Source organism: Pinus tabuliformis, chromosome 5_2 (assembly GCF_031772625.1).
Source record: "Pinus tabuliformis cultivar Carrire ecotype Pingquan chromosome 5_2, CPIR1, whole genome shotgun sequence".
Classification (NCBI taxonomy): domain Eukaryota; kingdom Viridiplantae; phylum Streptophyta; class Pinopsida; order Pinales; family Pinaceae; genus Pinus; species Pinus tabuliformis.
The window spans coordinates 72,229,239-72,301,327 of NC_142306.1; positions in this window are offsets into that span (position 1 = coordinate 72,229,239).

Below are 72,089 nucleotides of genomic sequence, written 5' to 3' on the forward strand. Positions count from 1 at the left end.
ACTCTTTTTTGTTTTTCTCGATTTTTGGCTGCCATTTGCTCATAAATCCCTTGACTTTGTCCAAAATTGACCAAAAAATCTACATAAGGCACACATTAGACTACATGGCAAAATGACTAACCCAATTCACTCTATTAGCATAAATATATTCAAAAACATGCAATAAACTAATGAGAATGGTGGATTAATTCAAAATAAGAGGCAGAATGAGCCCATATAATTACCCATTTCTGGGGCTTATCACTAAATAAACCGAAATAAACAGAGAGAAAATAACTAAAAACTGCAAATAAACACTATATACCATCATATCTTAAAAATGACGTAGCTAGGGCTACTGGAAACCTTTTTGCGTCCAATGAAAGGGGTTCCTCACTGGAGCAGATGCTCCTAACACAATAGAGTAGTCCCCTCAGCCTAAAAGTAGCCAGAAATAGTAGATATAGGAAACAACAGCCGGATGCAGTTCTACCAGCTTCAGATTTGGATCACCAATGGATGCGGCCCTCAAATAGCTCTGATACCATGTAGGAATTTATAGGGTAAGTTCCTCAAATATAAAATCAAAGGACATTGCTCACAAATAGATCACAAATCAATACACCAGTATTATTGATGTGGTTAAAACCCTCAAAGAGGGAAACAGTCCACAGTCTGAGCCAATGCAGCCACTTCAAGAAATTTATTAATAAAAGAATCAAAATTTACATAAGCTTCTCTCATGAATGGTTAACCTACAAATGACCCTCCATGCTCTTTAAATAGAGATCATGGGCCAATCGGGTGTTAAGCCATGGATCAAGTGTCGGTAATGCCGAGGAGAGAATGAACCGTCGGATCACTTCATGTCTAGAACATATCGTGACCATCGGATTGTAAGTTACAAAAGTACATAGTAAAGAAAAACACTTTACCTACACTCTACACTAGACCAAGTTATATTTAACTATTTCCTATGTGTCGGAATATCTTAACCATAGTCGAATGCAAACTTTAATAAAACAATAAGGTATATGGACAAAATATGAAAAAGAGGACATGTAAGTGCTTACCTTAACAAAACCTCATTTTTATTGCATTTATTAAATGATAGGGATAGGAAAAAGGAGGAAAGATGAGCAAAAAGGGTGTCAAGGTAGAGCAATTCTTGGACTCTACAGTACAATTGGTGTCCCTTCATCTAAACTGTTTCATCCATTATACCTTCATTTATTCCATGAGTCTAACACACCAGTGATTTATACAAATTATTTAAAACCTTATCCTCCTAGAATTGGTTGTAGTGATGTACATGAGGGTGATGTTTAACAATTGCATTGTGAGAATGATGAATCTCTTGTTCCTGATCTCTTCCATCCACAAATTTTAACTAGTGAAGAAGGATGTCTTTCATATCGGAAAATTCAATTTGGTTCTCTCATTGATTTATCTTCACTTTCAATACCAGAGGAGCCTTATGTGCTAGATACCCACCCTGATCGAGTTGGTAGCTTCAATGGTTATCATTCTATCAAAAATATATTCAACCACACCTCTGATGATTGTCATCTGTATCCATCTGTCGATACTATGAAACCACTATAATTTGATGATTCACCTTTTGAATGCTTGGAGACTCATCAGGAAGTTGAGGCACTTCAGCTTTTGTTTATGGTTATGTCAGGTTCTCACGATCCTGATGAGACCCCTAAACCGACTCAAATTAGGGTTTCCTCACACCATGCTCCTCTCGGCATCATCTTTACGGATGCAAGCTCACCTTGGAAAGCCTCTTATTTGAGTGATCATTCTCTGAGCACATTTTTCCATCCTCTATCAACTGACATGCATCAACCTCTATACCCTAATTTGTTTGCTAAAGAGGGTACGCAAGACATTATCTCAAATCTTTTTTAATGTTGCCCAATTGACACGGTTTGTGAACATATATAAAAGAATATGATGTCTTACAATCCCATATATAGGAAGGTACCAATCGCCTAACCTATCCCCTGCTCGAGAATCTTCTCGTTGATTCACTTCATCTTGGGAATCTAAAGAATATGATCTGTTGAACTGCCAATCTATCAGTATTTAGACATCTAATCCAATCAACAATATATTCACTGATAATTGTCCTGTCACAGCTAATGATGACCATATGCATTCACATATTAATCTTACAAAACTACTGATATTTGATGGCTTGTAGTTCGAAGATTCAAAGATTTATCAAGATGGTGAGGCACTTCAACTTCTGCTAATGGTTATGTCAGGTCCTCATGCCCTCGATGAAATCCATGGACAACTTCAAACTAGGGTTTCTAAGATTAGGGTTTCCACGCTTGAATCCTCTTGTATCTCAGTTACACATAGCAAAAACCCCTCTTTTCAAAGTCATCAAATTGATCATCCTCAATATCATGATACGATTGTTGATTGGCTTAAAGGATATTATATGGTGAATTTATCTACCAGTAGGGAGTGTCTTACCTCACTTACATTGGATTTAGGGTTACCCATGAATGGATGTATGTCATGGCTAGATGATTATACATTTCAAATTTTTGTTTCTGTTTACCAGGATTGGATTGCAGTTTGGCTTGAAAGGTATTTTCTATCACATTTTCCTATAAGAAGACATGGCCTTCTTGTTGTTACGCATGTTTCGCAAGTGAGAATTTTGGGGTTTTCACAATTCTTTTTATAGATTCTAATTGTTGACATCTTTGTTTTTGCAGGTTGGTAATTGTTGCAGTGGCTACATTGGAAGTTTGATTTCATATGTCTCGACCTCCTCTCTGGTTAAATTAAGGACTATGGTTTATACTAGTTAGGATTTCGGTTTTGCTTATTGATTTTCTGATTAAGGTTTTCTCCTTAGCATTTTATTTATGTTTTAAATTTGTTATGTTTTTTTTCCTTACTGTAGGTAGTTTAGTTTCCTGCATTTTGATTTTCCACTAGCTTGCATTCATATTCTTGTACTGCTCATTGTTGCATAACGTGCATAAAATATTTGCATGGTTCTTTTATCTGCAATTAGTTGATCTCTTCCACACATAGCATTGCATTGCATCATAAGCCCTTCCTATTGCATTACATCATGCATTTGTCTTCTTGCATAGCATACATTGGTCATTGATCCAGCCTTGCATTTTCCTCTATGTTGCATGCCACTACATGGGCCTTCACGAACCTAGAGCCTTCAATCCTTTGATGTTATGACTAGATTTCTTACACCTCTTCGCACATGCTAAAACCCTAGAAGAGATTCCCTGGTCACCTTGCCCTAATGTTAAAACCCTAACCCTAATGATTTTGTGTGGTTGTAATGGTTTCTCCGAGAGGCAACCTCTCATAGAACCAGTAACTGAAACCGTGTTCAGAACATGTGTTCTATATATCTCATTAGCAAGGAAAATACAAAAAAATTGCATGTGGGGAACCCTAATTAGTTTGAACGACCTATATCCATAACCTAAACCTTGTGCTTTGCATGGCCTTGAATAGTTCAATGACTTGTTTTCTTTGCTCACCTGTTAACTGGAGATGAGATGTGGAAGCTTGGCATGAGGGAAAACTTAGATCAGAATATCCTTTAGTTTCTGTTAAATAAGAAACAACCTCTCTTGCCCATAAAATAAGACGGGATCCCTCATCCGCCCTCATGTAATGAAAATCCAATAATAAGTTCTAATTTTCACATGAATGAAAATCAAATTAAATAAAGGATAAAGGATTGAAAAAGGATTACTGCACAGAGAGGTCACGCAACGACTTCGTTGGGGTACTGATTAGGCTCGCTGGCAACAAAGCAGCATTTGTGATTTCTTGAAGTGACTCCGCCGGGGTACTATTTCGGCCTGCTGGAAGTAGAGCAACACCAAAAAACTATTTTAAAATTTTGAATACAATAAGCCCTGTGCCTCATCCTTTGCATCATCATTAACTACTGACATGCGTGAACTTCTAATTGGGTGTTTACTGACTAGAAGGACCTAGCTGAGACACAAGGGAAATGAATATTTGTAAAGGTGAAGGTAACACAAGAATTACCCATAGTGATTGTTCAATACTTCCCTGCATCATTATCCAAACTTGAGATGTTATAGGGATGTAACATGAGATGTTGGATTCTACCAATGGTTCACCAATTGTTGTTGTTGTTACAACAACACCCAAAATATTGGGCATATTTGAAATTTTGGGCCCCCCTCCACTCGTTCAACCCTTTAGGGTTTCAATTGATTATTCGCCTTGCTACCCTTCCTATAAAACCCTATTGATGTGCACATTCACGTGTTACATCTTGCACCCACGCATCATGTCATTGACTTTATGATTGCATTAGGGATTTCAAACTTTGTCACTTCAACGATGCACTATAAGTCTCATAACTTTGAAGCTTATCCTTCTATAATGAGCATCGTAATAAGTCGAGCCATTGTGTGTGGATAGGCAAGAGTTCAATCTGGCCTTCATTACGTTGACCATGTTAGGGTTTGGGTGAAACCCTAAATTGACAAAAGAATCTCAGTATCAATACTAGATTGGATTCTCCTCATGTTTTAACCTAATGTGTATGCCTTTAGGGGCGCATTCTCACAAGAATTTCATGGAATTATGGTAAGGTTCATTGCATTTCATATTTCCCTAGGCTCATCATTGGTTCCCCATCCCAATGCGTGCATTAGGTTTTGAGGAAGTTACTATATTTTTTGAAACCCTATACCATCATGAGTGCCTTCGATGCCCTTTTCAAGGTTTAAGCTGGTGAAGAGAGTTCACTTGTATATATCAAGCTAATTCTCGTAATCCTTATGTTGTGGCTTGTATACCTCACTTAAAGAAACATCTATGATATTTTAGACGTCCACATGGATGGGATAAAGCTATTTGCGACCTTATGGGACTCACTTAGACCAATCTTCAAACTCATTATTTTATTTATTTATTAAGGCTTTATGTTTGGGATGCATGTTATTGACTCCACTAACCTATATGTTATTTTGGCATGAAGGACAAATGAAAGGATCACACCGTAAGCGCCAGACCAAAGTATAGGAGCCATGGAAAATGTCCCAAACACTTAAAGTCCCCATTAATTATAATTTTCTTGGGCAAATGTATCACTACCATAGTGTTATCCCAGATCAAATGGTGGGTTCCCTTCACATGTATACACATATACACTACATAGGGGAGGGGCTAGAACCTTGTTGCCAACAGCAGTGTGATATGGAAACATTAATCGAGAACACATCTTATCACAATCATATTATGCGATAGTGAAAGCTCACGGTGGAGGAGTGATGATCTAGGTGGATATTGGTGGCCACCCACCTATTCCACTTGGACCCCCACCATTGTTTCTTTCAGTTTTTCAGTTTCCTTAATTGTAGCACAATTTACTATTTTTTGGCATTTTTTTGGGTCCTGAACTTCCAGAGCCATTTTGAAGCCCTAAACAATTTTTTTTGGGAAAACTGGGACCAACATCAATTTATAGTCCTTAGGTAGATCTTTCTAGTCCTCGGGTAGATCTTTCTAAAGAGGTATTGTGCACGTCAAACAGAGATCATATGCCAAAGTTACGATCTCGAGAAGTTGATGTACCAATTTACCCAAACAAGGCCCATAGTTTGGTGCTTCATCTCTTAGGTTAGGTTTTTGGATGTTTAGAGTTTTCCATTGTTTCTCAATAATAAATAGGCCTTTGAGCCTCATTGTAACATAGTTCAGAGGCATGTAGTCACTACATCTCTTCTCAGAGATAAGCTACCATCACCCAAGCTAGTCTTATTTCTATTCTGTTTGTAAGCATATTTCAGTATTTTATATTAATGAAATGAAGTGTTATTTCTACTGCATCTTTATATTTATAGTTATATCTGTAATTTTTTGTGTTCCTATTTAAATCTGGATCAGTGGTATCAAAGCTTTTCTTTGCATGTCCCCAGTGAGGTTGAGATATAAGGAGTTAGGGCTCGATCTGGTTGAACCTTTGCAAGATTAGACTCGCAAAACCCGATGGCCACCCATGGGGAAAGAAAAGAAATATGAGGGGGTAGGAGATCCTATCAAAATATTGCTCGAGGAGGCCCTCGAGAAACAAATGAACGCGATGATGGATAAATTTGCCTAGATCCTTCAACGGTTGTCCACTGGTGGCGCATCCACATCCAGCAACCACTCTGGAGACTCCATGCCTTTTAAGGTACAAGTAAATTTTTACATTCTCATATTTGAGGGCCAAATAGATGCAGACACCATAGATAAATGGTTAAATCTGTGAGAAGGATATTTTTTTGTTCATGATTTTTCTAGCCGAGAAAAGATTACTTTTTCTTTTCTCAAAGTTGCCCCCCACGTAAAGGACTGGTGGGAAACCTACTGTGAGAAGAAGGATGAAAGTATGACCTCACTTTTTTCAGCCACAACCACTTCGAATTCATTCTGGGATGCCATTAAGGAGCAGTACTACCCTGTCGGGAGCTATGAGGATAAATACAGAAAGTGGACAACGTTGGCACGGGAAGGGACCAAGATGTGCCAGAGTTTACCAATGTTTTTCTTACCCTTCGCACAAAGTTGGGTATCAAAGATTCTTAGAAACATTTTGGTACTCAAATATTGCGGCTTCCTACACAGGGACATATAGGATGAGATGGAGTTCCTGGACATCTCCTCGCTCGGCACAGCGTACCAATACGCCGTCAAGATCGAGCAGAAGTTTAAACAGAAGAAGCGAGACTTTGGATCTATGAATCCAAAGCAAGGGAAAGGTGCCCCCAAACGACAGAACAAAGGACAAATCCAAGATGGGGCAGCCTGGGACAACCTGCCAAACCCACAAGCAAATAACAACACCGTGAAGCCAAAGAAGGACACAGGAAAGTGATGTGAGTTCCATAAGAGCTTCACCCAGAACGCAAGTGAGTGTCGGGCCAAGCAGTCACTGGTGGTTGAGATGAAGGCTTCGGAATCATATGCATGTTCTGATTCTGAGTCAGAACTTGACAAGGGGAATGAAAAAGGGAAGCAGATTATCGATGTGGAGCCCAACACTAGCGTTTCCACCACGAAGATCCAAAAGGAGGAACCCGAAGATCCAGAGGAGGAGGAGCGCCTCTTCTACTCCTAGATGTGGGTAAAGGGTTCCCCTCTACAGTTCATTGTCAATAGCGAGATTCAAAGGAACCTCATCTCGATAGAGGTCATGAAGCAATTGGGCTTACCAACCATATAACACCAACAATTGTACACCATCGAGTGGCTTCACCAAGGCTGGAATCTTTGCATGAGCCAGCAGTGCCACCTTCCATACAACATCAAGCCCTTCACGGATGAATTATTATGTGACGTTGCTCTCCTTGATGTTTGTGATATATTATTAGGCTAGCCATACTTGTGGAAGCGACACGTTGTGTATGTGTCAAGGCCTTGCATTTTTATTGTACAGGATACTGGAGGTAGCACCACCTACACCATCTCTTTGGTTACTGCAAAACAATGTCGTAAGCTCATTTCCAAAATCGAGAAGTTTGTTTTCCTAATGATAGGCCCTAAGGGAAGGAAGAAGACGATGGCCATGACCTCCAGACAGGGCCCCTCTACATGACAACAACAGATGGACAAGGTCGTGGAGGAGTACGAGGACATCTTCACCTCCCCCGCAAGGGTTCCTCTGCACTGTCAGGTCAAGCACTCCATCGTTATGACCCTAGGTGTGCCATTGCCCAATGGACCAATCTATCGGTGCTCTGTTGTAGAGAATGATGAAATCAAGAGGTAGATTTAGGAGTTGATGCAGAAAGGTCACATCCAGCAAGGTTCATCCACCTATGGGAGCCCAATCGTGTTGGTACAGAAGAAGGATGGGACTTGGAGACTCTGTATTGACTATCGAGCACTGAACAAGATCACTGTGTAGAATAGGTACCTGATCCCATGGACTCATGACCTTTTGGACCAACTCAAGTGGGGAAAATATTTCAGCAAGATTGACTTGAAGTCTGAATATCACCAGGTACAATCGAACCCTCTGATGTGTGGAAGACTGCCTTCAAAGCCAAGGAGGGACTTTTTGAATCGTTGGTTATGCCTTTCGGGTTGATGAATGCTCCCGTAACCTTCATGAGGCTAATGGATGACATCATGTAGCCATTCATCAACTCATTTGTAGTGGTATACTTGGATGACATCCTGATCTTCAGCCAGAGTTGGGAAGAGAACCTCCACCACATTCGACAGGTTCTCCAAACACTACGGCAACACAAGCTGTGTGCCAATTTAGAGAAATTACCTTTTGGCATGACCAGGTTTAGTATCTGGGATACATTATTGATGAACGGGAGGTGCATGTGGATCCAGCCAAGATCCAAGTCATTCAGGATTTTCCATCCCCAACCACTCTGACAGAGCTCCGCAACTTTCTGGGTCTTGCCAATTTCTACCGCAGGTTTGTGCTGGTATTCTCTCATATCACTTGGCCCTTGAGTCAAGTCACCAAGGGAGGAGTGAAAGAAAAATTATTTTCGTCTGAATCTCAACAAAAGGCATTCATAGTTTTGAAACATTGCCTCTGCTCTGCACCAGTGCTCACTTTACCAGACTTGCAACAACCATTTGAGACCTAGACAGATGCCTCTAACTATGCTATTGGGGAATCCTTACTCAACAGGGGCATCCAATGGCATATCATAGTGAGACACTTTCAGACATAGTTTAGAAAGTATCCCACTTATGACAAACAGATGTATTCCATTGTGCAGGCCTGTCGACCATGGAAGCATTACATTTTGGGGAAGGAAATAGTCATCCACACAGACCACCAACCCCTACAGTTCATACAGATGGAAGGGAAGTTTCAAAATGACCGCCATCAGAATTGGTCCACATACCTACAATAGTTCCATTTGAATATCAAGTATAATAAGGGCAGCACCAATAATGTTGTAGACTACCTCAACCAACCAACAATCATGGCATTAACCACCATGTTCAACTCTTACGGGCACTAGACTTCTAATTTTCCACTTCTCTACAAAAGTGACCCAGAATTTGGCCACACATACCAGACGCTCTTGGAGGGTCAACAAGTTCCATATTTTCACCTCCAGGATGCCTTGTTATGCCACCTGAGAAACCTTTGTGTTCCTTCAAGCAAGAGTTCCAAGATGATTTGGGAAGCGCATTACAGTCGGGCCGCTTGGGCATTTTGGGGTCTAGAAAATGGTGGCAGTACTGCAGAAGTATTTCTATTGGCCTAATCTTCAACAGGATGTCAAAAAGTACATAAGATATTGCATTGCCTGCGCCATTTCCAAACCGACCCTCAAGAAGCACGACCTCTATACTCCACTGCCTACCCCTATTTGACCTTGGGAATCCATCTCCATGGATTACATGTCGGGCCTTCCTTCTACTAAGCATGGAAACGACTAGGTTTTTGTGGTCAACGACATATTCTCAAAGATGGCCATTATGGTAGCCTGCAAGAAGAATATCATAGCATAAGCCACTGGTAAACGCTTCTTTGAATGAGTGTGGGTACACTTTGGGATCCCACAGTCTATCATCTCAGATCGGGACAACAAGTTCCTCATTATATTTTAGTCCAGTCTTTGGTCGATGTTAGACACCAAGCTCACTAAGTCCACAACTTTCCATCACCAAACTGATGGCCAGACAAAGGTCGTGAATAGGATGATCGTACACATTCTACGCATGTACAACACAAAGAATCCACGCACATGGGATGAGATCCTCCCCTATGTCCATCACATCTATAATCGGTATCTCCATAGCTCGACTGGCCACAACACTTTTCAGGTGGGCTTGGGATTCTAGCCACTATGTCCCATTTGTGTGGCCATACCATTTGCAACTACTCAGGCAGATTTGGCTCATGTCTAGTCGGAAGCCGATAAGGTAAACAACTTCATTGAGCACATCCAACATATCCACCAGTAGGTCCATGACATTCTGGAGAAATCAAATGCCAAGTACAAGAAACAACATGATCAACATCGAGTGCCACACAAGTTTCAGGTGGGTGACAAAGTCTATTTTCATTTGAAGGAGTGTCTTACCGGAGCCTATCAGAAACCTAGATCACTCTGCCAAGTTTGTGGGAGACAATGCATTTGAGCTCAACATTCCCCCATTCCTTGGCCTGCACCCAGTGCTCAATGTGGACTACCTTCGCCCACGCTTCCCACCATTGTTGGATGCATTAGGCATTTCATAATAGCTCACACCTACAGAGTTAAATCCAAATTGCATGGAACAGGCCACAACTTATCGAATCATGAACACACATATCAAGAACACCCGACAACAAAGGATCCAACTATATCGAGTTTTCAAAGCAGGCCAACTCCTTCACCAGGGCAAGTGGCTTACCAGGGACCAAGTTTAGTAGAAGTTTCCTCATATCATGGAGGAACTCAACACAATGGGGACCATTTCTTCCTAAGGGGGGAGGAATGATCCAAGTGGATATTGGTGGCCACCCGCCTATTCCACTTGGACCGCCACCAAGGGTCATGATGACAAAGTGGAATATTCATATGAGAGGCAAAATGGATCACCCAAACCCACAAGGAAAAGTGACTGAGTGAGGATATCCCAAACCCAACACGAAAAACATATGAGTGTCATGTTCAAGAGCGACATGTTGCCTATACAAGAGATGTTTCACTTTCAATTTTTCCCCACTATTTCTAGTGAGTACCCCATATATTTTTTATCAAAATCTTGAAGGGGATAACATATGCTTGTCATATAAGTTCATTCTTTGAATGAATCCATCCTAGTAGGTTTACGAGCCCTAGGAAGGAGAAACTCGGTCTCGTTATGGTGACAAATCCTACGCCGTTTAATTTTTACGAGTCCAACAGAGGTGACACTCGACATATTTTTCATGTTTAGAGAGTTTGAAAAATAAGCGAAAAAGAAAACTCCAAAGGCCCCTTTTCGTAAATCGTCTCTTAAACCCGAAAAGGTAGAAAACAATATTCAAGAGAACCTCTTAGCCATGCTTGACTAAGGCATTCCTTTTTCCTACAATAATCTATCTCAGTTCGAAAAGGGTTAAACTTATACTGAGTAGACTTCATTTCATTTACTTTTACGAGTTCGAAATGACAAGTACTTGGAAATATTTTCATTTTTTGAGAGTCTGAAAATAGCTTAAAGATGACTCCTCCTAAAGGAACGAGTGGTATAAAAGGATAGAAATTGGTTCCGGTGATGATGGAACTACTCAAAACATGTAAAGGTCAAGATACTGGCTAATAAGACCACTCATTGCAGATGTTCCCCAAGAAAGGGTAAAACAACCAAGTTAAAGTGTATGATCAGCCAAAGATATGGTGATGATGGAATGAAAAAACCAAGGCTCATCTGCAAAAATTCGTTGATAAAAATGACAATCACAAGATGTAAAGCGGGAATAGTTTCATTTTTATAGAAGCTTGAAACATGAGAAACTATGCTTGAATATACTTGAAGATGGTTTCATTTTTTCACAAGCTTGAAACATGGGAAAAAACTATGAATAAATTTGGTTTCATTTTTACACAAGCTTGAAACAAAGATAAACTATGCTTGAGATAAGTGTGCATGCCCCCAACATAATGACTCAATTCGAGGTGTGTGCCCCCCAAGCTTCATTTCATTCACCCAGGTAGACTACTGGTTACCAACAAGTCGATGGAATGAAGGTTGACTGACAAGATCAAGTGAAAGACTCGACCTGGATTTTACGAGATCTAATCAAACACTAGGAGAAGGCATTGCTTCATTTTTTAACGAGCTTGACACAAGTAAAATAACTCTTCTCATGGAGACCTATTTCATTTTTTAACAAGGTTGACATAGTAGAATAACTATCCTCATGGCCCTTGTTTCATTTTTTAATGAGCTTGACATAGGACAAGGAACTCTGCTCCATAGACCCGATTACTGAGCAAAATAGGCCATGGCTTCCAAGAGGTTCTCATCAGATGGGATAAAAACAATATGGAAAGGATACATATACAGGGATCCAAGTGAAAAATCAAGCTACAAATCCCCCAGTACATGATGTAATACATCACCTACTAGATCATCAGTAGATGTGGGCATGGAACAAGTGGCCACGTAATTAACCTATGGTGGGGGTGATACCTCTTGCATATAAGAACCATTTAGGGGTGATGGTTAATTAGGAGTTTCTTCAGAACCAATGAATGTAAGTTGATCAACGTTCACGATGATTCCTTAATGTGGGAAACACATCACTCAGGAGAGGGAAGAAACAAGTGCTTCGATGACATAAACATAGTCACGACCAAGGAGTATATTAAAATATAAAGGGCCTTGGACAACCATCACATCTATATAGACAATATTTCATCCCAAAGTAATAGGTAACTTAGAAAGGATCCCTAACGATTGACTGGTTCCTCCATTAAAAGAGAACATATGACGACAAGATGAGGAGAACCTAAAGCCTGCCAAGAACTTGAGGATAGAATGCTAACAGTTGCACCCTCCTCTATTATTTTTTTAGGTACAGCCATATGGTAATCCATATATTCCAATCTCAAGCTCTCCAAGCACTCCTTCTCCAAGCCAAAGTGAATAGCATGTAGGCACTATCTCAGCATAAGGGTGCAAATAATCAAAGACTAGCCATTTGGGAATGGAAGAGGATGAATATATAGGCAGGGAGAGGGAGTTAGGATCTCTCCAAAGATAGGGGAAGGTCCTCATCTCAAGGAGGAAGCTCATAGGTATAAGATCAAAGGGAAATTTTGGGAGAATTCAACCACATCCACAATGAACAACCTCCAACTCGTCATTTTGGAAGCCTCTAGATCATAAATCTTCTTGTCCTCTTTGGGAAAACTTGAATTTTAGGGATCAACGCAAGTATCTAGGTAAAAAATGTGTTGGCAGTGCGAGGCTGTTATGAAACTAGCTCACAAAAAAATAGAAAAGATAGATCAATGCCTTATAAATAAGCCTCTTCGAGGGAGCAACCTCCTTTACATTACACAAATGAACAATTCTTGGATGATACAAATGACAAGACCGCCTTTCTATATATAGGAGTCTAAGGGGTCATAATATAATCAGAGTCGGCATAACAATAATAATGTAAGGGCACAATAATAACAATATGGGTACTACGTGGGCACACAAATATAATAAGGGGGTTGAACTAATAACAATAAGGGGTTACACTAGTAGTACATGAACCTAACATGCCCCTCTTCTTCAAAAAGTTGTGTCCTCAATGCTTGAGTAGTTCTTGATGCTGATGTATAAAATTCTTGTCCTCCCATGTGGAACCTTCAATGGGTAAGTACTTTCACTTGATGAGATACTCTGAAATTAATCGATTTCGTAGCTGTCAGGTTCTTGTTTTTGTGACTGCACTAGGTTCCAATATGATTTTTCCTTCCTTGTCAAGTTCTAGAAATATTGTTTAAACTGGGATCTTCTCATTATGTAAGGTCGCCATTTATTAAGTGCATGTAGTCTTTCCAACATTTCCTTCTCATAAATAGCTTTGTGTAAGTACTTTCTTTTGATTGGACAACTTTTGAAAGCAATGGGTCTTTCTTCTTGTGTTAAAACATCATCAATTCCATTTCCTGATGCATCATATTCCACAATAAAGGTTTTTGTGAAGTCTGGCATAGCTAAGACCGGTGCTTGGCACATCGCCTCTTTAAGATGTTCAAAGGCCTTCGTTGCTTTTGGAGTCCATGAAAATGCATCTTTCTTCAATAATGTTGTTTTCAAAATTTCTCTAGTCTTCATTCTTATTTGATGATATCCTGAACGAAGATCCAACTTGGTGAAGTAAATTAATCCATGCAATTCATCCAATAATTCATCAATGACAGGAATGAGAAATTTGTCCTTAATAGTGAGTTTGTTGAGCTCTCTCTAATCCAGACACATGCGCAATGACCCATCCTTCTTGTGCACCAATACCACTGGAGCAGAGAAAGAACTTTGACTAGGCTGAATTATACCAGCCTCTAGCATTTCTACAACCATACGTTCAATTTCACTCTTTTGGGCATAGCGATATCCGTACAGCCTAATGTTTGGAGGAACACTTCCTGGAATCAAATGAATAGCATGATCATGTTCACGAATAGGTGGGAGGCCTTTGGGAGTCTCAAATACCGTGTAATGATTGTCTAAGACTTTTTGGAGATCTGGAGAAATAGATGATTTCAATGTGGGAACCTCTAGCGAACATAGTTGTGCAATTACACCTCGTTGTTCATTCTTTAGAAGATTTTTCATACCATTAGAGCTGATTATCTTTCCTAGTTTCCCTGCAATACCCCTTAATTCAACTTCCTTTCCTTCCACACAAAATTTCATGAAAAGTTCTTGAAAATTAAAAGCTATTGTACCCAAGGATTGTAGCCATTGGACTCCTAGTACAACATCAGCACCACCCATTGGAATGGAAAGAATTGAGCTATTCAATACATATTCTCCCATGGATAGCTTGAGATTATGGCACTTTCCAAAGCAATTTATGGTTCCTCCACTTGCAACCATCACTTGACACTCTGGTGCTGGATATAGGAAGCAACTCAATTATTTGGCTATCTTACAATGAATAAAATTATGGGTACTTCCTGAATTAATCAACGCTATTACCTTTTTATTCTTGATATGTCCTTCTATATTGATAGTTTGAGGAGTGGTAATTTCAGCCAATGCATTACAATATATCGTCGTATTTATTTCCTCTTTATCTAGGGTTTTTTCCTCGATCATATCCTCTTCTTTTGACATTTCTTGTTCCTTTTCTTCCTCCTCTTCACAATCTATGTAGAATAATTTCTTCTCAGCACACTTATGACCTTTAGTGTATTTGCTATCACAACTGTAACAAAGCCATTTTTCTCTTCTTTCTTCCAATTTTTCTGGTGTCAACCTTGTAGGTTGTGGAAGGCTAGGGGAAACAACACTTCCATCTTTATATTTGTGAGTGGTAGGCTTCCTGGTCACCATAATTTTGCTTTCCATTTTTCTTGCTAACTTGAATGCCTTCTCCAATGAATCAGGTTCCCAAAGGCGAACCTCATGTTGGATATTATCCTTTAAAGTCCCTATGAACACATCAATTCTATGCTCCTCTGGAATATCTTTTACCCTTATGTTCAATTTTTGGAAGTCCTCAATATGCTCCATCATTGAACCCTTTTGTTTGAGATTTATCAATTGGCTAAAAAAGGTGTTGCTTTTTGTATCCTCATAATGTGCTATCATTTCTTCCGTAAAAATTTCCCAAGTGACAATTTGTTTATGAGAGCAAAGCCATTGATACCATACAAAACGATTTGGTTCCAAATATAAAGTTGCAATATGTACCTTTTGTGTGTTTTGCACATTATGGAGATCGAAAAATTGCTCCATTTGTAGTATCCATGTTCCGGGATCCTTGCCATCAAACTTCCTCGTATCAATTTTTCGAACATGATGGGTCTTCAATCCAACATTAAAGTCTATGAAATCATGATTAACATTTCTTTTGTTCTCATCATGAGTTTCCTTTACTACCCTTTCACCATTAGTAACCATTTCTTGTAGCAACTTATTCAAATTTATCTTCAATTCTTCCATCTTAGCATCCATGTCATTCATCTTAGCATCCATGCCATCCATCTTAGCTTCCATGCCATCCATCTTAACTTGCACACCATTCATATTAGCTTCCACGCCATTCTTCTTAGCTTTAGTTACCTTTTGTGAGGGTGAAATTTGTTGTACTTGGTCTTGTAATTTTGATATATCATGTTGCATTTCTTCATCTTCTTCATGAGTCATGCTAGAGCTTTCAGGTTGCTTACTAGGTGTTTCCATTTTATTTCTTCGGGGCATCAATTAATGCTAATAATTCTTCACTATTCCCTTTGAATTCCTTCAAACCATTTTTTCAAACCAATCTTATGCAAAATTTTAAAAAAACTACACACCTTTTTATTTCACTTTATGAGAGCTCGATATTGAATCTATTGTATCTTTGTAACTGTGGATCTCGAATATCTGAAATCGCGTCCTGTAGTAGCCCCTTGCATTCTCTTTCTAACCCCACAAATCTGATCATGATTGGATTCTCCAAGGAAGAGTTATGCCAAATCTCCCACGGTGACCTCATTATAGACTAGTTCAGTAGAGTGAACTTATATGAAATGTCACGTGTCAGTGTTTTGACCTTATTACCTGAAACTGATATACAGAAAACTACAGGCCGTCCTCTTTTTTAAATTTCTTATGAAATTTCAATATAATGTACAGAACAAAAGTTATGACGATTTTCCCTAGGTCACCTGTTTGGAATGTAATTCGGGAGTCTACAAAACCCTATCTTGGTCATATCATATCCTCGAAAATATAGAGAGACAGGCTTTGAAATTCGGACCTGAAGTTCAGAATGATTGTGGCTCAAATGGGTTTTGTTTTCAGCTTCTGAAACATCCCAAAACAAAATTTATAGCGAAAATTCCACGCTGACTATTTGAAGCAGTGAAACCCTAGAATCTAAAGCTCTGATACCAAATGTTATGAAACCAGCTCACAAAAACATAGAAAAGATAGATCAATGCCTTAGAAATAAGACTCTTCGAGGGGGCAACCTCCTTTACATTACACAAATGAACAATTCTTGGATGATACAAATGACAAGACCTCCTTTCTATATATAGGAGTCTAAGGGGTCATAATATAATCAGAGCTGACATAACAATAATAATGTAAGGGCACAATAGTAGGATTCTATGGGGAAAAATAATAACAATATGTGGACTACATGGGCACAACAATATAATAAGGGGTTGTACTAATACCAATAAGGGGTTGCACTAGTAGTATAGGGACTTAACAAAGGCTCATATGGTGCAACTTTCCATCAACACGAGAGGGCAGTTTCATAATCACATTGACCCAGAAATTAGGGTTTTGAGCTCATTTTTCTCAGAAAAGGATCAAGGAAACTTTTCATTAGTTCTTTAGGGAGGATCTGGACTATATATCTAGATAGGTACACTACATATTGATCAAGGTTTTGGAACTCCGAGGTATGACACAACGAAGTGCAGGAGGTGTGACAAAATACCGTGTAATGGGATGATATAAATGATAACCATGATGTATATGTGAACTAGAACTAGAAAACAACTAATAACCACTACCTCTCCTATTAGGTGTATCAAACCATCTGCCACCTCTAACCGTGTCATCCCTATCCAACCTGTGCCCTAATCGAGACGTACTACCATTTTCCCCATTAGTCCTTTCCTCTTGTTGATAACTAATATGTGGCTATCCCTGTATCTGTAAATATAATAAGCTCTAAAGGATCACTACATTGACCTTCGCTTTCTTTTCCTAAGCTAGGACAAGCCTTTTCTGTGATTGAATTATCCTATCATTATCAACCTTACAACTCTTGATTTCTGCCTTCATATTTCTCAATGTATCTATTATGTCAAGAGAGTTCTTTTCCCCATGTTGTCAACTAATCCATAAACAGAGCTACATGAACTATAATCCACCATTATTCTCATCATCTCTGGTCTTTTTCTTCATGCAAGCACACCATGTTAGATAAACCAAATAGAATTATGATCAAACATACCTTAATGTGTTTAAAGGGAGGTTATATTTTCTACACAAATCAATCCAGATTAGCATGATATACATGTATATATATAATGACATCGACATATCAACCTATCGACATCATCTCAATCACCATGCATGATAACTCAAAATGTAACACCGACAATATTCATGACAACTATAGCCACTACAATGTATGCATATGACTGACATGCATGCATACCAATTACATCCTACCCATCCAGACCAAGTGTTTGAACCTAAAAGCTCTGATATCAATCTATGACATGCCAGCCCACATGTTTATCTACTTTTTCAAGCCCTTCGGGTAAATCTGAAGTGGAGTGATACTATGACATGACCCAACCTCCTAGTTCTAGTTAAGGAAGTGGGGCCTGCAACTAAGACTTACTGACCTTCCTTGGGAACCACAAATTACTCAGAGGTTTAACAACCACCCCAAATGACCAATCCCTTATTTGGAACCTTTTTCTCTGACCTGGACCTATAACCGCACCCTTAACATTGTTTGCATGCAGTTGTGAGCCTCCAACCACACTCACAAGCCTTGCTCCATGCGGTTATGACATCAGATCTCTAGTTCTCTGCCTATGGTTCCAAAATTTGAGCCACTTTTTCTAGGTTAGTCCCCATACCACTACTCAAAACTTCTTATAACTTTCCAAAGTCGTATTTCTCATAATGACAATACTAATCATTCAAACTTGCAGCCAAAACTTGACCTAGAAAACCTAGAACACACTAGACATTTCGTTAACATATGGTAAACATGTAAGCTATAGGTCATGGATGCATAAATGAGTATAAATCGATGAACTTCATCTAAGAATCACCAAGAAGGTCTAATTCCCTCTCAAGTAGTTGAAACAACACTTGTTATTCCATTCTTTCATCAACCATTCAGTAACTTATCAAAGCATAACAAGATCCATAGCTAGAGCACAAAATAGAACCATGCTTATAACTAGCAGAAAACCATAACATTAACCATGAAAAAGCAACCATTAAAGAAACATAATCACAAGTACAAGTTCTCATGAATCACAATAGAAAAATAGTTCTTATTAACATATGAAAAATCCAACCAAGTCAGGTACTTCCAAGTACCACCCGACCATAGATTAAGTTGAACCAAATATTTATTTCATCTAATCATCCCCATTCCATATTCCAACCATGAATGTGGAATCTCATGGGATAAACCAATTCATAAACAACCAATGGAATCCAAAGGCTAAACCACCTCCACCCTTAAACTACCATGATCTCACTTAAACCGGTCCTGAGATCACAAAACCAAACCAAGCTTGGATATCTCAAAATTCCTTCACCATACCTTAAGGAATTTTCCTATCTCCGCCCACTTATTGAGGTCTTCCCATAGAAAACCATATCCTTCTCCAACCCTTGGAAATTTTCCTGATACCGCCTCACTTGGTTCCAAAACCTTCCGACAATCCAAATCTCAACCAAGAAATAAATCCCATCACATCATGGTTATCCAAGAAATGACAAGGAAAATTTGAAAACATTGTCAAACCCAGAAAAACCAATGCCAATAATCGAAAATGCACCAAATAAACACATGCATGTACCATGCATTCACACCTCATCTAGGAAATCAAACATGCAACTTGTTACCTGCAAAATATTCATCCTAAAGTTGTTGATCCAACCTTCTCCTTTCTTTCCTTCGCTTTCCTTGGCTCTAATTTTCTTTTCTTTTCCTTCATTTGCTTACTTGCTTGCTTTCTCCTCTTGGATCTCTCTCTCCCTTTCTCACTTGACCCAAGCTGAAAAAATGACAAAAGCTCAACTAAACTGTTAAAAGTTGTGAACTAGTTCTTTGAGGCCTTTTTATTATTGATGTCTATAGTTTCTTCATTCTCCTTCATTTTCCTCTAATTTTCATAACATGCACATATGTGTCTCTTCATCCTTTATTTTGATAAATAAATGTCAATTATTGCCTCTTTCTCTTTGCTAATGTCCATAGCCATTAATAATCCGAAAGTGATGACCGTTATAGTGTTTGCTCAACATTCAACTTGGAATTCATGTCCGGTGACCTTGGTCTTATTTTGTCTTTATTAACCTTTATTACATGAATATAACCTGGGGGTGTTGGAGGAGAGCGGCTTTGAACGGGAAGGCAATGGCGTATCTTCAGATCAGGGTTTCAGAAAGTCTGGATGCCGCCGCTGCCCTAACTGAACGGCACTGCGTAGAAATGGAGGGATGCCTGGCAGACGCAGTTGCTGGGCAAGATCTCTCCCTTTGGATTTGGCCCAGAACTACACCCGAAAAGCCGCTCCAAGATTCGGAACAGGGCAAACAAAAACTAGAGTTTATCCTTCCCTTTTCGGCTCAGGATGTTTCATTCAAGATGGATCTGGGTGCCATTTATCACTGCACGTGGCTGCATACATCAAATCAGACAGATTCGAACCAGTATAGAATGGAGGCGATGGTGATGACGTCTTCTCGAGAGATCATGGCATCAGATTTGGTTTACGCTGCCGCTAAACTCACAGATCTACATTGCATAGAAGCGGATGGGAGCCTGGCAGACGGATTAGCAGCGTATAACCTCTACTATTGGTTTTGGACCAGATCCACTATCGGAAAGCAGGCTCAAGATTCAGAACAAAGCAAACAGGGAATGGAATTATTCCTTCCCTTCTCGGCTCAGAATGCCTCATACAGGACGGATCTGGTTACCACTCCCCACCGCTCTTGGCTTTTTGAATCAATACAGTCGGATCCCAATCTGCTTCGGATAGTTGCGTATCCCCCAGAGAGGGTTATGCTCGGGATCGGAAGCAGTGCCTGCGTCTTTGGGAAAACGATCTGGCAGACTGTTCCTATACCTCCTCTCGGAAAGCATCGAGCCCGATCTGACACATTCTGGCAGCCCTCAATCAATCTGATAGCAGATCAAGCATGGGACGGGACCTTGGCTCTGGATTCCCTGCGAGCCACAGTACTCGGGCCCAGATCGGGACATAAACTTCCAGATCTAGACCTCTGTAGAGCAGATCTAACCCCATGCAGATCAGATCTGGAAACACACCCACCGGAAAAGAAGATTAAAGGCAAAAAAAGCTCTCTCTTTATTAGATCTATGGGAGGGCACACAATATGCATCGAAATAGGGATATGGGAGGCAACAGAAATCCTCAAAAAGAGGATACATGAAAAGATGGGAATCCCACCATGCAAACAACTCCTCCTCTACGCAGGGAAGGTAATTCAGGAGGGGTATAAACTAATGGATTACGGTATAGCAAAAGACTCTACAATCTGTCTCAGCTCAAGATTGCGCGGAGGCTGCCCCGGCTCAAGTTCAAAAGGACTTGTTTCCTTCAAAGATGCAGTCAAAGAGAAGATGGAACCACAAAAGAAATCAGAACAGCAAGCTACAGCACCAGGGGCATACATTGTTGAGCAGACAACACAGAACCCTACATTAATAATCTCCACACCAGAGGTAAATGAAATACAAACTGATTATTTAACTAAACCAGTGATATGCAGGTTCAATGGATTTTGGCCCAAACCGGAAGCCCTTCGTCAATGGATCTACTCCATATGGACAGAAAACTATGATATCCATCTCTGTTCAAAAGGATTCTTTATTGTCAAATTTGACACCATAAAGGACAAAGATTATGCTTTGAACGAAGGGCCATGGTTTTGGGGTAACGCTGGCCTTTACGTGAAATCTTGGTTCCCGGATTTCGATCCAAACAGCATGGTGGTCACCAAAATGCCAGTTTGGGTAAAATTGTTTAATCTTCCTATACACTTTTGGCACTACAAAGTACTGGAAGGAATAGGCAATACCCTGGGATCCTTTTTAAAAGCAGATCATGAGCGCCTATCTAAGGATATCTACACTTTTGCCAGGATATGTGTGGAGGTAGACCTCAGTCAAGGCCTACCAGAGCACATTATCCTAATACACAATGGAAAACAATGGGCACAACCACTGGATTATGAAAACACCACCTTCCGCTGCCGCATATGTCGTCAAACAGGTCATCTACAGAGTACATGCCCACAAAGCAAAAAAGATAGGAAAAGGAGACAACCACCAAAACCGAAAGGATGGCAATTTTCAGCCACATGGACAGAGGATGCAGAAGAGGATAAAGAAGAGGAAAGGAATGAGGGAACCAACAGAAATATACAAGAAGATGAAGACGGAAAGATAAACACAGAAATCAGCAAAGCAAGCTATCCACACCACCTACAGAACAATGAATATATGATCGAAGGAGCAATAGACACAAATGCAGGTAACCCAAAGCAGCAATATGAGAACACCAGGCAGGAAATTGGAGGCAGCAAACGAGCATACTCGCCAACAAGCACAGATTCTGAAAAGGATATCATGGCTGCCACAAATGAAACACAAATGATTATTGTAACAGCTCCGCCTAACAATGAAGGTTGGCGGAAAGTGGAAAAAAAGAAGGGTAGGAAAGTCTAGATTGTCTAGTTGATTGATTATTAGCTCCTGATTAGCAGGACAAGTTTTGTTACTATGAACATCACAGCAATGCCAACGGCATCTACTATATGTAATTTTCTAATCATAATGAAAATTACTGATTTTTCCAGTGGAAAAAAAAATAACCTGGGGGTGTTACAACCTTCTTTGGAAAATTGAGAATCTTTTTAATAAACTATAAATTAATGATTTAAAATGAAATATTTAACACTAATTACAATCAAAACTCTAATAATTAAAATAATGTTGAAACTTAGTCTAATCAACAATTTTCCATATCTTAAATATTAACGTAGCCATATAAATTAAATTAAATGGGTGGTAAATGAGGATAAACATAAAAACACTTACTTCATCATACATCTTGTATTGTCATATATTTTGTTTCTTTTTTTCTTTTTGTTTTAAATCATAAAAATTAGTTGAATTATAACTTTATTGTTATTATTATTATTATTATTATTATTATTATTATATATAAAAAGAATTAATATTCTTGTTTTGCAAATTTCTTTGATAATTTGAATTTGAATAGGTTTCCCAAGATTTACCAACAATATTCATTTTTACTCAATGTTTTAGTCCAAACCAAGACCCATCATCAACGGAAATGATGATGAGAGAAACAATAAGAAAAGAGGTGTAAATAAATAGATAAAAATAAAGAAAAAGGCCCATAAGAAATCCAAAGAGTTAATAAATTATAATTAATCAATATAATAGAGATAATTAATTAATAATTAATTGTTATTAAATATTAGTATATTAATAATGAGTATTAATATAATAATAATTAATATTTAATGATTAATATAGTTAATTAAAATAAGTTAATAATATATTAGATGTAATTAATTATTTAATAGCTTAATTAGTTAAAAAGAATCAATAACAACAAACAAGGATGTGATCATTTCTAAAGCAACTAAGGTAGATACGCAAGTATCTTAGCAAACAAACATTTCGAAAAAGAAGGCAAAAAAGAACAATAGGAAAGATAGTCCAAAAGAAATCAAAGCTAGAGCTGAAGACACTAATGGTTACATAAGGACAGAGGAAGAAGAAGATGCAAGTGCTCATAGAGCACAAGAAAGAGAACACAAAGAAATAAAGGATAGGGAAACAAACTTTATTATCAAGGGAAAGAGAGATTATGTGTAGAATGAAAGTACTCCCAATTTGACAAGAGACTTTCTGAAAGAGAAACTACATTGGAAAGGGAAAATTTGCCAAGCGAGGGTGGGGAAGATATGTGAAGAGAGACCTCGACCCATAAAAGTCACCATGGCAATCGTACAAGACAAACACTAGCTTTTGGGCAAAAAGAAACTCTTGAAAGGCTCACACTTCTTCCTTGATGAAGATTTAACCAGCTCACAACAAAAGGAGAGAACGGAAGAAGTGGAGAAAATTAGAGCAACAATAAATGAAGGGAAAAGGGCATGGTTGTACAAGGGTAAAGAAGTAATTGCAGTGTTTGGGCCTCTGGGAAACACAAGGCAGCATCCTGGCAGTAAAGAAAACACAGAGAATTCGATAATAGGGAGGAAAAAAACAAGATGAGCATGGATGAAAAGGGGTGAAGACTCAAATTTGATTCTTATGTGCCAAACTGCGTAGCAATCAAATCCTACCCAAGTCTGCCTAAGTTTAGTTTGTTGGAATTGTAGAGGTTACCCTTGGAGGAGGGGACCTGGGTTAGGGCCTATTGCAGAAGGTAGAGACATAATTTATCTCACAGAAACCATGAACATGATGGTTGCAAAACTCTCGTGTTTGACGGTTAGTTGAAGTTAGCAGTTTGGAACAAGGTAGTAGAAAATGGCAAAGGGTATGGGGGAATACTAGTTTTAGTGAAAGAAAAATATGGTCACCACATTCAATTAATTAAAGAAGATGCAAATAAACAATATTTATGGTTCAAAATATCAGAGAATGAGAATCACATAAGAATTGCAGCATTCTATTTTGCCCCTCAAGTCTAAAAAAATTACAAAAATAAGGGGCTAGACAACAAGGATCCATATGCAGTTTTAAAGCAAGATATTGCCATGTACTCTTAGCAAAGGGAAGTTCCTTTAGTGGGATATTTCAATGCTAGAACAACAAATAATCAAGCTAGTATTCTTTGTTGCAAAGAGGATCACAATCATATTTGGCTCACTGAAGAGGAGAATCCCCAATGGGTGAGGTGTTCAGAAGATGACAAAGTTAGGAATCATTTTTGAGAGGAGTTTCTTACACTGTGTGGGGTTTTCAACTTAATTATTTGCAATGTTCTAGATAGATGGAAAATGTCTAGGAAATTCACATGCAACACATACAATGGGGTAAGTTTCGTTGACTATGTGATGTGTTCACAAAGCTTGATAGAAAAGATAGATGAAGTTAAGATTGAAGAGCATATTTGGGACTTAAAATTAGACCATAACCCAATTTATATAAAGGTATCATGGTTAGAAGAAAGGCAACATAGGAGGAAAACTCAATTCTCCTGGCAATCACTATCAACGGGAAAAATTCTTCTAACACAAGAAAATTGTACTATCTTCAAGACAATATTAGATAGATTAATTTAGAAGGAGAAAATTGGTTTTAAAAGCTTCAATAGTCATGAGTTAACAAATATAATTCAAAATGCACTTGAGAAGTGCAAAAGAGCAAAAAATAGGAAATTGGAATCAAATTGTTTTCCTATAAATGCTTGGTTTGATGAGGAATGAAAAATGGCAAAGAGAACCTTGAAAAAGGCACGCAAGGAGAAGATGAGTGTAAAGTTATATAAGCAGATACTAAAAAGGAAAAAAGATGATTTCATGCAAACAAGGCGAGAAGAGTTAATACATCTAAGAAATAATAATCCAAAGATTTTCTGGCAGGAACTTCAACCAAGGAAGAAGCAAATTGAAAATAATATTACATCCAATCAATGGCTTGAATATGTAAGGCAACTCTATGAGAAAGAATCTGATGTGGAGCCTCCCCCTAGGATCAACACAACTTCAAATCTCTTCACGTTGCATGAGGTGGAAATTGGAATTAAGAAGCTGAAAACAGAAAAGGCAGAGGACTTGTTGAACTTCAAGCAAAGTATCTAAAATGGGGAATGAACACTATTGCACCGCACATCATGGAAATATTCAATAACATAATTCATTAAGGACTCTTAGGCGACTAGACAACTAGCCTAGCAATACCCCTTTTTGAAAGTGGAGACATTAATAATCCTTCCAACTATAGAACCATTGTTATCAATCCTTTGTTTGCAAAGCTTTTCGGCAGCGTGGTAGAAACTAGAATCAGTAAGTGGGTAGAAGTAAAAGAAAAGAGGGAAAGAGGACAAGGAGGTTTTAGGCCAAAACATTCTAGAGTGGATCATAGTATCATGTTGAGACACATTGTTGAAAAGGTTTGGGAGGACAAAGAAGAAGTATTATGTTGCTTTGTTGAATTCAAAAAGGCATTTGACACAGTCCGTAGAAATAAGTTGTGGCATAGAATGGAAGAACTTGAAACTCCTTTACATTATAGAGTCGTTGTCCATAGACTTTATGAAGAGGTGAAAGTCAAAATTAGAACCTCAGCAGGTATTTTAGAATGCTTTAGAAGTGACATTGGAGTCAAGCAAGGTTTCCCTTTATCCCCTACTCTTTTTGGTTTATATATTGATAAACTAGAAGAGTGGTTTAATCTGCAAGGTGGAGATGGTGTTCGGTTGGGGGAGTTTGTGATAAAGCTTCTTTTATATGCTAATGATACTGTGTTGATTTCTAAATCGGCCCATGGATTGCAAATGCACCTATATGCCCTTGAGAATTTTTGTAGAGAAATGATGATGAAAGTCAATACTACCAAGACCAAAATAATGATTTTCCCTAATAAAAGGAAGCAAAGTCAACATACTTTCTTCTTTTAACGAAACATTCTTGAAGAAGTAAGTGAGTACAAGTACCTCGGGATTGATTTCAACAACATACATAATTGGGAGGACTGCAGAAAGAAGAGAATTTTAGGAGGGTGGAAAGCATTATATTCTCTTCAAAACAGATGTAGAGAAGCAGAGTTATGGGATTGGAAAACGATTAAAGTGCTTTTTGGACTCCTATTTTGTCCAGTGATACTATATGGGTGTGAATTGTGGGCAAGCAACACCCCCGTCTCAAAATGGAAACAAATTGAGAAAATCCAAAAACACTTGATCATGAGCAAGTTCAAAAAAAAAAGTTCGGTACCTTATGAGATAATGTTGAGTGAAACAGGAGCAACTCCCATTGAAGCACTTTCTATGGTGTGGCTCATAAGATATCTAAAAATAATTAAGCAAATGGGAGTAGGTAGATGGCCTAATGTTATCTTCAATGAAGGCATGAGTGAAAGAAAAAAAACATGGATGGAACAAAACTACACATGGATGCAAAAATGGAATATCTACCTCAATGCCTGTGCCACAAATTGCATGGAGATAAAGATTTTTTTTATGGAGAAGTTTCGTAAAAGGGTATATGGAAAAGAGTTGGGTAGAAAGAAGAAGTACTACATTGATGAATTCAACCCAACGTGTGATCTACAACAAAAATAGTTCATTGGGCTAGCATTTCGTGGAGGGAAAATGTTCTTATTGCTAAATTAAATACCAACTCACATCAACTTCGATGTGAAATAGGATGGTGGAAAATACCTAAAGAAGTTTAGGAAGAACGGGTGTGCACACTTTTCACATTTGGGGCAGTGGAATCAGAAAAGACATTTCATTTTAGAATGTGATGCATTCAAATACATCAAAGAAAATTATGGGAATATGTTAGCATCGATTTCTTGGCAATGTCTTTTTAGCAAGGGGATTGTTGGAAGGTTGGACCAGCTCATCATCAATTTGAATAAGAAAATGACTGAATTGAAAAAGGCGAAAAACAGGGAACTAATGGTCTCATAGACTATTTTTAGTCTCGTGGACCTTAACATATCATTTCATTTCATATGAGAAAATCTCGTCGACGCGTTTCGAACCAACCAGTGTGGTTTATCTTCAGGACAAGATGATGAACTAGATCTAGGCATCGAAATAAATAGATGAAGAGAAAAGCTAACTAGTCGTTAGAATATAACAACTAGTTTGACTCAAGAACAGTTAGAAATAAAGAATATATTAATAATATAAAAACTATTCTATAGTAAGAAATAAATAATATATATGTGTGTGTGTTTGTGTGTGTGTGTGTTTTGATTAAGGAAGGTGAAAAGGTCAAACCAAGTTGTTCCAAAATAATTTTATTATAAATAATATTATTAATAAATAATTAGTATTATAATAAATTTTATTATTATAAATAATATTATTAATAAAATTGATTTTATTAATAATATTACTAAACCAAAGGAAGGTCTTCTAATCAAAATTTAATAATAAAGTCTTTTAATCAAAATCTAATAATAAAGTTAGACCTAGAAAAAAAAAGAGAAAAGAGAGAGAGAACCTAGGAAGATAGAGCAGGGGTCAAACACCTGCTGATACTCCAACCATTGTCTCTATTCAGATTAATAGGCATATTTTCAATTTCCAAGGCCTCCCTAAATTTACGATGATGAAAATGGTGAATCCTTGCAATGATCTTGGCCTCTTCGACGCAGATGTAATGATTTATCTTTTCCACATGTTATGACAAAGCAGAGGAGTGCGACCTTCCATGCTTCATGTCAGTGGCATGCTCATAAATCTTTTGATTTATTGATCGACCGGTTTCACCAATATATGGAGTCTCACAGGAGCATGGAATGATGTAAACACATTTCCCATCTTTTGGGTTCACAAGGTCCTTACTATAATCTTAGAGAGCTCTGAATAGTGCTAAGGGGCCTAAATGTCGAGGAACCTTATTCTTTTTTAGGATCCTTGCAATCTTATTCGTGGACGGTGGTACCTTGAATAAATAGAAGATGCACTCCAGAAAACCGATCCTTGGGATCATTCTTATTCCTAGGACCTTTTTCAGCCTTAAGGAAAGCTCTAAGACATTGGGACCTACTATAACCATTCTTATTAAAAACCTTAAGGAGGTGGGTTTTTTCATCTTTGAGGTGATTTTCATCAGAAACTCGTAACACCCGAGTGGCTAAGGTGTTGAGAACACCTAGCTTTTGAGCAGGGAAATGATGTGAACTCGCATGAAGATATTGCTCTGTGTGAGTTTTCTTTCGAAAAACTTGATGAGAGAAAGAATCATCATCCCTTTTTGAAATAAGAATGTCGAGAAAAGGCAGGCTACCATCAACTTCACATTCCATAGTGAACTTTATGGAACTAGATTGATTGTTAAGATGTTGGAAAAACAACTCCAACTTTTCTTTACCATGAGACCAGACGACGCAAGTGTCATCCACAAACCTTTTCCAAAGCTTGGGTTGGAATAGAGATGATGACAAGGCCTTGGATTCAAAGTCCTCCATGAAAAGATTAGCCACCACGGCGGAAAGGGGTGAACCCATGGCAACACCACAGGTTTGTTCATAAAATTCCCCTTCGAAACTAAAGAAAGTAGAGGTGAGACAAATTTTAACTAAATAAGCAGTATTTGGATCTGTAATGTGATTGATGACTTCAATGGCCTCATTAATGGGGATATTAGTGTATAAAGAGACCACATCGAAACTCACTAAATTATCATCTGAATCTAGTCTAATACCCTTTAACTTGTTAACAAACGAAGACAAATCTTTGACAAAGGATTTAGTTTGGCCAACGAGAGGTTTAAGCTTAATTAATTACCAAATTAATTAATTAATATCATTAGTTAATTAACTAATTATTTGTAAATAATTAATCAATTAATTAATATAGTTAATTAATAATTTAATTAATGCTTAATTCTTAATATTAATAAATAACAGTAGAATAATGATTAATATTAAAGTATTAGTATCGTTAATAACCAAATTAATATATTAATACCATTACTTAATTAACTAATTAATAATGTAAATTAACCAGTCAATCAATTAATTAATTAATTAATCATTACTAAATTAATTAATTAATATATGTATTAGTTAATTAATCCTAAATTAATTTAATGTTAGAAGGGGAGGGAACAAAACTTAAAGTTGAGAGAACAAAGGGAGCCAACTCCTACTCACCTCAAGACCTCCATCCAGATTGAGGTTATTAGGATGTCTCAGAATATCTAAAGCCTCTCTAAGTCTTCTTTTGAAATAGTGATATTTATTAGCAATGATAGTAGCATCCTCTACGCAGAGGTGATGTTCAATGTGAAAGGCATGCTCCGTAAGAGCAGATGTGCAAAATCTTTGATTTCTAATGCCAGCACAATGCTCCTTAATTCTTGTTTTGAATGAGTTTCTCGTTTTACCTATCTAGATTTTTCCACCATAAAAATTGATCTTATAGACCCCCTTTAACTGGATTTGATCTATGCTATCCTTAACTAATTTCATTTTTTTCCTTATTGTTTCAAATGCCTTGAATATTGAACCAATATTCCTGTTTATGAGAACGTCAACTATTGTATCAGTCAACTCACAAATGTATGGAAGGTGTGCTTTTCTGCTAGAAGGCTGTAGACCAGTATATCTCTGTAAGTTGTTTATATTTTCTTTAACTTTCTTTATGGCCTTAGAGATGTCCTTATTCTTATCACCAATCTCCTTGAAGACCTTACTGAGGTGGCACAACTCTTACTCCAAGTGATCCTTATTTATTTTCTAATAGCTCTTAATGTCAAGGTATTTAAAACTCGAAATTTCTGAGATAGGTAATGATGGGAGTCTGCATGAAGATAATTGTTAGTATGTGTATTTTTTTCTGAAAACTTGATGTCCTAGGGTTCCATCATTGTTTCTAGTAATTAAAACATCAAGGAAAAGAATACAATCGTTGTCCTTTAGTGCCATAATGAATTTTATGTCCTCCAATATACCGTTAAGATGATTTAGGAATTTATTAAGCTCTTCTTTGCCATGCGACCAATTCACATTGGTATCATCAACGTACATTTTCCATATTTTAGATTTTAACAGGTAGGATTTCATTGCTTTCTACTCAAATTTTTCCATGTATAGATTTTCTACAATAGGAGAAAGGGGGAATCCCATTGCAACACTTGTTACTTTCTCATAGAATTCTCCTTTGAAACTAAAGAATGTTGAGCGAAGGCAAACCACTCCAAGTTTAGTCAAACATATAAAAATTAAAAAAAAACATATAACAAGATTTATCCCTACTACTATGGACAATACCAGGGGTTATAAATATCACATACCCAAAAAAACATAATTCATTTCATATGACACTTGTTCATATGTCATTTTTAAAATTAATCATTTTAATTAAAAAGGCAAAAAAACAATCATTTTTAAATAAATTTAAACCACCTAAATTACAATTCTAAAAACTCAATTCCAAAATAAACATACCTATAAATATAACTATAACTTATAATATCTAATATCTTTAGTAGAATTTAATTAAGCCAAAATATAGAATATATTCTATTTGTATTTGTTTTTAAATATTGTTTTTTAAATATTTGATTTATCAAAATATAATTTTTCTTATTTATATTATTAAATATTGTTTTTAATATATGTGAATGATCTTAATATAAATTAATTTTTTAATGAAATTTTTTATTATTAAATTTTTAAATTTAAATTATCAAATATATATAAATATTAAACTACTAAAAATATATTAAATTTTACAAAAATGAATTGTAAAACATTAACACTTATATCAAGTAAGTGCTACATAGTAGCTAGTACTTGCAACTTAGTTTAAATATAGATGGTTGGAGTCATTTAAATATAGTTGAGTCTGGACTATTGACACTCTGTGAGGTGATCAATTAAAGCTTTCATAAAAAAATAGAAATGAAAGTAATTTTCTTTTTGCTAAAAGGATGCTTTTTGGTGAGCACCCTACCTCATTGGCTGTAATGAAGCTTTATAACTTTATTTCTTTGGAAATGTTTTGTTCAAATTGATATGGACAAACTTAGTTTCAATTGAATGAGATGTAAATTCCAAGAAACTTGATTTGCACAACCATTTGTCTCCTACAAAGTTCATAGGTATTGTACATGATTGATATAGAGCTGAATGCAATTGTGTTTGTGGTAGTGAAGGTGGGGGAATATGGGACAAAAATTTTATTGTTATCTCTCAAATGGCATCATGTTTTAAACAAGATTGCTTTCTTTTGCAGAGAAAAATGGAGTTGGGATGATCTGTAATTTGTGATTTAGTATTAAATTATATTCTAATGACAAGTTAATTAATACTTATGAATAATGTGCAATAACAATTGTTTTACTATTTGTTTAACAACTAAACTATAACTATCATGGTTATATAAATTAAATCACTAGTAATTATAGAGAGACATCAAAACACTTAGTTTCTAATCAAATTACTTAGTTCCTAAAACATTTCATATAGACAATAATAATAATAAAAATAAAATCATTAAAAATAAATAAATATTAAGTTTGTCTATGATTTGTGATTTGTTATTAAATTGGTTGAATTTGACACATTCATTTTGAATAAAACCAAGAATAAAGTTGCAATAGATTAAACCAGTTTAACCAAATTCACTCATTACCTTTTTGCATGGTAACTAAGACCAATATTATGTGTTTGGTTCAAGGAAAGAAGGTAAAACAACTTTAACAAACCAATTGAAATAGATGAAAAATTAAAGACTAACCTCCTAATAAATGTCAAGTAATACCCCGTTGTTACACACTGGTAGAATTAGTTTGGATCACATACCCCAACCTATCCACCATATAATATGAATATCCTAAAATGAAATGAAGAGCTCCGGTGCATTGCATTGGGTTTTCCACTAGCCAAGTGTCCACCTCGGCTGGAGTTTCAAATCCTTTGACCTACAAGAACAAATACACGTAGACATTAATCACAGACAAAAAAAAAACTTATTGAATTCAAAAAGATCAATTTCTTGGATTCTTGATATGCCTTGGAGGGAGGAATGACTCTTCCGCTATTGTTTGGTATAATATGTTGGAATAAGGAGATCCCACTCCATAGAAAATCATAACAAGGATATTCAATGTAAATTTCATCCTCACATGGCAGAATCCTATTTTGGACTAAGGAGATCCCACTGCATATAAAATCATAACAATGAGATTTAATGTAAATTTCATCCTCACATGGAGGAATCCCCCCACCTGCTTATACTCGAGATCATAATTATTGTCATACCAGTAAAGTTAGTAAATTTAAAGTAAGAGTCAATCACCTTCTCACTGTAGAATATCAAGAAGATGAAAAAGAAAGATGTCGGAGTTGTAGGATTCGCAATTGAAAATTTCAGTCCAACAATGAAACAAATTTAATGCAACTCAAATAGAATAGAAGGTATTGACCACTGGAGTGGCGCCTGATTATTATACGAAGACTCCATGCCCAAGGATGATCCAAAGGACACTTGTACCATCATATATCATCAGTCAACAGAACTTTTGTTATGCAACCAGCTCAAGAAAAGATAGAAAAGATAGATCAACGCCTTAGAATTCAGCCTCTTCGAGGGGGAAACCTCTTTTACATTACATGAATGAACAATTCTTGGATGGTTCAAATGAAAAAACCTCATTTCTATATATAGGAGTCTAAGGAGTCACAATATAATCCAGCCGACCTAACAATAATAATATAAAGCCACAAAAATAACAATAGAGGGATTCTATAGGGCACAGTAATAACAATATGGGGGCAATAGGGGCACAACAATATTAATAAGGGGTATAACTACAATAGTAATGGGGTAATCACTAGTATTATAGGGACCCAACATGCCCCTCTCCTTCAAAAAAGTGTTGTCCTCAACGCTTGAGTAGTTCTGGATACTTCTGCATAAAATTCTCATCCTCCCATGTGGAATCTTCAGCAGATAAGTTCTTCCACTTGATAAGATACTCTGAAATTGATCGATTTCGTAGCTGTCGAGTTCTTGTTTCTGTGACTGCTTCCGGTTCCAATATAATTTTTCCTTCCTCGTCAAGTTCTAGCAATATTGTTTGAACTAGGAGCTTGTCGCCTATAACCTTCTTTAAACATGAAACATGGAAAACTGGGTGCAATCGAGAAGCTACAGGAAGCTCCAATTTGTATGCCATAGTACCAATCTTTTGCAACACCTTGTACGGACCATAATACTTTGGTGATAATTTATTATCCTTCTTAGCTTGCTTGAGGGACATTTGCTTATATGGTTGTAGCCGTAGGAATACCCAATCACCTACATCAAAACTTCTTTCACTGCGATGTTGATATGCCTGTTGTTTCATTCTATTCTGTGCCAACATGAGGTTATCCTTTAAGAGTTGGAGGACTTGTTGTTGATGTTTGATGTGATGTTCCACTGCCTGAACCTTAGAATTTTCTCTTAAATATGATGTGATGGATGGTGGTTGATACCCATAAAGTGCCATAAATGGGGTCATTTTTGTTGCTGTATGGAAGGAAGTGTTATACCACCATTCAGCCAGAGGCAACCATTTGACCCATTGTGTCTGTTTATCAGATACAAAGCAACGAAGATATCCTTCCAAACATTTGTTTACTATCTCAGTTTGCCCATCAAATTGAGGATGATAAGATGAGCTATGAGCTAACTGAGTACCAAGACAAAAAAATAATTTTGTCCAAAAATTTCCAGTGAAAATGGGATCTCTGTCACTTACAATAATCTTTGGGTTTCCATGTAGCTTTTGAATTGTTTCCATAAATGCAGTAGAAACTGTACTAGCTTTAAATGGATGTGATAATGCACAAAAGTGTGCATACTTGGTAAGTCTGTCAACTACCACCATGATGACACTCTTTCCCTCAAACTTGGGTAAACCTGTGATAAAATCCATTGAAACCTCCTCCCAACGTTGGCTTGGAATGGATAAAGGTTGTAATAGACCCGGTGTCTTAATTGTTTCAACTTTATTTTGTTGGCAAACCAAACATTCCACCACAAACTTTTGAATATCTGATTTAAAGCCATCCCAAAAAAATTCCTTCTTAACCCTGTGGTAAGTTTTTAAAAATCCTGAGTGCCCTCCTAAGGGAGAAGTGTGCAATTCCATAAGAATCTTTTGTTTTAGCTGGGAATTCTTATAGAGGTAAAAGCGATCTTTGTACCATAACGAATCATTTTGCCACCTAATGTATCAGACGTACTGGAATCTTGTTGTAACTTTCGAATAAGTGCCCACACTTCTTCGTCATTCTTCCATTCCTCCCTTGCTTCGTTTATCCAATCTGGTTGGATAATAGAAATGGCGCACAACAATGCTTCCACATCCTCATCCTTTCTTGAGAGTGCATCTGCCACCACATTTTGCTTCCCTTTTTTGTAGATGATTTCAAAGTCATAACCCAACATCTTTGTGACCCATTTTGTTGCTCTTCAGAGGATAATCTTTGTTCTAAAAAGTATTTAAGGCTATCATGATCCGTTTTTACCTTGAAGTGTCTTCCCATTAGGTAGGGTCGCCATTTCTTAAGTGCATGGAGTATTGCCAACATTTCCTTCTCATAAATAGTTGTGCTTAAAAACTTTCCCTTGATTGGACGACTTTCAAAAGCAATGGGTCTTTCATCTTGCATTAGAACAGCACCAATTCCATTTCCTGAAGCATCACATTCCACAATAAAGGTTTTTGTGAAGTTCGGTGTAGCTAAGACCGGTGCTTGGCACATTGCCTCTTTAAGATGTTCAAAGGCCTTTGTTGCTTCCGGAGTCCATGAAAATGCATCTTTCTTCAATAATGTTGTTAGAGGTGCTGCTATTCTCCCATAATTCTTAACAAACTTGCGATAATACCCTGTCAACCTGAGAAATCCTCACAGATGCTTTATGGATGTGGGGATTTTCCATTCCTTAATGGCTTTAATTTTGCTAGGGTCTACCTTAACTCCTTCATGAGATACAATATGACCCAGATATTCCACCTCCTGGACTCCAAAGAAACATTTGGATCTTTTTGCATATAATTGTTTCTCCTCCAATAGTTGTAGCACCCTGTCAACATGTTCAACATGATCCTTCCAAGACTTGTTGTAGATTAGTATATCATCAAAAAATACTAACACAAATTTTCTAAGGAATGGTTTGAAAATTGAATTCATCAAACCTTGAAATGTTGAAGGTGCATTGGTAAGGCCAAAAGGCATGACCAAAAATTCATAATGACCCTCATGAGTTCTAAATGTTGTTTTCGGAATGTCTTCAGTCTTCATTCTGATTTGATGATATCCTAACGAAGATCCAACTTGGTGAAGTAAATTGATCCATGCAATTCATCCAGTAATTCATCAATGACAGGAATGGGGAACTTATCTTTAATAGTGAGCTTGTTGAGCTCCCTATAATCCAGACACATGTGCCATGATCCATCCTTCTTGTGCACCAATACTACTGGAGTAGAGAAAGAACTTTGACTCGGTTGAATTATACCAGCCTCTAGCATTTCTGCAACCATACGTTCAATTTCACTCTTTTGGACATAGGGATATCTGTACGGCCTGATGTTTGGAGGAACACTTCCTGGAATCAGATGAATAGCATGATCATGATCACGCATAGGTGGGAGACCTTTGGGAGTCTCAAATACCTTGGAATGATTGTCCAGGACTTTTTGGAGATCTGGAGAAATAGATGATTCCGATGTGGAAACATCTAGTGAACATAATTGTGCAATTACACCTCTTTGCTCCTTTTTTAGAAGCTTTGTCATACCATTAGAGCTGATTATCTTTCCTGGTTCCCCTGCAATACCCCTTAATTCAACTTCCTTTCCTTCCGTAGAAAATTTGATGAAAAGTTCTTGAAAATTAAAAGCTATTGTACCCAAGGATTGTAGCCATTGGACTCCTAGTACAACATCAACACCTCCCATTGGAATGGAAAGCATTGAGCTAGTCAATACATATTCTCCCATGGATAGCTTGATATTATGGCACTTTCCAGAGAAAATTATTGTTCCTCCATTTGCAATCATCACTTGACACTCTGGTGCTGGATATAGGAAGCAATTCAATTCTTTTTCTACCTTACAATGAATAAAATTGTGGGTGCTTCCTGAATCAATCAACACTATTACCTTTTTCTTCTTGATTTGTCCTTGTATCTTGATGGTTTGAGGAGTGGTAATTCCTGCCAATGCATTACAAGATATGGTTGGATTTGTTCGTTCTTCATCTAGGCTTTGTTCCTGGAGTATATCTTCTTCTTTTTCCCTTTCTTGCTCCTTTTCTTCTTCCTCTTCACAATCTACGTAGAATAATTTCTTCTCAGCACACTTATGACCTTCAGTGTACTTGCTATCACAATTGTAACAAAGCCCTTTTGCTCTTTTTTCTTCCAATTGTTGTGGTGTCAACCTTATAGGTTGTGGAAGACTAGGGGCAACAACACTTCCGTCTTTATAGTTGTGAGTGGTATGCTTCCTGGTTGCCATAATTTTGCTTTCCATTTTTCTTACTAACCTGAATTCCTTCTCTAATGAATCAGGTTCCCAAAGGTGAACATCAAGTTGGATATTATCCTTTAAAGACCCTATGAACACATCAATCCTATGCTCCTCTGGAATATCTTTTACCCTTATGTTCAATTTTTGGAACTCCTCAATGTGCTCCATTATTGAACCCTTTTATTTGAGACTTATCAATTGGCTAAAAAAAGTGTTGCTTTTTGTATCCTCATAATGTGCTATCAATTCTTCCGTAAAAATTGCCCAAGTGATAAATTGTTTACGAGAGCAAAGTCATTGATACCATACAAACTTATTTGGTTCCAAATATAAAGTTTCCATACATACCTTTTGTGTGTTTTGCATATTATTGTGATCGAAGAATTGCTCCATCTGTAATATCCATGTGGCGGGATCCTTGCCATCAAACTTCCTCATATCGATTTTTGGAACATGGTGAGTCTTCGATCCAACATTAGAGTCTATGGAATCATGATTAACATTTCTTTTGTTCTCATCATGAGTTTCCTTTAGTACCCTTTCACCCTTAGTGACCATTTATTGTAGCAACTTATTCATATTTATCTTCAATTCTTCCATCTTATCATCCATGCCATCAATTTTAGCATCCATGCCATTCACCTTAGCTTCCATGCCATCTGATGAGCCCCAAAAATGGATAATTATTTGGGCTCATTCAACCTCCTAATTTGACTTAATCCACCATTCTCATTAGTTTATTGCATGTTTTAATTATATTTATGCTAATAGAGTGAATTGGGTTAGTCATTATGCCAACAAGTATAATGTGTGCTTTGTGTAGCCTTTTTGGTCAATTTGGAGACAAAATTGAAGGTCTTAATGAGAACTTGGCAGCCAAATTCGTGGGAGAACAAGGGAGAGGATTTGTAGGAAGGTGTCCCCTTCATTTATGGGCCCTTACCTCGAATTCTCCACCATCAGCTCGGAGTTCAAGGGCCACCAAATCAATCAGCACAAGGGCAGCCAAGCAAGTCAAGTGGGACTGCTGTTAACTACAAGTCTTGGGCAGCCGAGTCCCTAAAGTTTAGGAGGATTGTTGGGGTCCTCAATTTGTATAAATAAGAAGGCTTAGGGCCTCATTTTGGTTAGCTAGTGGTTAGTCATTTTGAAGCTGGTAGTTAGTCATTTCATAGTCTTGTTGTAGTCATTTTGTAGTTCGATTTTTAGGCAATAGATTAGCTTTGCTTTCAGCTCATTTTCAAGTTCTCCTTGTGGACAGTTTTGATGTAACTCTTCTTTTCTTGCTCAATAAAGATGAATCCAGCTTTGCACCAGCTCTAAATCTCTCTTAGGAGGCTATAGCTCTTGGGGTTGCGCCCATCTCAAGCACCCAATACCTCCTTTGATTATATTTATGTGTTTTTGCTGCATTCTTAGAATAAAATCTGCTATTTAGATCTAAATCTTGTTTTGTTATTTAGTTTGTTTTTTTGATGAGTAAAATAGCTTTTCATGCTCAGATTTAGTTGATAGGTTTTTAAAAGAAAAAGCTTCAAGAAAAGGGCCAACAAACATCTGTGGTTTCACCTCTCCCTTAGTGGGATCAGGAGTTGTGACTAGGATGACTTTGCTGCCCACAAAAACACTGACTTTGCTTTGCCATGCAATCATTAGTGTTTGGTTTTCATTTGCAGAAGTTGGTTACATGTTCAGATCTTTGAATGCTTCATTGCATAGTTAATATACATGGTTTCCTTGCAAATAAAGCTGTTGTCCATTCTCGTTACTGTTAGCCATATCATATTAGGGTAGCATAGCTAGATCTTTGTTTTCTTGCATGACTTTGTTGGTTCAGTTGGAAACACAAATTGCAGAGCACCTGTACCACTTCTCTATCTACCTGGACTCCCTCAAACCCATCTTCTCCATCTCCCAACTTGGTTTCTTGCCTCACGTTGCCATACTGCCCTCATAACCCTATCTTGTGTGCAACATTACTTCAGTCTTCTTGGAACAAGTCCAGCCATCTACACCTTCTCCTCAACTCCATCCTCCAAGTCTTGAACTCCCCTATACCCCTATTTCACCTCCATACTCATTCCTCCACCTTTTTCCCTCCATCCATGCTCCAAAATTCCATTACTAAACATCTTGTAGAAGAATTACAGAACATCCTGTAGAAATCCTGAACATCCTGTAGAACCCCTGCAGACTTCCTGTAGAAGCTCATAAACACGATTTCTTGGCAGCAAAACTTTGTGAGACTCTCTGGAAGGGTGTCAGGGACCCCTTAGACCCTCTCTGAACCTTCCCAACCTTTCCCAAGCATTTCTCCTCCTTGATCCACCTCTGCACAGTCAAAAATAGTTAGAAGCACATGCATGATAACTCCAACAACTTAATCAAAAATACAAAAAGATGTTTTCTTCAGATAGTGATAACTTAGACACATGCATTTTACCTTCATAGAAGTAATGGCATCTCTTTCAGTAGTTTGCATGCTCTCCTTTGCGTCAGTAGGACTAGCTGGTAGAATTAGGGTTTGCTAGGGTTTGCGTTTCGTTTTGGCTTTCAGTTTCTCTTTGCAATTAGATTAGCTTCCTTCGAGTTAGCTTTCATCCATCAATTAAAAAGCTTCTTCTAAGAGCTCATAGAAGTTGGCTTAAGCTCCTAGTGGACTTGTGCCAGCTGACCAAGTGACAGCTGCGGCAAGAGCTAGTACTTGTGCATACAGCACCGTCGCTTCCAAATTTGTTACGAACTACCGGGTTGATAAAATTAAAGAAGGGAGTTCCAGGAGTTGTAGCATTATTGCTACAATACTGGGGCCCACCATCTTTTTGGCGCCATTGCCGGGGAAGCGTCAGAGTATTGGTGATTGCCGCTTTTCTTCTATTTTCCACTACAATCTTCTGTTAAGTAGTTTATTTCATTTCCATTATGCAATTTCGTTTATGCAAAAGTATATTAGCATTTCTCGCTTTCATAGAATAGCATTTCAATTCCGCAAGCGTAGACTAGCATTTCATTCCTGCAATTTCATTTGAGCAAAATAGATTAGTCCTTTCCTGCTTTCATTTCAATTCCGCATTTTCATTTTAGCAAGATAGTTAGTTGCAGTTCAATCTATTTCAGTTTTGCAGGTAGAAGTAGAAAAAAGCAAAAATCAACCAAAAAGATTTCATTTCATGCCTTGTAGGAGTAGAGATAAGTTAGGAAAATGATTGCACAACACCCCCACTGCTTCACACAGCCAACCTTCTCTCTTCTTCGATGCCTGTGATTAAAGAACCCTTAAGTGGATAGCAAGACATATTTGAAGAACCCCAAGGGAAGAAGAAGAAGAAACCATCCCTCTAGAGCAAATGGCTACAAGCAGAAATGTTGGGAGCAGTCCCTTGTCCAAAGACGAATTTGAAGATCAGATAGAAGATTTCAAGAGTGATATGAGGCAGTTTCTTGCCAGGCAATTGGATACCCTGTGGATCCAAAAGAAGCAAGAGGAAGCCAAGAGGGCTTTGGTCATTTTTTGTCCTAGGTGCACTAGAAAGCATCCTAGAAACGAATGTCCATTGTACTCCATAGAAGTGTGTTTTGTCTGTGAAGAATACCATCCTACAGATCAGTGCCCTTCCTTACCCAGATTCAAAGCTGCATATCAGAGAGCCAAAGGAGCCACTGAATCACTCTATTACATGAACCAAAGTTGGCCGCATGGACCTAGATCTTACCAGCAGGAACTGCAAGGGACACCCGAGACCTATTATGACCCCTATCAAGCCACTTTCATGCCTTCTTGGGGTCCCCCTGTTCATCCTTCCTGGTTCACACCTCCTCCTTGTTCCTTCACAAATCCATATTATGCCCAACCAGCTGCTCATTCGTTTCACTCTTATGCTCAGCCACAGCCTCAGTGGAATGCACCTCATCAGGGGTGGAGGCCCCAATACAACACTCCTCCCGCTTCTTTTCCTCCACCACCTGCTCGTCCGCAACCATCGCCTCTTGCTCCACCAAGGAAACCCCAAATGCCTGCCCAACCACAATTCCATCCACCTCCATCTCAATTACACACCTCCACTCAACTACCCATACCACCATTTCCAAAACCATACAATGGAGTAGCTCAACCCAATTGCAAAGCTGAGGCACATGTGCAAATGACTCCTTTTGAGCTCAATGATGTTCACCAAAGCTCAGGAAGAGTGTTGCAAAATAGAGATTATATTGACAACATTGAAGGACCAAGGGAAAAAGAAGATTCCAAAGAGGAGATCAAAGAACCATGGGCTGCACTTGATGAAGAGAAGAGATCAGAATCAGAGATCGAGAGGGTTCCTTCATGGTTACCATCAAATCCTCCATGTACTCAAGAGAAAGATCAGCAAAAAGAGGAAGATGAGAAGGTCATGGTAGAAGGTGACATGAAGAATGATCCAGATCAGAAAAAGGACCAAGGATATCAAAGCTATATTGAGATATGGTTTCAGAAGGTGACTAAGTTGCAGCGGTACTCTCTTCCTCAGCTATGTTTGATCCCTTCAAAGTCATATCATTTGGTCTCTAAAGTCCAGATAGTTGTCCAAGCATGCATTTCGAGCCTTCACATCATTTTTTCTCTAATCTCGATGTGCACATGGCTCCATTGGAAGTATTCTTATACTTGAAAATGATTTTGTTTTTCAAGTAGGGTAGGGTAGAAAAAAGATAAAAGATAAAAAAATGAAAATGAAAATAAGAAGAAAATAAAAATCTAAGGTGAAAACCTCTTCGGAGGCGCCTCAGATTGGCTCATTGATTGAAAACCTCCATGAGGCGGTCAATGGGTTGGAAAAAAAAAGAGAAAAGAGAATAAGATCTCTGGGTGAAAACCTCCCTTGGAGGCGCCCAGGGCAGGCAATTAGGGTGAAAACCTCCATGAGGCGCCCTAGTTGTTTTTCAAAAAAAAAAAGAGAAAAAGAAAAAGAAAAAGAAATCTAATTCCCCTTGAATAATTTCAGGTTGCAGCAATGACATTGTAGGTCAGGAGGATCACTCAAAACAAAGACAAAGGAGTTTTTGTGCCTTCTACAGGAAGTTCTGTATTTCTACAGGAAGCTAGAAATGGATTCCAAAAAGGTGGTTTGGCGAACTTGGTAGCTTCCTCAAGGGTTCAGAAGTCCTCCTGCAATCTTCAAACTCCTCCTCCATCATCTCCATACCTGCATCACAGTCCAAGCTCAGTTTTTCTTTCCATGCAAAAATTTGCAAAATGCCTTGAAGCAAAAATACCTAGAACAGAATTTGTTTTTGCCCTAACTTGAAAACCATGCCTCCATTTGAAAAACCATTTTATGGGGAATTGCACAAGGGTGATGGCAACACGCCTGAGAAGTTTCAGCCAATTCCGATGCACGGTTTCCAAGAAATCAGCCTCCATCACCATCAGCCATTTTTGCATTTTCTCCATATCCGTGCATCCGTTTCAAAACCTGTTTCATGGGGATATGCATATGAGTGATGGTAACCTACCCAAGTAGTTTCAGCCAATTCCGATGCACGGTTTCCGAGAAATTGGTCTCTGAAATCTTCAGCCATTTTCTAATTTTCTCGAAATCTGTGCATCCATTGATCACGATTTTCCTATGGGAGGTGCACCATGATGATAGGAACATGCTCATAAGTTTTCAGATCAATCCGGTTCACCGTTTGGGATAAATGGCGAAAACAAGTTCTGGTCCTGTGAAAATTCAATGGCAGCAGCTTGAGGGTGCAGATCTGAACGTGGAAATGAACTCTTGTTGCATGCATCTGGCCAGAGGACACCTGCACAAGGAAACCAGCCATGAATCAGCAACCAAGCCATCATGCAACCATAAAATCAAATGCATGCAGCAATGACAGCCCACAACAACTCACGGCAGCCATTCGACTTCGAGGTATGTGACTGAAACTCGTTCTTCTATTGCACAAATTTAATTTAAAAACGGCATGAGTTAATGGAATGGTGGGATTAAGCCACGAATTAGCAAGGTTAAGCCGATTGTCTTCTCTAGCACTCAGCCGGCAGTCACGCAGTACATGTGGACAGGTGACTCACGTGAAAATTAAAAAAAAACAGGAAGTGTTGGCCGTTTGAACTCTAGTGCAACTGATCCAGAAGAGAACATGCAGTTCATGATAGCACTGCAGTCTGCATGTGGCCACGTATGCCTGGCCACTTCACTTCCTCACCACGAATCACGCTGTAATTGAAAAACAGGCTCGGCTGGCTCTCACCATCCGCTGATTAATTTGCACTTGCAACATTCTTAGCCGAAGTATGTGTCCTCTGCTCCCACAATCGGTTAACCTATCGCCCTCCACTGAGCTTTGCAGCCTGGTTCGAATTTCTCTAGTGTATCGGGCTCACTCAAAGGCAGAATAACATTCTACAGGAAACGGGTGGGGTCTTCTACAGGAAGTATGGCACAACATTCTGGACCAGAGAAGCCCGGACTTTTCTTCATCGAATTTGGAGTTCTGAGAGAGGTAGGATTGGAAAAAACACTCTTCCATGCATGATACATCTGAAAGGTGGCGAATTAAAGTTGTTTTTGAATAAGAAAATATGGAACAAGTCTTCCTGTGAATCCAGAATAGCAGTTTTCCTGTGTGTTACACGGAATGTTTCAATTGGTTCTGCGTCAAATTCTCTTCCACAGTTCCTATTAAGAAATTCCTCTGTTGGAAGCGATAAACCATTGTAACACTCACCTGTGCACATATCCAATCTCTGTTTTGCAACTGTTACATGGTTGGTGTAAAAATTAGCTCTACATTATGTCTGTGAGAACTTAATTCTTGTTGATCAGTCGAGTTTTGGGGCAACAGCAGTATTATAACCCGAGAAGTGGTGAGAGGAGAGATCTACACGGTGATGAAACTCTGTCATAAGAACCAAGAAGAAAAATCACATCCGAATTTCCACCTTAACCAGAGATCAAGCCAAAAATAGGGTGTTTTCACCATGCCTGGAGGGTTTATCAGAAAGGAACCCTCAGACTCCAAGAAGTTGAGGGAAACTCCTGAGGTGGTAGGACTATTTACCTGTGAACTCATTAGCCGGATCACTGGATTGCCATTGGAGATGCCCTGGGATAAGGAGGAAAGGAAGTTGGGCCAAAAAAAAAAAAGCCAGAAAGGAATTCTTCCTACCAGAAGAGCAGTATTTAGAGGATAAAAATGGGGTCCAGAGAGCTAGCCTACAACCATTTTGGGGTGAATTCAGCCTTCAAATTGTGAAATATATTACCTGTGAAGGGCGATTAAGCATTGTGTATGGTTATCACTTCCGCTTGTTAACAGAGCTCAGGCACACGATGGATTTGCCCTCAAAACAAAAATTGAGCATTACATACTTCCTCATATAGTCATTGGTTAAGTGTAGCACGAAACTGAAGGAGGAAACACCAGACCAGCTGGCCCATCATGGGCTTATCAAGCTCCTTGTAGAAGATGCTCTCCATACTTATACTGTCCCTATTTCTTGGGAGTTTTTCCACAATATGTCCAAGGGTGATGACAGCCAGACTCTGGCCGAAGAGTTCACCTCATCCAGCAGCAAGGACCCGGAGCACATCGAGGCAGAGAGGAAAATAGAGGGGAAGAAAGCTAAGGGTAAGAAAACCCAGGGAAGACCATCATAGGAAAAATCACAGGAGAAGCCACAGGAAAAGCAAGAAACAGGACAAGCTGTTGAGGCCAAAGCTGCAGGTGAGATAAAGACACAAACACCCCGGAAGAAACAATTGCAAAGCAGGGCAGAGAGGACTGAAAAAGTCTAAACAAGTGAAGAAAAAACCAAGGCAACCACACCAAAATTAAAAGGGAAGACACCCCCAGCCACGCAGACCAAAACAGTGAAGACACTTTCTACAGGAAGCCAGAAAACAGTTGACACAGGACTTTCTACAGGAAGTCTGGAAACGGAGCAGCAAAGGGAGAAATCGCCTGAGATTTTGGCCAAGGAGGCGGTAGCAGTGCTAGATGCCCTAAGCACATCTCCAAAGCAAAAAGGGAAGCAAAAAACGGAGCCTTCCATGTACTTTAAGGCAAGAAGGAGCATGTGGATAAAAGTTGGCAGACCCTAGCCACAGTGAGAGGAGCCAATTACAATTGAGGACACCACAGCTAAACAAAAGGAAGAGTCTCCTTCAAAGAGATCCATCATCTGTGAATGAGGAAGCTAAAAACCTTCACCTAGAGAGATCAAATCAAGATGATGGACTCAAAGACAGTTCTACAGGAAGCTGAGACAGTTCTACAGGATCCTACAGGACTTTCTACAGGAAGTTCTGTATTTTTAACAGAAACATCCGATAGAAGCCTTTGGGCAGGCCAGAATCAATTATGGAGAGGGATTGGAAGCTTGAAGTCTGTTGAGGAGGCATGCAACCACTCTTTTCTTCCATCCTCCACTGGTTTCATATCCTTTCACCACCATTGCCGCCATCAGATTGAATATACTTGCACAATCATACCAAGGCTAAGAATTCACTAGGAAAAGGAACATGCAGTGGGAAGAAGCAAAGAAGCATGGTTTCATGACAGAAAAGAGGACATCACTTCAGAAGCTTGGCATGACAAGGAGGCCACCAGGGCCATCAAAGATGAGGAGAGAGATTGGTTGCTCAGAGGATGAGCAACACTTTCAGTAGGGGGGTGATGATGAGCCCCAAAAATGGATAATTATTTGGGCTCATTCAACCTCCTAATTTGACTTAATCCACCATTCTCATTAGTTTATTGCATGTTTTAATTATATTTATGCTAATAGAGTGAATTGGGTTAGTCATTATGCCAACAAGTCTAATGTGTGCTTTGTGTAGCCTTTTTGGTCAATTTGGAGACAAAATTGAAGGTCTTAATGAGCACTTGGCAGCCAAATTCGTGGGAGAACAAGGGAGAGGATTTGTAGGAAGGTGTCCCCTTCATTTATGGGCCCTTACCTCGAATTCTCCACCATCAGCTCGGAGTTCAAGGGCCACCAAATCAATCAGCACAAGGGCAGCCAAGCAAGTCAAGTGGGATTGTTGTTAACTACAAGTCTTGTGCAGCCGAGTCCCTAAAGTTTAGGAGGATTGTTGGGGTCCTCAATTTGTATAAATAAGAAGGCTTAGGGCCTCATTTTGGTTAGCTAGTGGTTAGTCATTTTGTAGCCGGTAGTTAGTGATTTCATAGTCTTGTTGTAGTCATTTTGTAGTCCGATTTTTAGGCAATAGATTAGCTTTGCTTTCAGCTCATTTTCAAGTTCTCCTTGTGGACAGTTTTGATGTAACTCTTCTTTTCTTGCTCAATAAAGATGAATCCAGCTTTGCACCAGCTCTAAATCTCTCTTAGGAGGCTATAGCTCTTGGGGTTGGGCCCATCTCAAGCGCCCAATACCTCCTTTGATTATATTTATGTGTTTTTGCTGCATTCTTAGAATAAAATCTGCTATTTAGATCTAAATCTTGTTTTGTTATTTAGTTTGTTTTTTTGATGAGTAAAATAGATTTTCATGCTCAGATTTAGTTGATAGGTTGTTAACAGAAAAAGCTTCAAGAAAAGGGCCAACAAACATCTGTGGTTTCACCTCTCCCTTAGTGGGATCAAGAGCTGTGACTAGGATGACTTTGCTGCCCACAAAAACACTGACTTTGCTTTGCCATGCAATCATTAGTGTTTGGTTTTCATTTGCAGAAGTTGGTTACATGTTCAGATCTTTGAATGCTTCATTGCATAGTTAATATACATGGTTTCCTTGCAAATAAATCTGTTGTCCATTCTCGTTACTGTTAGCCATATCATATTAGGGTAGCATAGCTAGATCTTTGTTTTCTTGCATGACTTTGTTGGTTCAGTTGGAAACACAAATTGCAGAGCACCTGTACCACTTCTCTATCTACCCGGACTCCCTCAAACCCATCTTCTCCATCTCCCAACTTGGTTTCTTGCCTCACATTGCCATACTGCCCTCATAACCCTATCTTGTGTGCAACATTACTTCAGTCTTCTTAGAACAAGTCCAGCCATCTACACCTTCTCCTCAACTCCATCCTCCAAGTCTTGAACTCCCCTATACCCCTATTTCACCTCCATACTCATTCCTTCACCTTTTTCCCTCCATCCATGCTCCAAAATTCCATTACTAAACATCCTGTAGAAGAATTACAGAACATCCTGTAGAAATCCTGAACATCCTGTAGAACCCCTGCAGACTTCCTGTAGAAGCTCATAAACACGATTTCTTGGCAGCCAAACTTTGTGACACTCTCTGGAAGGGTGTTAGGTACCCCTTAGACCCTCTCTGAACCTTCCCAACCTTTCCCAAGCATTTCTCCTCCTTGATCCACCTCTGCACAGTCAAAAATAGTTAGAAGCACATGCATGATAATTCCAACAACTTAATCAAAAATACAAAAAGATGTTTTCTTCAGATAGTGATAACTTAGACACATGCATTTTACCTTCATAGAAGTAATGGCATCTCTTTCAGTAGTTTGCATGCTCTCCTTTGCGTCAGTAGGACTAGCTGGTAGAATTAGGGTTTGCTAGGGTTTGCGTTTCTTTTTGGCTTTCAGTTTCTTTTTGCAATTAGATTAGCTTCCTTCGAGTTAGCTTTCATCCATCAATTAAAAAGCTTCTTCTAAGAGCTCATAGAAGTTGGCTTAAGCTCCTAGTGGACTTGTGCCAGCTGACCAAGTGACAGCTGCGGCAAGAACTAGTACTTGTGCATACAGCACCGTCGCTTCCAAGTTTGTTACGAACTACCGGGTTGATAAAATTAAAGAAGGGAGTTCCAGGAGTTGTAGCATTATTGCTACAATACTGGGGCCCACCATCTTTTTGGCGCCGTTGCCGGGGAAGCGTCAGAGTATTGGTGATTGCCGTTTTTCTTCTATTTTCCACTACAATCTTCTGCTAAGTAGTTTATTTCATTTCCATTATGCAATTTCGTTTATGCAAAAGTATATTAGCATTTCTCGCTTTCATATAATAGCATTTCAATTCCGCAATTTCATTTCTGCAAGCGTAGATTAGCATTTCAATTCCGCAAGCGTAGACTAGCATTTCATTCCTGCAATTTCATTTGAGCAAAATAGATTAGTCCTTTCCTGCTTTCATTTCAATTCCGCATTTTCATTTTAGCAAGATAGTTAGTTGCAGTTCAATCTATTTCAGTTTTGCAGGTAGAAGTAGAAAAAAGCAAAAATCAACCAAAAAGATTTCATTTCATGCCTTGTAGGAGTAGAGATAAGTTAGAAAAATGATTGCACAACACCCCCACTGCTTCACACAGCCAACCTTCTCTCTTCTTCGATGGCTGTGATTAAAGAACCCTTAGGTGGATAGCAAGACATATTTGAAGAACCCCAAGGGAAGAAGAAGAAGAAACCATTCCTCTAGAGCAAATGGCTACAAGCAGAAATGTTGGGAGCAGTCCCTTGTCCAAAGACGAATTTGAAGATCAGATAGAAGATTTCAAGAGTGATATGAGGCAGTTTCTTGCCAGGCAATTGGATACCCTGTGGATCCAAAAGAAGCAAGAGGAAGCCAGGAGGGCTTTGGTCATTTTTTGTCCTAGGTGCACTAGAAAGCATCCTAGAAACGAATGTCCATTGTACTCCATAGAAGTGTGTTTTGTTTGTGAAGAATACCATCCTACATATCAGTGCCCTTCCTTACCCAGATTCAAAGCTGCATATCAGAGAACCAAAGGAGCCACTGAATCACTCTATTACATGAACCAAAGTTGGCCGCATGGACCTAGATCTTACCAGCAGGAACTGCAAGGGACACCCGAGACCTATTATGACCCCTATCAAGCCACTTTCATGCCTTCTTGGGGTCCCCCTGCTCATCCTTCCTGGTTCACACCTCCTCCTTGTTCCTTCATAGATCCATATTATGCCCAACCAGCTGCTCATTCGTTTCACTCTTATGCTCAGCCACAACCTCAGTGGAATGCACCTCATCAGGGGTGGAGGCCCCAATACAACACTCCTCCCGCTTCTTTTCCTCCACCACCTACTCGTCCGCAACCATCGCCTCTTGCTCCACCAAGGAAACCCCAAATGCCTGCCCAACCACAATGCCATCCACCTCCATCTCAATTACACACCTCCACTCAACTACCCGTACCACCATTTCCAAAACCATACAATGGAGTAGCTCAACCCAATTGCAAAGCTGAGGCAGCACATGTGCAAATGACTCCTTTTGAGCTCAATGATGTTCACCAAAGCTCAGGAAGAGTGTTGCAAAATAGAGATTATATTGACAACCTTGAAGGACCAAGGGAAAAAGAAGATTCCAAAGAGGAGATCAAAGAACCATGGGCTGCACTTGATGAAGAGAAGAGATCAGAATCAGAGATCGAGAGGGTTCCTTCATGGTTACCATCAAATCCTCCATGTACTCAAGAGAAAGATCAGCAAAAAGAGGAAGATGAGAAGGTCATGGTAGAAGGTGACATGAAGAATGATCCAAATCAGCAAAAGGACCAAGGATATCAAAGCTATATTGAGATATGGTTTCAGAAGGTGACTAAGTTGCAGCGGTACTCTCTTCCTCAACTATGTTTGATCCCTTCAAAGTCAGATCATTTGGTCTCTAAAGTCCGGATAGTTGTCCAAGCATGCATTTCGAGCCTTCACATCATTTTTTCTCTAATCTCGATGTGCACATGGCTCCATTGGAAGTATTCTTATACTTGAAAATGATTTTGTTTTTCAAGTAGGGTAGGGTAGAAAAAATAAAAAAGATTAAAAAAAAAAAAATGAAAATAAGAAGAAAATAAAAATCTAAGGTGAAAACCTCTTCGGAGGCGCCTCAGATTGGCTCATTGATTGAAAACCTCCATGAGGCGGTCAATGGGTTGGAAAAAAAAAGAGAAAAGAGAATAAGATCTCTGGGTGAAAACCTCCCTTGGAGGCGCCCAGGGCAGGCAATTAGGGTGAAAACCTCCATGAGGCGCCCTAGTTGTTTTTCAAAAAAAAAAAAGAGAAAAAGAAAAAGAAAAAGAAATCTAATTCCCCTTGAATAATTTCAGGTTGCAGCAATGACATTGCAGGTCAGGAGGATCACTCAAAACAAAGACAAAGGAGTTTTTGTGCCTTCTACAGGAAGTTCTGTATTTCTACAGGAAGCTAGAAATGGATTTCAAAAAGGTGGTTTGGCGAACTTGGTAGCTTCCTCAAGGATTCAGAAGTCCTCCTGCAATCTTCAAACTCCTCCTCCATCATCTCCATACCTGCATCACAGCCCAAGCTCAGTTTTTCTTTCCATGCAAAAATTTGCAAAATGCCTTGAAGCAAAAATACCTAGAACATAATTTGTTTTTGCCCTAACTTGAAAACCATGCATCCATTTGAAAAACCGTTTTATGGGGAATTGCACAAGGGTGATGGCAACACGCTTGAGAAGTTTCAGCCAATTCCGGTGCACGGTTTCCAAGAAATCAGCCTCCATCACCATCAACCATTTTTGCATTTTCTCCATATCCGTGCATCCGTTTCAAAACCTGTTTCATGGGGATATGCATATGAGTGATGGTAACCTACCCAAGTAGTTTCAGCCAATTCCGATGCACGGTTTCCGAGAAATTGGTCTCTGAAATCTTCAGCCATTTTCTAATTTTCTCGAAATCTGTGCATCCATTGATCACGATTTTCCTATGGGAGGTGCACCATGATGATAGGAACATGCTCATAAATTTTCAGATCAATCCGGTTCACCGTTTGGGAGAAATGGCGAAAACAAGTTCTGGTCCTGTGAAAATTCAATGGCAGCAGCTTGAGGGTGCAGATCTGAACGTGGAAATGAACTCTTGTTGCATGCATCTGGCCAGAGGACACCTGCACAAGGAAACCAACCATGAATCAGCAACCAAGCCATCATGCAACCATAAAATCAAATGCATGCAGCAATGACAGCCCACAACAGCTCACGGCAGCCATTCGACTTCGAGGTATGTGACTGAAACTCGTTCTTCTATTGCACAAATTTAATTTAAAAACGGCATGAGTTAATGGAATGGTGGGATTAAGCCACGAATTAGCAAGGTTAAGCCGATTGTCTTCTCTAGCACTCAGCCGGCAGTCATGCAGTACATGTGGACAGGTGACTCACGTGAAAATTAAAAAAAAAACAGGAAGTGTTGGCTGTTTGAACTCTAGTGCAACTAATCCAGAAGAGAACATGCAGTTCATAATAGCACTGCAGTCTGCATGTGGCCAGGTATGCCTGGCCACTTCACTTCCTCACCATGAATCACACTGTAATTGAAAAACAGGCTCGGCTAGCTCTCACCATCCGCTGATTAATTTGCACTTGCAACATTCTTAGCCAAAGTATGTGTCCTCTGCTCCCACAATCGGTTAACCTATCGCCCTCCACTGAGCTTTGCAGCCTGGTTCGAATTTCTCTAGTGTATCGGGCTCACTCAAAGGCAGAATAACATTCTACAGGAAACGGGTGGGGTCTTATACAGGAAGTATGGCACAACATTCTGGACCAGAGAAGCCCAGACTTTTCTTCATCGAATTTGGAGTTCTGAGAGAGGTAGGATTGGAAAAAACACTCTTCCATGCATGATACATCTGAAAGGTGGCGAATTAAAGTTGTTTTTGAATAAGAAAATATGGAACAAGTCTTCCTGTGAATCCAGAATAGCAGTTTTCCTGTGTGTTACACGGAATGTTTCAATTGGTTCTGCGTCAAATTCTCTTCCACAGTTCCTATTAAGAAATTCCTCTGTTGGAAGTGATAAACCATTGTAACACTCACCTGTGCACATATCCAATCTCTGTTTTGCAACTGTTACATGGTTGGTGTAAAAATTAGCTCTGCACTATGTCTGTGAGAGCTTAATTCTTGTTGATCAGTCGAGTTTTGGGGCAACAGCAGTATTATAACCCGAGAAGTGGTGAGAGGAGAGATCTACACGGTGATGAGACTCTGTCATAAGAACCAAGAAGAAAAATCACATCCGAATTTCCACCTTAACCAGAGATCAAGCCAAAAATAGGGTGTTTTCACCATGCCTGGAGGGTTTATCAGAAAGGAACCCTCAGACTCCAAGAAGTTGAGGGAAACTCCTGAGGTGGTAGGACTATTTACCTGTGAACTCATTAGCCGGATCACTGGATTGCCATTGGAGATGCCCTGGGATAAGGAGGAAAGGAAGTTGGGCCAAAAAAAAAAAAAGCCAGAAAGGAATTCTTCCTACCAGAAGAGCAGTATTCAAAGGATAAAAATGGGGTCCAGAGAGCTAGCCTACAACCATTTTGGGGTGAATTCGGCCTTCAAATTGTGAAATATATTACCTATGAAGGGCGATTAAGCATTGTGTATGGTTATCACTTCCGCTTGTTAACAGAGCTCAGGCACACGATGGATTTGCCCTCAAAACAAAAATTGAGCATTACATACTTCCTCATATAGTCATTGGTTAAGTGTAGCACGAAACTGAAGGAGGAAACACCAGACCAGCTGGCCCATCATGGGCTTATCAAGCTCCTTGTAGAAGATGCTCTCCATACTTATACTGTCCCTATTTCTTGGGAGTTTTTCCACAATATGTCCAAGGGTGATGACATCCAGACTCTGGCCGAAGAGTTCACCTCATCCAGCAGCAAGGACCCAGAGCACATCGAGGCAGAGAGGAAAATAGAGGGGAAGAAAGCTAAGGGTAAGAAAACCCAGGGAAGACCATCATAGGAAAAATCACAGGAGAAGCCACAGGAAAAGCAAGAAACAGGACAAGCTGTTGAGGCCAAAGCTGCAGGTGAGATAAAGACACAAACACCCCGGAAGAAACAATTGCAAAGCAGGGCAGAGAGGACTGAAAAAGTCCAAACAAGTGAAGACAAAACCAAGGCAACCACACCAAAATTAAAAGGTAAGACACCCCCAGCCACGCAGACCAAAACAGTGAAGACACTTTCTACAGGAAGCCAGAAAACAGTTGACACAGGACTTTCTACAGGAAGTCTGGAAACGGAGCAGCAAAGGGAGAAATCGCCTGAGATTTTGGCCAGGGAGGCGGTAGCAGTGCTAGATGCCCTAAGCACATCTCCAAAGCAAAAAGGGAAGCAAAAAAGGGAGCCTTCCATGTACTTTAAGGCAAGAAGGAGCATGTGGATAAAAGCTGGCAGACCCTAGCCACAGTCAGAGGAGCCAATTACAATTGAGGACACCACAGCTAAACAAAAGGAAGAGTCTCCTTCAAAGAGATCCATCATCTGTGAATGAGGAAGCTAAAAACCTTCACCTAGAGAGAGCAAATCAAGATGATGGACTCAAAGACAGTTCTACAGGAAGCTGAGACAGTTCTACTGGAAGCTACAGGACTTTCTACAGGAAGTTCTGTATTTTTAACAGAAACATCCCATAGAAGCCTTTGGGCAGGCCAGAATCAATTATGGAGAGGGATTGGAAGCTTGAAGTCTATTGAGGAGGCATGCAACCACTCTTTTCTTCCATCCTCCACTGGTTTCATATCCTTTCACCACCATTGCCGCCATCAGATTGAATATACTTGCACAATCATACCAAGGCTGAGAATTCACTAGGAAAAGGAACATGCAGTGGGAAGAAGCAAAGAAGCATGGTTTCATGACAGAAAAGAGGACATCACTTCAGAAGCTTGGCATGACAAGGAGGCCACCAGGGCCATCAAAGATGAGGAGAGAGATTGGTTGCTCAGAGGATGAGCAACACTTTCAGTAGGGGGGTGATGATGAGCCCCAAAAATGGATAATTATTTGGGCTCATTCAACCTCCTAATTTGACTTAATCCACCATTCTCATTAGTTTATTGCATTTTTTAATTATATTTATGCTAATAGAGTGAATTGGGTTAGTCATTATGCCAACAAGTCTAATGTGTGCTTTGTGTAGCCTTTTTGGTCAATTTGGAGACAAAATTGAAGGTCTTAATGAGCACTTGGCAGCCAAATTCGTGGGAGAACAAGGGAGAGGATTTGTAGGAAGGTGTATCCTTCATTTATGGGCCCTTACCTCGAATTATCCACCATCAGCTCGGAGTTCAAGGGCCACCAAATCAATCAGCACAAGGGCAGCCAAGCAAGTCAAGTGGGATTGTTGTTAACTACAAGTCTTGTGCAGCCGAGTCCCTAAAGTTTAGGAGGATTGTTGGGGTCCTCAATTTGTATAAATAAGAAGGCTTAGGGCCTCATTTTGGTTAGCTAGTGGTTAGTCATTTTGTAGCCGTTAGTTAGTCATTTCATAGTCTTGTTGTAGTCATTTTGTAGTTCGATTTTTAGGCAATAGATTAGCTTTGCTTTCAACTCATTTTCAAGTTCTCCTTGTGGACAGTTTTGATGTAACTCTTCTTTTCTTGCTCAATAAAGATGAATCCAGCTTTGCACCAGCTCTAAATCTCTCTTAGGAGGCTATAGCTCTTGGGGTTGGGCCCATCTCAAGTGCCCAATACCTCCTTTGATTATATTTATGTGTTTTTGCTGCATTCTTAGAATAAAATCTGCTATTTAGATCTAAATCTTGTTTTGTTATTTAGTTTGTTTTTTTGATGAGTAAAATAGCTTTTCATGCTCAGATTTAGTTGATAGGTTGTTAACAGAAAAAGCTTCAAGAAAAGGGCCAACAAACATCTGTGGTTTCACCTCTCCCTTAGTGGGATCAGGAGCTGTGACTAGGATGACTTTGCTGCGCACAAAAACACTGACTTTGCTTTGCCATGCAATCATTAGTGTTTGGTTTTCATTTGCAGAAGTTGGTTACATGTTCAGATCTTTGAATGCTTCATTGCATAGTTAATATACATGGTTTCCTTGCAAATAAAGCTGTTGTCCATTCTCGTTACTGTTAGCCATATCATATTAGGGTAGCATAGCTAGATCTTTGTTTTCTTGCATGACTTTGTTGGTTCAGTTGGAAACACAAATTTCAGAGCACCTGTACCACTTCTCTATCTACCCGGACTCCCTCAAACCCATCTTCTCCATCTCCCAACTTGGTTTCTTGCCTCACGTTTCCATACTGCCCTCATAACCCTATCTTGTGTGCAACATTACTTCAGTCTTCTTGGAACAAGTCCAGCCATCTACACCTTCTCCTCAACTCCATCCTCCAAGTCTTGAACTCCCCTATACCCCTATTTCACCTCCATACTCATTCCTCCACCTTTTTCCCTCCATCCATGCTCCAAAATTCCATTACTAAACATCCTGTAGAAGAATTACAGAACATCCTGTAGAAATCCTGAACATCCTGTAGAACCCCTGCAGACTTCCTGTAGAAGCTCATAAACACAATTTCTTGGCAGCCAAACTTTGTGAGACTCTCTGGAAGGGTGTTAGGTACCCCTTAGACCCTCTCTGAACCTTCCCAACCTTTCCCAAGCATTTCTCCTCCTTGATCCACCTCTGCACAGTCAAAAATAGTTAGAAGCACATGCATGATAACTCCAACAACTTAATCAAAAATACAAAAAGATGTTTTCTTCAGATAGTGATAACTTAGACACATGCATTTTACCTTCATAGAAGTAATGGCATCTTTTTCAGTAGTTTGCATGCTCTCCTTTGCGTCAGTAGGACTAGCTGGTAGAATTAGGGTTTGCTAGGGTTTGCGTTTCTTTTTGGCTTTCAGTTTCTTTTTGCAATTAGATTAGCTTCCTTCGAGTTAGCTTTCATCCATCAATTAAAAAGCTTCTTCTAAGAGCTCATAGAAGTTGGCTTAAGCTCCTAGTGGACTTGTGCCAGCTGACCAAGTGACAGCTGCGGCAAGAGCTAGTACTTGTGCATACAGCACCGTCGCTTCCAAGTTTGTTACGAACTACCGGGTTGATAAAATTAAAGAAGGGAGTTCCAGGAGTTGTAGCATTATTGCTACAATACTGGGGCCCACCATCTTTTTGGCGCCGTTGCCGGGGAAGCGTCAGAGTATTGGTGATTGCCGCTTTTCTTCTATTTTCCACTATAATCTTCTGCTAAGTAGTTTATTTCATTTCCATTATGCAATTTCGTTTATGCTAAAGTAGATTAGCATTTCTCGCTTTCATAGAATAGCATTTCAATTCCGCAATTTCATTTCTGCAAGCGTAGATTAGCATTTCAATTCTGCAAGCGTAGACTAGCATTTCATTCCTGCAATTTCATTTGAGCAAAATAGATTAGTCCTTTCCTGCTTTCATTTCAATTCCGAATTTTCATTTTAGAAAGATAGTTAGTTGCAGTTCAATCTATTTCAGTTTTGCAGGTAGAAGTAGAAAAAAGCAAAAATCAACCAAAAAGATTTCATTTCATGCCTTGTAGGAGTAGAGATAAGTTAGAAAAATGATTGCACAACACCCCCACTGCTTCACACAGCCAACCTTCTCTCTTCTTCGATGGCTATGATTAAATAACCCTTAGGTGGATAGCAAGACATATTTGAAGAACCCCAAGGGAAGAAGAAGAAGAAACCATTCCTCTAGAGCAAATGGCTACAAGCAGAAATGTTGGGAGCAGTCCCTTGTCCAAAGACGAATTTGAAGATCAGATAGAAGATTTCAAGAGTGATATGAGGCAGTTTCTTGCCAGGCAATTGGATACCCTGTGGATCCAAAAGAAGCAAGAGGAAGCCAAGAGGGCTTTCGTCATTTTTTGTCCTAGGTGCACTAGAAAGCATCCTAGGAACGAATGTCCATTGTACTCCATAGAAGTGTGTTTTGTCTGTGAAGAATACCATCCTACAGATCAGTGCCCTTCCTTACCCAGATTCAAAGCTGAATATCAGAGAGCCAAAGGAGCCACTGAATCACTCTATTACATGAACCAAAGTTGCCCGCATGGAACTACTGTTGCAATTTCTAAGCACGAGCTATAGCTCAGTTTTTGCTTTTTGTAAGCCAGTTTTGGCATGTTGTTAGACTCATGATTATTTAATGAAGGCAGGCAGCTTTGGATTCAATTCTGAGTTCTTAAGGGAGCTATAGCTCTCAGGTTAGGGCCCAACCTGAGAGCAATAGACCTCCTTTTCCTTGTATTGCTATTTGTCTTTCCTTTCAGCACTTCATTTCTTTGCTTTGACATGCATTTGAAAAACACAGTCTGCTGATTTAATTTCTTTAATGTGATTGAGTAGGATTAGTTTATGGTTAAAGTGCTTTCAGTAGCTTAGATTAGAGTAGGAGGATTAGCATTCATTAGAGCTCCAAGAAAAGGTTGACAGTGCACTCACTGCCATCTCTGTTTAGAGATTGGGGGTGTAGACCGTACCAACCACCAAAAAACGCAGTCTTATACGTTCATGCAAGCTGCAACACAGTCATTTCAATTGAAGATCCATCCATGCATTCTGATCTTGAGCAATACTTCTTTGTTCCAACACCATGCACGATTTCTCTCTGAAGTTTACATTGCTGTTCGTTGGTTTAATAACACAGTTAGGATAGGCTGATGAATTCTCGGTTTTGTGCAGATTTGCTTCCATTTACACTGCGCAGCATTGTTCTATTATCTTCCTCTTCTTCTCAACTGCGCCTAAGCCACCTGCTTAACCTCTGTTCAGCTCATTTACCTTCCAACCCTTCTACTGTTCACATAGCTCCATCTTTTTTACTTTTCATTGCTTCCACCCTTCTATCCACCAACCAACTGCATGCACTCTTTCTCCATCTGATCTCGCTGTCCCTGAGCCATCACAAGCTCCCTTTTCATCCTACCTCTCCACCCATACAGCTCCTCGACTCCTCCATCACCCAAAACTCCAACTGCAGCACATCCTGTAGAAGTTAGCAGACTTCCTGTAGAAATCCCGAGCTTCCTGTAGGATCCCCTGCAGACATCCTGTAGAAGCCTGCAAACTCGGTTGCCAAGCACTTGAACGTTGTGGACTTCTGTGGAATGATGTTAAGGATCCCCTGGAACCTCTCCTAGCCCTCCTGACCTTTTCCAAGCCTTCCTTCCCTCCGAACCACCCCTGCACAGTCAAAACCTAATAAGAAACAAAGTCATAATAACTCCAACCACTTAAGCAAAAATATAAAAACAATGTTCTTTTCAGTAGAAGTAGTTTAAATTCATGCATCTCATATCACTAGAAGTAACGACATCATTTCTAGAAGTTTGCACTCCCACCATTGCATCATAGAGATTAGACTAGTCAGATTAGGGTTTACTAGGGTTTCCATGTTTTGTTGGCTTTCAGTTCATTATTGCAAAGTAGGTTGATTTCCTTTGAGATAGCCTTCGTCCATCATTTAGAAAGCTTCTTCTGAGAACATATAGAAGTTGGCTTGAGCCCTAGCGGACTTGTGCCAGCTGACCAAGTGACAGCTGTGACAAGAGCTAGTACTTGTGCATACAGCACCGTCGCTTCCAAGTTGTTCATTAAGACCTTCAATTTTGTCTCCAAATTGACCAAAAAGGCTACACAAAGCACACATTAGACTTGTTGGCATAATGACTAACCCAATTCACTCTATTAGCATAAATATAATTAAAACATGCAATAAATTAATGAGAATGGTGGATTAAGTCAAATTAGGAGGTTGAATGAGCCCAAATAATTATCCATTTTTGGGGCTCATCACCATCCATCTTAGTTTATACGCCTTTCTTTAAACCATCCATCTTAGCTTCTACATCTTTCCTTAAACCATCCATCTTAGATTCTGTTGCTTTTTGTGCAAGTGACACTCGTTGCACTTGTTCTTGTAATTTTGATATATCATATAGCATTTCTTCTTCTTCTTCATGAGTCATGCTAGAGCTTTCAGGTTCCTTACTAGGTGTTTGCATTTTCTTTCCTCGGGGCATCAGTTACCGATAATAATTCTCTATTATGCCCTTTGAATTCCTTCAAAATAAATTTTCAAACCAAGCTTAAGCAAAAATTTAAGAAAATCTACACACCTTTTTTCACTTTGTAGGAGCTCGATATTGCCTCTGATGTATCTCTGTACTTTTCGATCATCTAGTTCTGAATTTGTGATCTGTAGTAGCCCTCTGTGTCCTCTTTCCAATGCCACAAGTCTGACCCAAATTGGATTCTCCAAGGAAGAGTTATGCGAAATCTCCCACAGTGACTTGATTATAGACTAGTTCAGTAGAGCTAACTTGTACGACGTTCCACAAGCCACTGTTTCGACCTTTGGATCTGAAAAATGCATACAAGAAACTACAGTTCGTCCTCTTTCTGTATCTTCTTACGAAATTTCAATCCGATCCCCAGAGAGAAAGTTATGATGATTTTCCCCAGGTCAGCTGTTTTGAATGTAATTCAGGAGTCTGCAAAAAGACCAACTTCCTCAGATCATATCTCCGCAAATATCGCGCGAAAAGCTCTGAAATTCAGACCCAAGGTTCAGCGCGATTTCTTCTCAAATATTTTTTTTTTGCGACTTCTAAAACGTCACAGAAAAAAAGTTATAGCGAAAATTCCACGATAACCTGTTTGGATCAGCGAAACCCTTGAATCCAAAGCTCTGATACCAAATGTTATGCAACCAGCTCAAGAAAAGATAGAAAAGATAGATTAACGCCTTAGAATTCAGCCCCTTCGAGGGGGCAACCTCCTTTACATTACATGAATGAACAATTCGTGGATGATTCAAATGACAAAACCTCCTTTCTATATATAGGACTCTAAGGAGTCACAATATAATCGAGCCGACCTAACAACAATAATATAAAGCCACAAAAATAACAATAGAGGGATTCTATGGGGCACAGTAATAACAATATGGGAGCAATAAGGGCACAACAATATTAATAAGGGGTATAACTACAATAGTAATGGGGTAATCACTAGTATTATAGGGACCCAACAACTTTTAAACTCTACTTCTATTTCTCATCATCTTTCTTATACCCAAATTCCACACACTGCGGGGAATTGTAATAAGTGATACCAGTAATTATGAGTTTTGAGTCTATAATACGCCTAGGATGTTGGGATTTTGTCAACAAACGAGTACATCTTGGAATGTTTTTTTTATCTAGTTAATTATCCCTTCTTTTTTAGAGGTGGATAATTTTCTAGGTTTTTTTCACTCACTTTTTACCCCAAAGCCGGGGTGACGATTTGAAGGTTGAACCCCTAACAAATCTTAGTATTTAGATTCGATGTATATTACCATACTCGATCACACAAAAAAATAGTGGAATTTTGTTAGGTTTAGGTAGTCAATTTTTAATTTTTTATATTTCTCGCACTGCGGAAATTGCTAATAAAAATGCATTTATAATGTAATAAGTGATGCCTAGAGAAGTTTTATGGGGTATGAGTAATAAAATTTGCACCTCTCACCCTCAACTCTCTACTATGACACACTTTGAAGGGTTAAAAATGTGTTTTGAACCCTCAAAAGCCACTTTCCTAAGTTTAGTGGGAAATCTAGTAATTAATTAAGCAAAAAAATAAATAAATGGAGAAAAAACAATATCCACACATGCTAAATGTTGTGAAAATGAGGTGGAAAATTATGGAGGAGTTAAAGTGAAATCCCAAGGTGATGTGGACTCCTAGAATCAAGGAAACGACATGTGCTCAAATAAAATCGAATTTCTGACATTAAATGAGAAAGTTGCTTACTTGGAAATTCGAATTTGTAAAGTTAATTTACATTTGGGAAGATCTGGGAGAATATTTGGTGGAAATTTTTATGGGAAATTGTCCCCACATGGGTTACCACCCATCTACACTTGTCATTCCATCATAAATTCCGAATTTCGCACATAAGGGAAGAAGAAAATGACGTCCAATTGCCAGAATTTGATTTTAACGCTTGGCATTGGAGCTCCATTCAACAAATTCGAATTTCTCTTTGGGATTGTCACCTCATGCCACTTGTTTAATATCTCTACCTTGGGATTGGATCCAATGTCATTTGTCATTGTGATTCTTCATTGGGATTTTCTCCCAACTCTCTATATAATAGAGTCATGGGCTCTCATATTGTGTGATGTTACGAGCTATTGTGCTTGGAAAATCTCTATTCTTATATACACTTCTTCTCAATTACAATAAAAGACTTTGGGTTTCATTCATGCGTTCTTCTTCTTTTGGAGTATGATGATTGGCTCACTATCGATATAATTTCCTTTGCTCATGCTTTGATTTATTTTATTTCCATATGCTCTTGTAGATTTGTTAATATAAAGGTATATTGCATTGGCAATCGATTTAGGAGTATGTTCTAGGTGTGGAAATCTCTAGTTATTTCCAATAAATTTCTAGAGTTTTCATATCATTGCTTATTTGCTGAATCAATAAGGGACTAATGTTTGATTGAAGTTTTGTAGAGGAAAATCTTGGTAGAATTCAAATATCAAGTGTGAGGAGAAGTATTTGGAGAGACCAACCCACTCTTGACACATTCTCTAAAGAGCTCTCATCGGTTCTTTGAATTTCCATAGTTTTATCTTATAAAGTGGCTTCTTGTAGAAATTTTCTTAGACATAGCTTGTGTACAAGTGAATACTTCTAAATTTAATCTCTTTCAAAAAATTGTGTTTTCATTGATTTATTTATCTATTTAAGAGCATTTTCCAAGCTAGGAAAGTGATGGGGTTCAAACTTCACTTCATCGCTTGATTTGGTTTTGTACATTATTTTGTATCATACTTATTCATTTTATATACATTCTACACTAATTTTGTCTTAGTTTTGCAACCCATAGTTGGAGTTTCGATTGGAGTTGTGACAACAAGTGCTTTGAGGAAACACCATTGAAAACTATGTCGTTCTTATAGGACCTATCAAGCACCTAAGATCTATTCTAAGGAGGTCGTGGACGCTAGAAGGAGTTGCAAAGAAGCCTAGACTGCGGGCCTTTGGGAGCTTGTAATTTTTTTATTTTAGAAAGATGTCATTACCCTTTGAGGTTGCGATAATTTGGATGGTTCTAGCTATTTCTAGTTCTCATCTTGTACAAATCTTTTTCATATTTTGGGCAACCCTTTAAGAGGCTTTTACACCATTGTAATATCTTAATAAAATATCCTTTTTTTTTGTGGGAGCTTGGGTTTACCCAAGGCATCCTTTCTCCTTATTTAGAAGGAAGAATTTGTGTGGGTGGATTAATTTTGGCATATCATTTTTTCTGACTTTCCTTTTCAGCTCATTTTGCATGCTCTAAAATTAACACAATCTCACCATCGCATTTCAATTTCTAAGTTAAATTTTGCTACAAGTTTCATTTGATGTTTTTCATTTCATTCCTTTTGCTTTGAAGTATAAGTTGATATTTTGATTTAGAGAAACTCCTTTCTTACATGCAAGTATCTCAATTTGTGTAGCAAGTTTAATTTAGTTGTCTACAATTTGCTTTCCTTACAATTTTCCTTACTATAAGTTCATTTGCGATTTTTCTCATTTACTTTCAAAGCATACTTTACAAGAAAACATTCACTTTTTAGCTTCGTCTCATTTTCAATTGCTATAAGTTTATGGTTTGTGACATTTACTTGGAGCAATTTACAATTCCGTTTATTTATGAATCTTATGTTTACATGCCGTGTACAACTTTGAGATAAATTTTTCAAGTTACATCATTGTGAGCATTTCCTTTTACTTGAGGAAATTTCCTTTTTTGCAAAGAAAACTTACTTGCATCACTTTAATTCACTTACAAGATCATTTTCATTTTTCCAATTGAAGTTACATTTGCAATTTACTTTGAGCATTATCTCATTTCCATTATTTTGAAGCATTGCAAATCTCCTTGGAAAAACTTATTTGCATATCATTTACAAATTCTAGCATAGTTTGCATTTTAACTCAATTAACCTCCAAGCATAAGCTTGATTGATAAAAAGTATATGGAAAAAGACTTTATTGGAAAGTTCTTCCATTTGGTGCGAAGTAAGGTAAAGGCGTTGTGACCTTGCAGTTATGAAGGTGACTTCTCCCCTTGTAGGAATGAAGGCACATGCTTGCTCATAATACTCGGGGGACGAGTATCGTTATGGCACTTTCGTGCCCTCATCCCCTCTTTCATACAGTTACCCAAATTTTTACCCTTTGGTAAGAGATCAAGAAGAGGACTTCTCATTTAGATTAAGCATTTTAGATTAAAAATAATCAAGACTAATTGAATTCAAATCTAGTATAGGTGCATCTCATGCTAATACATCTTATGATTTCACTTGAAATTGTCTATTTTACTTGTCATTATTGAGTATTTTATATTGGCAATCATTATTTCATTTTCCTTTTGCAAGTAGAACACTAATTGCTTTTCCTTTTGCAAGATATCTCTATATGCTTTGATTTAGACATTGATTATATTTTGAAATCATTTTATATCTTGTATCGATTATCGTGCTAACATTTTTGTCTCCATTTCACGATTGCTTTGCTTTCATTGTTTGAAGCATTCTACTTTTGTTTTGAGCAAATGTATCTTTCATTCTTGTTGAGCAATTTATCTTAAGGCATTGGTTTTAAGGTTTTATTATGTTAATGATTTTTATTGCTCATATCATATTTTGCTTATAATTCTTAAAAGTAATCCACTTTCATTTTAACATCTCTCCTAGAACCTCACATTTATTTTATCTTAGTTTTCTATATTAGAGACCACCCACCATAGTTAACCTAGGAAATAGCTTAAACGGAGAGAGAAGGGATTTAGTGCGACAACCTCCTCTCTTAGTTCACTGCCACCAACCACACCTTGTGGGGTTGAAGGCTTTTCTCAATGACTTGTAGGTAGGTGTAGGCGGCATGGTCAAAAGTAGGAAATAATGCAAAGCAAAAAAGAGAATGCTAACAATAATTTTGGTTCTTATATGGAAAAGCAACTCAAAATGAGAATTACAGATAGAAATATGGACTACAATTCTTCCACTAGCACAATAGTTAGACTTCCAACTGCACTTCTACTTGCATGGAAATTGGAGTTGAGTTTGGTCAGTAATGGAAGTTACTAAAGATGAGAGAATAAGACCTCAACCAATCAAATTATTTGATAAATAAATTTAAATAATAATAAAATTGAATCAACAATGTTAATTGGGTTTGAAAAGAGAGAAAACAATCCATAAAGAATATAAAAAATATAAGTCATATTAAAAAATAATAAAACTATAAGAAAACTTATTGGAAAAAGTGTTTTTAATTATTTTTTGCTTTTTAAAATTTGTCATCTTAAATTGAAAACATGGATTAAAAAAAAAGATAAATTAAAAAGAAACAAAACTAATAACAAAAAAATAGTAACTAATAAAACACTAAACAACTCACCTCAAATAATCACTTTACAAATAAATAAATTTAAATAATGATCATTAAAAAAAAAAAATCCTAAAGAGCCCATCTCAACTAATCAGTTTATAAATAAATAAATTTATATAATAATAAAAATTAGCAAAAATTAAATTCTTGATAAGCAATAGAATTTTTTGATAAAAACAAACTAATACACAATGGAAAACAAAACTGAATGTCCAATACGTGCAACGCTCCCCATATAAACAAATGTTACATAGTTAGTACCTGTTGCTTAGTTTAAATATAGCTAATTAGAGTATGAGTTGCTAATAAAGTGTCAGATGATCAATTAAAGCCTTCATAAAAAAATATATATAAAAGTGAAAATGTTGTGCTAAAGTATTTATTTTTGGTGAGCGTCTTACCTCATTGGTTGTAATGAAGCTTTATAACTTTATTTTTTTGGCAATGTTGGATCCAAATTGATATAGAGAAACTTAGTTGCAACTCAATGAGATGTCAATTCCAAGAAACTTGTTTTGCAGAATCAATTGTCTCCTACAAAGTTCATGGTAATTGAACATGATTGATAGAGTTGAATGCAATTGTGTTTGAGAATTGAACATGATTGATATAGAGTTGAATGCAATTGTGTTTGTGGCAGTGAAGACATGGGAATATGAAACAAAACTTTTATTGTTATCACTCAAATGACGTCTCTTTCTTTTGTAGAAGAAAATTGAGTCGAGTTATTCTATAATTTATGATTTAATATTGAATTAATTTTTAAATTAAATTGTAAAGACATGTTAATTAATATTTATGAATAGTTTGTAATAAAAATTGTTTTACTATTAATTTAACAACTAAATTATAACTAGCATAGTTATTATAAAAGCTATTCTTAAATAAAACAAATTCAACAAAGTTAAGAAAAAACGCTCATGAGATCCTAAAAATCAGTAATTATACATCAATAAAAATTTCTTAATAAAAATAGGAAAGAAATGCTCACAAGATTCTAAAAATAATAACTAATTGTCATAATAGTTATTAAATAAAAATTTCTTAATAAAAATAGGAAAGAAATGCTCACAAGATTCTAAAAATAATAACTAATTGTCATAATAGTTATTAATTATGGGCCTGAAGTATGCCCTAACACTGTTTTTGCTTGGCTAAGAGCTCATCTTCCTCGGACATAAGGAAACATGTTAACAGAGTGAAAGCATGGCCCCTACGAATCATTAGCGGATTATTTCAAGTGGTCTTCTAGGTGGCGTGGTTTTCCTGCAAGGTTTTCCTTAAATAATGGTGATGAGTCAACATGCATTCCAAGTGGTGTGGTTTTCCTGCCAAGTGTCGTGGTTTTCCTTAAATAGGAGTGATGAGTATGGTTGTCCTCACTATTGGTTTGACAATTGGGTTATGATCGTTTCCCACCTTTGAAAAAAATAGATATTAATTATAAAAGCCATGTGTAAACAAGGAAAAAAATTATGATTAGTGTAATTGGAATTGAAAATAGAGAAAAAAAAATAGAAAAAGACAAAAAAATATAAGTCAAATTAAAAAGTAAGAATACTTAAAAATAATATTGAGAATTTTTTTTTAATTAAGTTTTTCACTTTAAAATTTGTCATCTTAAAAAAAACCGTAGAAAAAGACAAAAAAATAAAATCAAACTAAAAAGTAATAAAACAAAAAAAATTACTAAAATATTTTTTTCAATTTTTTCCTCTTTAAAATTTGTAATCTTAAATTGAAAATATGGAGAAAAAATTATAATTCATAAATAGAAATAATAGAAAAAGATAATAATAAAACAAAAAACAAAAAATTAATAATTAATAGAAATGAAAGTTACTAAACAACCCATAATAAAACCTCAACCAATTACCTTACAAATAAATAAATTTAAATAATAATAATGATAAAAAAACAAAAACAAAAAAATTGACCAAAAACAAAATAATAAACAATAAAAAACGCCATAGTCTAACTCGTGGCTAACTCCCTGGAGGAATTGCCCAGAAAATTATGAAAATTGCAGTGATATTTGGAGAAAATCTAGCAAAGATTTTTGTAAATCCAAGTTATAGTTGTTAAACTTCAAAATTTTAGATGTCCTAAACGTTTTTTATGGTGCTAAATCCATTTCCACCATCAAAAACACAATTCAAACACTCTTTCTACAAAAATTTTTGAAATCTTTTTAACGGGATTCTGACCACTTTTGACTGTCCGAGCAATTCCTCGACCTCATTAAACTAAATAATTAATACCATACCTACTGATATAATAAAAATAAAATAATATTTTTTAACTTATATAATATATATATATATAAAGAAAAAATCACATTCAAAATTTTAATCCGAACCAACAAATATAATTCACCATAAAAAAAAATTAATATTCAGAATCGCATGTCACCCATCTCAATCAATCCAGATCACTAATAATACCATATTCATTCATCCCACGCAAATATATTATAAAGACTTGAGCGCAATGCCATATTCATGTTTTTAATACGTTAACCTCTATTATTTTATTAAATTCTTAGTAAAATGTAATATCATTATAACTTTGATTATGGTCAATCTCAATGAGAGAGAAGGGTGCACAGCCATTGATTCGATGGTCACTTTCCGTCCATGTATGTATCTATCTTCTGACTTGGGTAGATAAATGAATAAATACATCATAAATTCGTCAACTCTGCTGCTGCCACGTGAAAAACAAAGATGGCAAACCCATGCCCTCCGCCAACGTGAAGTCATGTGCTCTGTTTATTGACGTACCCTTTCGTTTCCCAATACTGTACTCTAGCTATAAACAGTGGGAAAACATATTTATAGTTATATACCTATAGCCTTTTTCAATTTCATTAAAAAACGACTTTATTACCATAAGGAAACGCTATCTATAACGTGACTTTTTGAAAGCTTTTTCGGCGGGTTTTTCCGGTCGAAATCTGGCAGGAATTTATTGGAATCACAAGTTTGATAGCTAGTTTCTGCACGATGAAAATGTCCCAGGGGTTTTCAGGGTGCTGAATCCAAATATGCAGTTAAAAAATCATTTTAACTGCAACAAATCAAGATTTAACCTCAATTTCTTCCACCAGATTCCGTCACCGGAAAAAATCGCATTATAGACAACTCCTAAGGAAACACCACCGTTAAAACGAAAATATTTAGAGCAGCAAGGCCGTCGGATATACCTTTACGACAAACCACGTCATGTCACCCATAGGAATATAGGAGATAGGGGTTATGTTTAGGGTTAATATTTAGAGTTTTTGGTGTTGGAATCTAGTAGAAATTAGAAATTTTGATTTGTGTTATTTAAACTGATTTTTTGAGTGTATATGTGGATTTAGCATCTTGGAAAATTTTAAGACACTTTGATTGTGTAAAGGTTATCCATCAAATTTGTAATGTCAATAATGCCTGCCCAAATTTTAAAAATATTAAAAAAACACCAAAAAACTTCTAAAAAATCTCACCAAAAATACAAAATTAAAATACCATCACCTTTCCCCTCCGCACCTCTCTCAAATACCCTGTACTTTGGGGTCACGATCTATAGTTGATTGACATGGATATGTCGGTGAGTCCACGCACGTCACTTGGGTGGACCATAACTCTGGTACAGCGTACATGCGTCTCCCGGTCAGTGTCGTTAACGTTCACGGCAGACTAACGGCCCCGTCACACGAACGTAAAGAAGGAACCTAATTTGTTAAATCATTGGACACATATTTTATTGGCGAAGATAGGAATTTGAAGAGAGGTGAAAAGCTTTGGGAGAGTTGGCAGACAAATTGGTAGACAAACAGACACAACAAAAGAAGTGAGATTTGGTAGAGTTTGTGAGAATGATTGATAGAGAACCCCCGGGCCGAAGTTTGGTTGTAGGACACGATATCGTAATTGAAACTTTTCGTTGTAAGCAACGGCAGGAGCCCCACCTCACAAAGATTTTCATTCACTCATTTGTAGTATTATTTTAATGTTTGGTGAAAATATGTTTTTTTAATGGTTAGATGTTGCTATTATTAGTCCTTTCAATGCAAGTTCGATTTGCAGGTCGAGAACGTTAGTATTAAGCGATCAATAATGTTTAATTTTGATAAATACATTTTTTTGGGTTTTATTATAAAAAGGGTTAAAAATTTCATTGGATTATAATTTGAAAGTTTTATTGTAGGTTGCGGTAATACAATGTCATGTTATAATTACTTCAAGCATTCATGCCATAATTTATGGATATGGTTGTAATAAATTTTTAAAAACTATTTATACTTAAATAAATAACACATTTACCATTAGTTACTTCCCCCACAATTTAAATAAATTGTTGCATAAAAATAGACAAGAATAATATATTAATAAATATAATTAGTGGAGTTACTTTCTACCATTATTTTTTTTCTTGAGCATTTATATAACGAGTTGTCTTTAGTGCGATTTTTTGGAAGTTTTTCCGGTCTAATATCTCTAAAATCTTATAGGAATTTATTGAAATCACAAGCTTGGGTAACCCGTGCACAAACAAAGTTCCCTAGAGGTTTTTCAAGGTGTTGAATCCATATATACAATAAAAAAACTAGTTTAAGTAACACAAATCAAAATTTCAGCTCAAAATTTTTTTATTCCAACACCTGAAAGTCCAAAAAATCACACTAAAGACAACTCCTTTATATAAGAGTAAACAATTAATTTATCCACTTTACATCTTACTCCCAAAATATAAAATATTATTTTTTATGTAAAATTTCCCAATTTTTCTTAAAATATAATTTTAAACATTAAAAAAAACTGAAAAACATACCACAATTATTAAAATCTACCAAATTTAATAAAATTAAGATATTTTATATTAAATTAAGATGTTTTGGCTGTGCGTGCTTCATTCAATGCCATGTTACAATTTCAATCAAAGCCATACAACTACTCATTCGTGTCACAAATTTTCCATAGATATGTTTTATAGATTGAAATCAACGATATACCTATTTTCCATAGATATGGCGAGGAGTCTTATTCCATTCAGGGTTTCTGCATTTCGGGTTTTTAGCTTTTTTTCTATTTGTTTTTATGATCTGTTTCTGGTTTTTTCCTTTTTGTTTTTTCCAGTGTCTCTCGAATTATGTATGGCTTCTTCTATCTCTGATTTCTCTCCGAGTTGGCGCTGGAGGTGTCCTTGCATCTATGTATCTACGAGTTTTGGCAATATGCTCAGAAGAACTCTCCTCTGGTTTTTATCCTATGCTTCTCTAATTTGCATAACATGTACCATCTGCAACTGTTATACAGACTCAATATAATACAATTTAGCTTTTTCTTTCTGAAAAAAAACTATTCATTCATAAATATGACATTCTATAGATGTAACTATTAATTCATATTTGCACATGAGTACATGGCTCGCACGGTGGAGCCTGTCGGCTCCTTCGTGCCCCACCCGCGATCGATCCCCGTTGATGTGGCGCTAAGTGGTTCACAGTGCAGCTATTTTCGAATCAATATATGATTGATGTGACGTGATTGATATAAAATTATATGTAAAATATTGTACATACAGACCTTATAATAAAGCTTCTTCCAAGAAACTTAGCCCCATTTAAAAACTATTAATTCATGTGAAAAAACTATTAATTCATATCCACACAATATTTCATGGATATCTCAATTAAGTCAAGTCAATGATATTCATATAACACAAAGAAAATTAATTAAAAGCAAACATGTGGAAATTTTTATAGATGTTTCAATCTCGCGTCAATGATATTCATATAATATAAAAGATTAATTAAGAAAAAGATATAAATGTATTTTTTTAAGTATTATAATTTTTAAGTAATTGAATATATATAATTTTAATATTTTAGAAATTTTAAATGGTATTGGATTTATTTTTTATTAATAAAAAACTATAATTTAAATGATAAATAAAATATTTTGATTTTATATAAAAGTTTATTTTTAAATTTAAATTAAATAAAAAATAAATAAAATCACTTCATCAAAAACAAAATGCCAAAAAAATCATGTCATTGGAGTAAGCCAAGAGTTAAATATATTTTCTTAATGTTAAAAATATTGTGCAGTTAGCTTTTTAACTTTCTTAATGTTAAAAATATTATGCAGTTAGCTTTTTAACTTTAAAAGAAAGTCAATGGTTGTAGATGTAGGGTGGTGTACATCATTTATATTTGGTAAAAAATATGTTTAGATTAAGAAATAAAACTAACAATTAGGAAAAAACAATTTAGTAAATGTAAATATGTTTGAATATTGTTAATGAATCTAGAAAATTATTTTTTTGAAATAAAAAATTTCCCACATTTGTAGAATTAAGAAAGTAAAGATAATTTTTTCCCACATTTGTAGAATCAAATAAGTAAAGATAATTTTTCCTCACATTTGTGAAATCAAGAAAGCAAAAACTTAAGGCTTCTTGTTATAATTTGGGCATTGCAAACCCAAACTCATATGTCCATAAACTAAGGGCTCTTTATTCCCTAAAAGTGTTGTTTCATACCCTAAAGGATCATGGTCAACTGATTACATCATTTCCCAGAAGTTCCACCTGAAAAACTACTCAAAATTGGCCAAAACTGGACCATACTGACTGCTCCATGGTCAAGGTGTGATGCATACTGGCTGCCACACTAGCCAAGTGCGATGCATACTGAAATGGCCTTCTGTGGGGTGTGATGAGCGAGAATAGACAAATGGCAGAGACAGTTTGCTAAGTGGATGATCATGGAATCTTCCAGAAACTTCTCCTGTGACACTTGCCTCTCTGAATTCGCCCAGGGATGAGTAAGAGATCAATGAAATCTCCAAGTGGAACCAACAACTGTCAGTGGAATGACACTAATCAAAAACCCAGAGCTGACTCACACCCTTACAAGACATCTGTAAATGGATCCCTCATCTGAGATCTAGAGGCTAGAATTTTGTATTTTGTAAGGAAGTGTTGTTGGTTTATCTATGAGAAGAGACATTGCATTGTTGGGTGATTTGCTTGTTCATGAGGTGAAGAGGGCTTCTACACTAGGAGGATGATGCTGGATCAGACAGCTGGGTTGTAATCCTCTCTTTCACTATTAATAAAGTTCTTTGAGTTTTCCTCCATATAATCGTGTGGTTATGAATCTTATTGTTTATGAATGTAATTGTATGGTCAATGTGTTTCTGATTCCGCATTGTTTATGATGTTTTAGATGGAGATGCTTTGATGGTTTTCTGTTACTTTGACTCTACAGGTACTCTTTAAAGTGGGATAAGTAGGAGAGGAGTGGCAAATTCTATCAAGGGAGAGAGAAATCAAGCAAGGATCCAAGCGAGAGATCGAGGTTGGTCCTCTTTTCTTCCCTCTAATATATCACACTTAAAGGAACTCTCGAAAGGATTTCATTGTTTGTTTCTAAGATAGCTACCCATCTTAGTGGGACTAGCAGTTCGAATCGACACTAGTTTTCCCTGAAACAAAATGGCGACTCCACTGGGGATCTAATAGTTTGTTTTGTTTGTTTATTATTTGCTTTATAAACTACAGACAGAGCCTGAAGTTAGCCAGCTAGCCTTCGAAACGCCTTTACTATGCAATTGCGAAGTAGATGAATGTTGCTTCAGTCAATCTCCAGGTTGGTTTATGAACTGAACATATGACTTACCAGCATTCTAAGTGCCCTTGTGATAGCTTAGAACCTCATAAGATCTTACCCCTATACTTTGTTTTTACTGTCCATCATAACTCAGCCTAAATCACTGAACTTAGCTGCAAATTTTGAGTAAAAACCAAGCTCAGTTTCGCTCCCTGGTCCATCGCACTGTCTGTAACTGTGCAACTTGGATGCATCGCACCTCCTGTGTGTTGCAGGTGAGATGCATCCCTGTTTCCCTATGTTACAGGTGCGATGATTGAGTGATACTGTTTTTCTCTCTAAGAGTTGGTTTTTTTTCCTTGTTTTTAGCTCTATTCAATAGTTTTGTTGTTCATGATCAGTATCTTCTTGCTAAAACCTTCTTCCTTCACATATTTCATCCTCCATTAGTTACAAATTGTAAATGTTTTTGTGTATTTTTGAATCATTTACAGTCTTCCTTTATCGAAAGTAGCTTAATAGAACTGTCGTTTTTTATTCAAGTGTCGTAATTGTCATTTTGAATCAAAAGAAGAGCGTTGTAAAGTCTTCCTCTTCTAGATAGTTGATTGTA